General features: G+C 44.4%; 3 protein-coding genes across 4 annotated transcripts; 1 reads left to right on the top strand and 2 right to left on the bottom strand.

Annotated features, from left to right (window-relative positions):
• Positions 1 to 34,825: 34,825 nt before the first annotated feature.
• On the bottom strand, positions 34,826 to 44,719 carry LOC123425840 (tyrosyl-DNA phosphodiesterase 1). Its single transcript, XM_045109583.1, has 16 exons — positions 44,587 to 44,719; positions 44,163 to 44,363; positions 43,797 to 44,069; positions 42,462 to 42,665; positions 42,099 to 42,159; positions 41,715 to 41,791; positions 41,382 to 41,639; positions 40,525 to 40,614; positions 39,632 to 39,766; positions 38,255 to 38,404; positions 37,855 to 37,958; positions 36,777 to 36,830; positions 35,706 to 35,796; positions 35,459 to 35,536; positions 35,227 to 35,368; positions 34,826 to 35,159 (listed from the first exon to the last, which is right to left on the bottom strand). Exons 1-16 carry the CDS (start codon positions 44,602 to 44,604, stop codon positions 35,086 to 35,088), a joined length of 2,010 nt encoding a protein of 669 aa, XP_044965518.1. The 5' UTR covers positions 44,605 to 44,719; the 3' UTR covers positions 34,826 to 35,085.
• Positions 44,720 to 44,817: 98 nt separating this feature from the next.
• LOC123425841 (protein LTO1 homolog) lies at positions 44,818 to 46,686 on the top strand. 2 transcript variants are annotated; one of them, XM_045109584.1, is made up of 2 exons: positions 44,818 to 44,903; positions 45,878 to 46,686. In XM_045109584.1, exon 2 carries the CDS (start codon positions 45,943 to 45,945, stop codon positions 46,351 to 46,353), a length of 411 nt encoding a protein of 136 aa, XP_044965519.1. In that variant the 5' UTR covers positions 44,818 to 44,903; positions 45,878 to 45,942; the 3' UTR covers positions 46,354 to 46,686. The 2 variants fall into 2 exon arrangements, with proteins under 2 accessions (XP_044965519.1, XP_044965520.1); XM_045109585.1 differs by having other exon boundaries at positions 44,820 to 44,887.
• A 676-nt stretch (positions 46,687 to 47,362) lies between these two features.
• Positions 47,363 to 48,385, bottom strand: LOC123429914 (probable glutathione S-transferase GSTU6). Its single transcript, XM_045113886.1, has one exon. The coding sequence runs from the start codon at positions 48,248 to 48,250 to the stop codon at positions 47,525 to 47,527; it is 726 nt and encodes a 241-aa protein (XP_044969821.1). The 5' UTR covers positions 48,251 to 48,385; the 3' UTR covers positions 47,363 to 47,524.
• Positions 48,386 to 72,089: the final 23,704 nt, after the last annotated feature.

Below are 72,089 nucleotides of genomic sequence, written 5' to 3'. Positions count from 1 at the left end.
TACTTATGGAAATGGTGAGTAAGCACACCAATACCATCAAGGAACTCGAAACCCTCGTCACTGAGGAGAAGGAAAGAAATGAAATCCTTGAGCAGAAAGTCCTATATGAGGAAGCACAAAATGATGCACTATGCTCAAAAGTAGGTGAAAACCTTGATAAACATGCTAATGATCTTGCCTCCTTGAAAAAGGCTGAATCTGTGTGCAAAGAATTACTAAATGATAAAGACCGACTTGTGAACTCTCATGCTTCCCTTTCTAAGGACTGTGAGCGTCTATCCTTCTCTCTCAAAGACAAGGAAGAGAAACTCATTGTTCTTACAAAGAGCTTTGAGGCACTTAAGGTTACTTATCTTGACACTCTAGCTAAGGCCTACTCCTCACCTATCATTAATGTTGATACCTGCACTACTAACTCTAGTAGTGAACTGACATCTATCCTTGAGGAAAACTGTTCGCTAAAGGCACAGCTAGACAGAGGTCTCATGACATGTGCACAAGGACAAAAGACTCTGAATGAGATCTTAAGTCGACACAATGGAGGCTTCGCCAAGGAAGGGCTTGGGTTCAACCCAAGCACTTGTTGGAAATATGCCCTAGAGGCAATAATAAATTAGTTATTATTATATTTCTTTGTTCATGATAATCGTTTATTATCCATGCTATAATTGTATTGATTGGAAACACAGTGCATGTGTGGATACATAGACAAAACATTGTCCCTAGTAAGCCTCTAGTTGACTAGCTCGTTGATCAAAGATGGTCAAGGTTTCCTGACCATAGGCAAGTGTTGTCACTTGATAACGGGACCACATCATTAGGAGAATCATGTGATGGACTAGACCCAAACTAATAGACGTAGCACGTTGATCATGTCATTTTGTTGCTACTGTTTTCTGCGTGTCAAGTATTTGTTCCTATGACCATAAGAGCATATAACTCACTGACACCGGAGGAATGCTTTGTGTGTATCAAACGCCGCAACGTAACTGGGTGACTATAAAGATGCTCTACAGGTATCTCCGAAGGTGTTCGTTGAGTTAGTATGGATCGAGACTGGGATTTGTCACTCCGTGTGACGGAGAGGTATCTCGGGGCCCACTCGATAATACAACATCACAAACAAGCCTTGCAAGAAATGTGACTTAGTGTAAGTTGCGGGATCTTGTAATACGGAACGAGTAAAGAGACTTGCCGGTAAACGAGATTGAAATAGGTATGCGGATACTGACGATCGAATCTCGGGCAAGTAACATACCGAAGGACAAAGGGAATGACATACGGGATTATATGAATCCTTGGCACTGAGGTTCAAACGATAAGATCTTCGTAGAATATGTAGGATCCAATATGGGCATCCAGGTCCCGCTATTCGATATTGACCAAGGAGTCACTCGGGTCATGTCTACATAGTTCTCGAACCCGTAGGGTCTGCACACTTAAGGTTCGACGTTGTTTTATGCATATTTGAGTTATATGGTTGGTTACCGAATGTTGTTCGGAGTCCCGGATGAGATCACGGACGTCACGAGGGTTTGCGGAATGGTCTGGAAACGAAGATTGATATATAGGATGACCTCATTTGATTACCGGAAGGTTTTCGGAGTTACCGGGAATGTACCGGGAATGACGAATGGGTTCCAGATGTTCACCGGGGGGCAGCCCACCCTGGGGAAGCCCATAGGCCTTGGGGGTGGCGCACCAGCCCTTGGTGGGCTGGTGGGACAGCCCAAGAAGGCCCTATGCGCCATAGATAGAAAATCAAAGAGAAAAGAAAAAAAGGAGGTGGGAAGGAAGAGAAGGACTCCACCTTCCAATCCTAGTTGGACTAGGATTGGAGGAGGACTCCTCCTCCCCTTGGTGGCGCAGCCCTTGGGGATCCTTGAGCCTCAAGGCAAGCCTCCCCTCCCCTCCTCCTATATATATGGAGCTATTAGGGCTGATTTGAGACAACTTTTGCCACGGCAGCCCGACCACATACCTCCACGGTTTTACCTCTAGATCGCGTTTCAGCGGAGCTCGGGCGGAGCCCTGCTGAGATTAGATCACCACCAACCTCCAAAGCACCGTCGCGCTGCCGGAGAACTCATCTACCTCTCCGTCTCTCTTGCTGGATCAAGAAGGCCGAGATCATCGTCGAGTTGTACGTGTGCTGAACGCGGAGGTGCCGTCCGTTGGGCACTAGATCAGAGCGGATCGTGGGACGGATCGTGGGACGGTTCGCGGGGCGGATCGAGGGACGTGAGGACGTTCCACTACATCAACCGCGTTTCTTAACGCTTCTGTTGTGCGGTCTACAAGGGTACGTAGATCGGAAATCCCCTCTCGTAGATGGACATCACCATGATAGGTCTTCGTGAGCGTAGGAAAATTTTTGTTTCCCATGCGACGTTCCCCAATAGTGGTATCAGAGCTGGGTTCATGCGTAGATGTAATCTCGAGTAGAACACAAAAGTTTTTGTGGGCGGTGATGTGTGTTTTGCTGCCCTCCTTAGTCTTTTCTTGATTCCGCGGTATTGTTGGATCGAAGCGGCTCGGACTGACATTACTCGTATGCTTACGAGAGACTGGTTTCATCGCTACGAGTAACTCCGTTGCTCAAAGATGACCGGCGAGTGTCGGTTTCTCCAACTTTCGTTGAATCGGATTTGACCGAGGAGGTCCTTGGATGAGGTTAAATAGCAATTCATATATCTCCGTTGTGGTGTTTGCATAAGTAAAATGCGATCCTACTAGATACCCATGGTCACCATGTAAAACATGCAACAACAATTAGAGGACGTCTAACTTGTTTTTGCAGGGTATGCTTGTGATGTGATATGGCCAACGATGTGATCTGATATATTGGATGTATGAGATGATCATGTTGTAATAGTTAATATCGACTAGCACGTCGATGGTACGGCAACCGGCAGGAGCCATAGGGTTGTCTTTAAACTAACGTTTGTGCTTGCAGATGCGTTTACTATATTGCTAGTACGTACTTTAGTAGTAATAGCATGAGTAGCACGACAACCCCGATGGTGACACGTTGATGGAGATCATGGTGTGACGCCGGTGACAAGAAGATTGTGCTGGTGCTTTGGTGATGGAGATCAAGAAGCAAATGATGATGGCCATATCATGTCACTTATGAATTGCATGTGATGTTAATTCTTTATGCACCTTATCTTGGTTAGAACGAGGTAGCATTATGAGGTGATCTCTCACTAAAATTTCAAGACGAAATTGTGTTCTCCCCGACTGTGCACCGTTGTGACAGTTCTTCGTTTCGAGACACCACGTGATGATCGGATGTGATAGACTCAACGTTCACATACAACGGGTGCAAAACAGTTGCACACGCGGAACACTCGGGTTACGCTTGACGAGCCTAGCATGTGCAGACATGGCCTCGGAACACACGAGACCGAAAGGTCGAGCATGAATCGTATAGTTGATATGATTAGCATATAGATGCTTACCACTGAAACTATTCTCGACTCACGTGATGATCGGACTTGAGATAGTGAATTTGGATCTTGTACCACTCAAATGACTAGAGAGATGTACTTTTTGAGTGGGAGTTCTTAAGTAATATGATTAATTGAACTAATTGTCATGAACATAGTCTAATGGTCTTGGCGAATTATGATGTAGCTTGCGCTATAGCTCTACTTTTTTTATATGTTCCTAGAGAAAATTTAGTTGAAAGTTGATAGTAGCAAACTTTGCAGACTGAGTCTGTAAAACCGAGGATTGTCCTCGTTGCTGTGCAGAAGGCTTATGTCCTTAATGCACCACTCGATGTGCTGCACCTCGAGCGTCGTCTGTAGATGTTGTGAACATCCGACATACAAGTTTCTGATGACTACACGATAGTTCAGTACAAAATACTTAAATGGCTTAGAAGCAAGGCGCCGAAGACGTTTTGAAACGTCACGAAACATAAGAGATGTTCTAAAGAGATGAAATTGTGATTTCATGCTTGTGCCCTTGTTAAGAGGTATGAGACCTCCGACAAGATTCTTTGTCCACGAAGTAAAGGAGAAAAGCTCAATCGTTGAGCGTGTGCTCAGATTATCTGAGTACGACAATCGCTTGAATCCAGTGGGAGTTGATCTTCCAGATAAGATAGTGATGGTTCTCCAAAGTCACTGCCACCAAGCTGTGAGAGCTTCATGATGAACTATAACATATCAAGGATAGATACAATGATCCTTGAGCGATTCGCGATGTTTGACACTGCGAAAGTAGAAATCAAGAAGGAGAATCAATAGTTGATGGCTAGTAAAACCACTAAGTTTCGAGAAAGGCAAGGGCTAGAAGGGATACTTCGTGAAACGGCAAAGCAGTTGCTGCACTAATGAAGAGACCCCAGATTAAACCCAAGCCCGGGACTAAGTGCTTCTATTGTGAGGGGAACGGTCACTGAGGCGGAGCAACTCTAGATACTTGGTAGATAAAGAAGGCTGGCAAAAGTCGAAAGAAGTATATTTGATATACATGATGTTGATGTGTACTTTACTAGTACTCCTAGTAGCACGAGGGTATTGGATACCGGTTCGGTTGCTAAGTGATTAGTAACACGAAATGAAAGCTACGGCATAAACGGAGACTAGCTAAAGGCGAGGTGACGATACGTGTTGGAAGTGTTTCCAAGGTTGATATGATCAAACATCGCACGCTCCCTCTGCCATCGGGATTGGTGTTAAACCTAAATAATTGTTATTTGGTGCTTGCGTTAAGCATGAACATGATTGGATCGTGTTTATTGCAATACGATTATTCATTTAAAGAGAATAATGGTTACTCTATTTGCTTGAATAATCACCTTCAATGGTTCATTGAATCTCGATCGTAGTGTTACACATGTCCATGATATTGGTGCCAAAAGATACGAGGTAATGATGATAGTACCACTTACTTGTGGCACTGCCGCTTGAGTCATGTTGGTATAAATTGCATGAAGAGGCTCCATGCTGATGGATCTTTATACTCACTTGATTTTGAATCACTAGTGACATGCAAATCATACCACATGAGCAAGGCCTTGTTTTCATTGAGATGAAACAAGATAGTAACTTGTTGGAAGTGATACATTTTGATGTATGCAGTCCAATGGGTGCCGAGGCACGCAGTGGATATCATTATGTTCTTACTTCAATGACGATTTAAGTAGATACAAGAGTATTTACTTAATGAATCACAAGTCTGAAATATTGAAAAGTTCAATTCTGTTTCGGAGTGAAGTTCGTCGTAACAAGAGGATAAACTGTCTACGATATGATCATAGAAATGAATATCTGAGTTACGAGTCTTGGTACGCAGTTAAGACAATGTGGAAATTGTTTCGCAGCTGATGCCACCTGGAACATCATAGTGTGATGATGTGTCTGAACTCATAGCCACACATTATTCGGTATGGTGCATGATATGATGTCTCTTATCGAATTACCACTATCGTTTATGGGTTATGCATTAGAGACAACCGCATTCACTTTAAATAGGGCACCGCGTATTTCCGTTGAGATGACACAGTATAGAGTGATGTTTAGAGAAATCTAAACTGTCGTTTCTTGAAAGTTTGGGGCTTCGACACTTATGTGAAAAAGTTTCAGTCTGATAAGCTCGAACCCAAAGCGGATAAATGCATCTTCATAGGATATCCAAAACAATTGGGTACATCTCCTATCTCAGATCCGAAAGCAAAGTGTTTGTTTCTAGAAACGGATCCTTTCTCGAGGAAAGGTTTCTCTCGAAAGAATTGAGTGGGAGGGTGGTAGAACTTGATGAGGTTATTGAACCATCACTTCAACCAGTGTGTAGCAGGGCGCAGGAAATTGTTCCTGTAGCGCCTACACCAATTGAAGTGAAAGCTGATGATGGTGATCATCGAGCATCGGATCAAGTTACTACAAGCCTCGTAGGTTGACAAGGTCGCGTACTACTGCAGAGTGGTACGGTAACCCTGTCTTGGAGGTCATGTTGTTGAGCAACAGTGAACCTACGAGTTATGGAGAAAGCAATGGTGGGCCCGGATTCCGACAAATGGGTGGAAGCCATGAAATCCGAGAGAGGATCCATGTATGAAAACAAAGTGTAGACTTTGGAAGAACTACTTGATGGTCATAGGACTATTGAGTAAAGATGGATCTTTAAAAGGAAGACAGACGACGATGGTGGTAAGTCACTATTAAGAAAAGCTCGACTTGTCGCAAAGATGTTTTCGACATGATCAAACAGTTGACTATGGTGAGACTTTCTCACTCGTAGCGATGCTAAAAGTCTGTTAGAATTATGTTAGTAGTTGTTGCATTATTTTTGAAATATTGTACATAGGATGTAAAAACATTGTTTCCTCGACGGTTTCCTTGAGCAAACATTGTATGTGATACAACCAGAAGGTTTTGTCGATCCTAAAGATACTAACAAGTATGCAAGCTCCAGCAATCCTTCAATGGACTGGTGCAAGCATCTCGGAGTTGGAATATACACTTTGATGAGATGATCAAAGATTTTGGGTTTGTACAAGGTTTATGAGAAACTTGTATTTCCAAAGAAGTGAGTGGGAGCACTATAGAATTTCTGATAAGTATATGTGGTTGACATATTGTGGATCAGAAGTAATGTAGAATTTCTGTAAAGCATACAAGGTTGTTTGAAAGGAGTTTTTAAAAGGAATACCTGGATTGCGCTACTTGAACGTTGAGCATCAAAGATCTACGGAGATAGATCGAAAGCACTTAATAGAAGTTTCAACAAGATGCATGCCTTGACAAGTTTTTGAAGGAGTTCAAAATAGATCAGCAAAGAAGGAGTTCTTGGTTGCGTTGTGAGGTGTGAATTTGAGTAAGACTCAAAACCCGACCCCGGCAGAATAAAGAGAATAGACGAAGGTCGTCTTCTATGCCTTGGCCGTAGAATCTGAAGTATGCCATGTTGGGTACCGCACCTGATGTGTGCCTTGACTCAAAGTCTGTTGAGAGGTACACAGAGTGATCCATGATTGAATCACTAGCAGCGGTCAAAATTTATCCTTAGTAACTGATGGACTAAGGAATTTTTCTCGATTATGGAGGTGCTTAAAGAGTTTGTCGTAAAGGGTTATGTCGATGCAAGCTTTGACACTAATCTCAATAACTATGAGTAGTGAAACGGATTCGTATAGTAGAGTAGATATTTGGAGTATTTCCGAATAGCACATAGTAGCAGCATCTATAAGATGACATAAAGACTTGTAAAGAACACACGGATCTGAAAGTTTCAGAACCGTTGACTAAAACCTCTCTCACGAGCAAGACGTGATCAGACCCCATAACTATATGGGTGTTGGATTCGTTGGAATCACATGGTGATGTGAACTAGCTTATTGACTCTAGTGCAAGTGGGAGACTGTTGGAAATATGCCCTAGAGGCAATAATAAATTAGTTATTATTATATTTCTTTGTTCATGATAATCGTTTATTATCCATGCTATAATTGTATTGATTGGAAACACAGTGCATGTGTGGATACATAGACAAAACACTGTCCCTAGTAAGCCTCTAGTTGACTAGCTCGTTGATCAAAGATGGTCCAGGTTTCCTGACCATAGGCAAGTGTTGTCACTTGATAACGGGATCACATCATTAGGAGAATCATGTGATGGACTAGACCCAAACTAATAGACGTAGCATGTTGATCGTGTCATTTTGTTGCTACTGTTTTCTGCGTGTCAAGTATTTGTTCCTATGACCATGAGAGGATATAACTCACTGACACCGGAGGAATGCTTTGTGTGTATCAAACGTCGCAACATAACTGGGTGACTATAAAGATGCTCTACAGGTATCTCCAAAGGTGTTCGTTGAGTTAGTATGGATCGAGACTGGGATTTGTCACTCCGTGTGACGGAGAGGTATCTCGGGGCCCACTCGGTAATACATCATCACACACAAGCCTTGCAAGCAATGTGACTTAGTGTAAGTTGCGGGATCTTGTATTACGAAACGAGTAAAGAGACTTGTCGGTAAACGAGAATTAAATAGGTATGCGGATACTGACGATCGAATCTCGGGCAAGTAACATACCGAAGGACAAAGGGAGTGACATACGGGATTATATGAATCCTTGGCACTGAGGTTCAAACGATAAGAGCTTCATAGAATATGTAGGATCCAATATGGGCATCCAGGTCCCGCTATTGGATATTGACCAAGGAGTCACTCGGGTCATGTCTACATAGTTCTCGAACCCGCAGGGTCTGCACACTTAAGGTTCGACGTTGTTTTATGTATATTTGAGTTATATGGTTGGTTACCGAATGTTGTTCGGAGTCCCGGATGATATCACGGACGTCACGAGGGTTTAGGGAATGGTCCCGAAACGAAGATTGATATATAGGATGACTTCATTTGATTACCGGAAGGTTTTCTGAGTTACCGGGAATGTACCGGGAATGACGAATGGGTTCCGGATGTTCACCGGGGGGGCAGCCCACCCCGGGGAAGCCCATAGGCCTTGGGGGTGGCGCACCAGCCCTTGGTGGGTTGGTGGGACAGCCCAAGAAGGCCCTATGCGCCATAGATAGAAAATCAAAGAGAAAAGAAAAAAAAAAGAGGTGGGAAGGAAGAGAAGGACTCCACCTTCCAATCCTAGTTGGACTAGGATTGGAGGAGGACTCCTCCTCCGCTTGGTGGCGCAGCCCTTGGGGATCCTTGAGCCTCAAGGCAAGCCTCCCCTCCCCTCCTCCTATATATATGGAGCTATTAGGGCTGATTTGAGACAACTTTTGCCATGGCAGCCTGACCACATACCTCCACGGTTTTACCTCTAGATCGCGTTTCTACGGAGCTCGGGCGGAGCCCTGCTGAGATTAGATCACCACCAACCTCCAAAGCACCGTCGTGCTGCCGGAGAACTCATCTACCTCTCCGTCTCTCTTGTTGGATCAAGAAGGCTGAGATCATCGTCGAGCTGTACGTGTGCTAAACGCGGAGGTGCCGTCCGTTCGGCACTAGATCAGAGCGGATCGTGGGACGGATCGTGGGACGGTTCGCGGGGCGGATCGAGGGACGTGAGGACGTTCCACTACATCAACCGTGTTTCTTAACACTTCTGCTGTGCGATCTACAAGGGTACGTAGATCGGAAATCCCCTCTCGTAGATGGACATCACCATGATAGGTCTTCGTGCGCGTAGGAAATTTTTTGTTTCCCATGCGACGTTCCCCAATAGCACTGCCCAGAAAAGTGCATCTTCTTTGAAGTGTACCGCTCCGCTTAAATAAATATTTGTACGAGAGGGACACAAGGAGAAAGGTAAGGTTGTGAGTAGATCGGCCACTAGGGGTTCGCCTACTCACAACAAGACAACCGAATTCATGCCTCCATCCTATGCACTACGCAAATCAAAGGAAGGAGAGGTCTATGCTAAATTTGTTGGTCCCCGTAATGCATTCCGATTCTATGCTATTTGGGTCCCTAAGACTCTTGTGACTAATGTGAAAGGCCCCATGACAAAATGGGTACCTCAAACCAAGTCTTAATTTGTTACAGGTTGTTTTCTCCGGAGGAGCCAAATGGGTGATCGACAGTGGATGCACCAATCATATGACCAGATATAGTAACTTGATCTATGACTTCATGCAAGCCATTCGACCATACATGAGCATTGTATTTGGTGGAGGGTCGAAAGGGCAGGTAATTGGGTTGGGCAAGGTAGCAATCACTAATGACATGTCTATTGCAAATGTCATGCTTGTCCAATCTCTTCAATATCATTTACTTTCAGTTCGCCAATTGGCTTCCGTCGGTTATGAGACATTATTTGGACTAACGGATGTGAAAGTCTTGAAGAGATACACTCTCGAAGTGGCCTTTGTTGGAGAGTTGGATGGCAACCTTTATACGGTTGATTTCTCGAAAGAGAACACCTTCCATACAACTTTTCTAATGGCCAAGGCCGACATGGGATGGCTGTGGCATCGCCGGCTCCCCCATGTTGGCATGAAAAATCTTCAAAATCTCTTAAACGGCAATCACATCCTTGGACTAACAAATGTATCTTTTAAGAAAGATCGTGTGTGCAGTGCATGCATAGCTGGGAAACAACATCAATCAAAACATCCACCCAAGAACATTGTATCCACTTCGAGGCCATTAGAGCTCCTTCATGTGGATCTATTTGGGCCTCCTTCATGGGCAAGTCTTGGAGGGAAAAAGTATGGCCTAGTCATTGTTGATGATTACTCAAGATATACATGGGTGTTCTTTCTCAAGTCCAAGGACGAGACGAAGATCACCTTCATTGATTTTGCCAAACAAGCCCAGCGGAAGTTTGACAAGGACATCAAGGCAGTAAGAAGTGATAATGGCTCTGAGTTCAAGAACTACACCCTAGAAGAATTTCTTAGTGATGAAGGAATTGAACATCAGTACTCCGCACCTTACACCCCACAACAAAATGGTGTGGCAGAGAGGAAGAGTTGGACACTTGTGGAAATGGCAAGGTCCATGTTAGACGAATACAAGTCACCACATAGTTTTTGGGCTGAGGCCGTCAACACAGCATGTCATGCATCAAACCGGCTCTTCCTTCGATCAATATTGGAGAAGACTCCATATGAGCTCCTAACTAGGAACAAGCCCAATGTTAAGTACTTTCGTGTGTTTGGATGCAAGTGTTTCATCCTCAACAAACGGGAACGGTTAGGAAAATTTCAATCCAAAACAACTGAAGGGATTTTTGTTGGCTATGGGTCAAACTCTCATGCCTACAGAGTCCACAACAAATCCACTGGATGTGTTATAGAAACCTGTGACGTGACGTTTGATGAATTTAACCGCTCCCATGGGGAGCAAGTTGATCTAAATGATGCAGGTGAAGAAGACTCCCCACAAGATATCTTAAACATGGGTGTAGGTGCACTTCTTCCCATGGAACAAAGACCTCATGATGATGATGAAGGTGATGAGAGTATTTCTCATCCTCAAGACAGTTCACTGCCCGTACCTCCACAAGATACTAGCACACACATCATGCCAGTTGTTGAGGATCAAGTGGGAGAACATGTCTCCCACACTGATCACACTCAAGAACAAGTTGATTTTCAAGAGGTAGACCAAAGTATGGGTATGTTTGATGATGAACCTCAACAAGTGCAACGCGAAGAGGAATATCTTCCTCCGCACATAAATGATCCATATGTTGAGGACGTTGATGATGGAAACGAAGTCGAACCCCGTGAAACCTTGACCTCCATCATGCCACGTGTGGCCGGTCGTGTTGATATTGATCAAATCCTCACCGGCGTGTCGGAAGGTAGAGTGACTCATAAACAATTAACAAACTTTTGTGCTCACTTTTCGTTTGTCTCTAGTACTGTGCCACACAGGGTTCAGGATGCATTGTGCGACAATGACTGGCTCCTTGCTATGCAAGAGGAGCTAAACAGCTTTACACGCAACGAAGTATGGTCATTGGTAGAACGACCAACTGAGGAACATAATGTCATTGGAACTAAATGGATTTTCAAGAACAAGGAAGATGAGAATGGGACTGTCCTACGCAACAAGGCAAGGTTAGTAGCACAGGGGTACTCCCAAGTTGAAGGTTTGGACTTTGGTGAAACTTTCGCCCCTGTTGCTCGTCTTGAGTCCATTCGCATTTTATTGGCCTATGCTGCTTTCAATGGTTTTACACTGCATCAAATGGATGTGAAAAGTGCTTTTCTTAACGGTCCTCTACAAGAAGAGGTATATGTATCACAACCACCTGGGTTTGTTGACCCTCACCACAAAGACCATGTATATAAACTTCACAAGGCTCTGTATGGCCTCAAACAAGCACCCCATGCTTGGTACGATCATCTTAAGAAGTTCCTACTCGATGATGGCTTTGTGGTGGGGATGATCGATCCCACTCTTTTTACTAAGAGGGAAAATGGTGATTTGATCTTATGCCAAAAATATGTAGATCACATCATTTTTGGTTCGCCTAACATCCATTTATGCAAGAAGTTTGAGGCCTCCATGGCCAAGACCTTTGAGATGTCACTCAACACGGACTTGAAGTTCTTTCTTGGTTTTCAAATACAACAATTTCAAGAAGGGATTTTCTTGTCTCAAACTAAGTACCTCAAGGACATTCTTGAAAAATTTGATATGACAAATGCTAAACCAATGAAGACCCCCATGGCCACCGATGTAGTTCTAAATGAAGACACAAACGGTATTCCTTTTGACCCATCTACTTACCGCTCCATGATTGGTTCGCTACTTTATCTTTGCGCATCTAGACCGGACATCATGTTAAGTGTACACATATGTGCTAGATTTCAAGCTTCCCCTAGGGAAATCCATCACACGGCGGTTAAGCATATTCTTAGATACCTTGTTCACACCCCAAAATTAGGCTTATGGTATCCTAAGGATGCTAAGTTTGATCTTATTGGGTATTCTGATGCGGATTGGGCCGGTGATAAAGTGGGACGGAAACCCACTTACGGTGCATGTCAGTTTCTTGGACGCTCCTTGGTAAGTTGGTCCTGGAAAAAGCAGAATTGTGTTTCTCTCTCCACGGCCGAGGCCGAATATATTGCAGCCGCAAGCTGTGCAACCCAACTGCTATGGATGAGGCAAACACTAAAGGATTATGGTATCACATATCAACACGTTCCTCTTCTCTGTGATAATGGAAGTGCCATAAAGATCTCCGAGAACCCCATTGATCACCCTCGCACAAAACATATTGATATTAGGTATCATTTCTTGAGAGACCATGTGCACAAGGGTGACATTGATATTACCCATGTGGGTACCGACATGCAGTTAGCCGACATTTTCACCAAGCCACTTAGCGTAGCTAGGTTCTGTCAACTTAGGCGTGAACTTGGTATCTTGGAGCTTGACAACATATCTTGAAACCTTGCACACATACACACACTCACATTATGTTTGTGTCTTGATGTGGGCATGCATTTAGGGGGAGTGAGTCTTAATTTTCTGTTTTTTAAGCTTACAAAGTACGCATAAATCAATTTATGTCTCCAAGTAGTATATGTTATGCTTGTAGGCAACTACGTCCGTACTTTTTGTGAGAAACCATGCAAGTCATCATCTAATCATCAAACAAAATCCAGCATCAGCCTCTGCCTCCTCCTCTTTCTCGGACGTCCGACATGTCTCGGACGTCCGGCGGGCAATCTCCTTCCGGTCGTCCGACCAGTGTCGACCGTCCGACGCCACAATCACCTCCGGACGTCCGACGCCTGTCGGACGTCCGACGCCTCGGGCCTATAAATAGCTGGGCGCAGGGCTGGGCTCTTGCCCTAACCCTCAGCGCCCCTTTTCCTCCCTACCGTCGTCGCCAGCAGCTCGAGGAGCCCTCGCCTGCGCCGCCAGATCGGAGATCGGGCCGATCTCCTCCGCGGATCCTCCTCTCCTTTCTCCTTTTCCTTCGCGGGATCCATTCTACGGGTTGCTCCTCCGTTCCTTTCGCGGTTGTTTTTGGTTCTCTCTCTCTCCCATGAATCTCCATGTTCGTTCCTTATTTGGATTTTCATCCGCGTAGGATATTGTGCTCCATGAACAAGACCAAGCAAGCCGCTCGGAAGATCGTGGCTGGCTCATCATCTCGCGCCCCTCCTAGAACGGGGTCGGACTCGGATGGGCCACGTCGTCCCTTCAAACGGACTGCCCGGCGTTCTCCGTCCCGGCGTTCTCCGTCTCCACAACTCCCCTCGTCCTCTGATGGTGATGACCCCGACTTCGAGGAGGAGCTTGCTGCCGAGGACTTTGCTGACCAGCCCGCCGAACGGAGGTCCAGGCCAAAGCCCGGGACTCGCAGGGCGTCCTACATGCCTGTTGGAGAACGTCGCATGGGAAACAAAAATTTTCCTACGCGCACGAAGACCTATCATGGTGATGTCCATCTACGAGAGGGGATGAGTGATCTACGTACCCTTGTAGACCGTACAGCAGAAGCGTTAGTGAACGCGGTTGATGTAGTGGAACGTCCTCACGTCCCTCGATCCGCCCCGCGAACTATCCCGCGATCAGTCCCACGATCTAGTGCCGAACGGACGGCACCTCCGCGTTCAGCACACGTACAGCTCGACGATGATCTCGGCCTTCTTGATCCAGCAAGAGAGATGGAGAGGTAGAAGAGTTCTTCGGCAGCGTGACGGCGCTCCGGAGGTTCGTGATGATCTCGTCTCAGCAGGGTTCCGCCCGAGCTCTGAAGAAACGCGATCTAGAGGAAAAACCGTGGAGGTATGTGGTCGGGCTGCCGTGGAAAAGTCGTCTCAAATCAGCCCTAAAACCTCCATATATATAGGTGGGAGAGGGGGGACCTTGCCTTGGGGCTCAAGGAGCCCCAAGGGGGTCGGCCGAGCCAAAGGGGGGAAGGACTCCCCCCTAAACCGAGTCCTACTTGGTTTGGTGGGTGGAGTCCTTCTTTCCTTTCCCACCTCCTCCTTTTTTTTCTCTTTGATTTTTCTTCCCATGCGCATAGGGCCCTTTTGGGCTGTCCCACCAGCCCACTAAGGGCTGGTGCGCCACCCTCAAGGCCTATGGGCTTCCCCGGGGTGGGTTCCCCCCCCCCCCCCCCCCGGTGAACTCCCGGAACCCATTCGTCATTCCCGGTACATTCCCGGTAACTCCGAAAACCTTCCGGTAATCAAATGAGGTCATCCTATATATCAATCCTCGTTTCCGGACCATTCCGGAAACCCTCGTGACGTCCGTGATCTTATCTGGGACTCCGAACATCATTCGGTAACCAACCATATAACTCAAATACGCATAAAACAACGTCGAACCATAAGTGTGCAGACCCTGCGGGTTCGAGAACTATGTAGACATGACCCGAGAGACTCCTCGGTCAATATCCAATAGCGGGACCTGGATGCCCATATTGGATCCTACATATTCTACGAACATCTTATCGTTTGAACCTCAGTGCCAAGGATTCATATAATCCCGTATGTCATTCCCTTTGTCCTTCGGTATGTTACTTGCCCGAGATTCGATCGTCAGTATCCGCATACCTATTTCAATCTCGTTTACCGGCAAGTCTCTTTACTCGTTCCGTAATACAAGATCCCTCAACTTACACTAAGTCACATTGCTTGCAAGGCTTGTGTGTGATGTTGTACTACCGAGTGGGCCCCGAGATACCTCTCCGTCACACGGAGTGACAAATCCCAGTCTTGATCCATACTAACTCAACGAACACCTTCGGAGATACCTGTAGAGCATCTTTATAGTCACCCAGTTACGTTGCGACGTTTGATACACACAAAGTATTCCTCCGGTGTTAGTGAGTTATATGATCTCATGGTCATAGGAACAAATACTTGACACGCTGAAAACAGTAGCAACAAAATGACACGATCAACATGCTACGTCTATTAGTTTGGGTCTAGTCCATCACGTGATTCTCCTAATGACGTGATCCAGTTATCAAGGAACAACACCTTGTTCATAATCAGAAGACACTGACTATCTTTGATCAACTGGCTAGCCAACTAGAGGCTTGCTAGGGAAATTGTTTTGTCTATGTATCCACACATGTAAATGAGTCTTCATTCAATACAATTATAGCATGGATAATAAAGGATTATCTTGATACAGGAATTATAATAATAACTATATTTATTATTGCCTCTAGGGCATAATTCCAACAGTCTCCCACTTGCACTAGAGTCAATAATCTAGCCCTCACATCATCATGCGAATTACATTGTAATAAATCTAACACCCATACAGTTCTGGTGTTGATCATGCTTTGGTCGTGGAAGAGGTTTAGTCAGCGGGTCTGCTACATTCAGATCCGTGTGCACTTTGCATATATTTACGTCCTCTCCTTCGACGTAGTCGCGGATGAGGTTGAAGCGTCGTTTGATGTGTCTGGACTTCTTGTGAAACCGTGGTTCCTTTGCTAAGGCAATGGCACCTGTGTTGTCACAGAACAAGGTTATTGGATTCAATGCGCTTGGCACCACTCCAAGATCCGTCATGAACTGCTTCATCGAGACACCCTCCTTAGCCGCCTCCGAGGCAGCCATGTATTCTGCTTCACATGTAGAATCTGCTACGATGCTTTTCTTGGAACTGCACCAGCTTACCGCACCCCCATTAAGAATAAATACGTATCCGGTTTGCGACTTAGAGTCGTTCGGATCTGTGTCAAAGCTTGCATCGACGTAACCTTTTACGGCGAGCTCTTCGTCACCTCCATACACGAGAAACATCTCCTTAGTCCTTTTCAGGTACTTCAGGATATTCTTGACCGCTGTCCAGTGATCCACTCCTGGATTACTCTGGAACCTACCTGCCATACTTATGGCCAGGCTAACGTTCGGTCTAGTGCACAGCATTGCATACATGATAGAGCCTATGGCTGAAGCATAGGGGACGGAGCGCATATGCTCTCTATCATCATCAGTTGCTGGGCACTGAGTCTTACTCAATCTCGTACCTTGTAAAACTGGCAAGAACCCCTTCTTGGACTGTTCCATTTTGAACCTCTTCAAAACTTTATCAAGGTATGTGCTTTGTGAAAGTCCTATCAGGCGTTTTGATCTATCCCTATAGATCTTAATGCCTAGAATGTAAGCAGCTTCTCCTAGGTCCTTCATAGAGAAACTTTTATTCAAGTAATCCTTTATGCTCTCCAAAAACTCTATGTTGTTTCCAATCAGCAATATGTCATCCACATATAATATTAGAAACGCCACAGAGCTCCCACTCACTTTCTTGTAAATACAAGATTCTCCAACCACTTGTATAAACCCAAATGCTTTGATCACCTCATCAAAGCGTTTGTTCCAACTCCGAGATGCTTGCATCGGTCCATAAATGGATCGCTGGAGCTTGCACACCTTGTTAGCATTCCTAGGATCGACAAAACCTTCGGGTTGCATCATATACAATTCTTCCTTAAGGAAACCGTTAGGGAACGCCGTTTTGACATCCATCTGCCAGATTTCATAATCGAAAAATGCAGCTATTGCTAACATGATTCTGACGGACTTAAGCATCGCCACGGGTGAGAATGTCTCATCGTAGTCAACTCCTTGAACTTGTGAAAAACCCTTTGCCACAAGTCGAGCTTTATAAACGGTCACATTGCCATCAGCGTCCGTCTTCCTCTTAAAGATCCATTTGTTCTGAATAGCCTTGCGGCCCTCTGGCAGTACCTCCAAAGTCCACACTTTGTTCTCATACATGAATCCTATCTCGGACTTCATGGCTTCTAGCCATTTGTTGGAATCTGGGCCCACCATTGCTTCTTCATAATTTGCAGGTTCATTGTTGTCCAACAACATGATTGATAAGACGGGATTACCGTACCACTCTGGAGCAGCACGTGGTCTCGTCGACCTGCGTGGTTCGACAGAAACTTGAACCGGAGTTTCATGATCATCATCATTAACTTCCTCCTCAACCGGCGTCGCAACGACAGAGGTTTCCCCTTGCCCTGCGCCACCATCCAGAGGGATGAGAGGTTCGACAACCTCGTCAAGTTCTATCTTCCTCCCACTCAATTATCTCGAGAGAAACTCCTTCTCGAGAAAAGCTCCGTTTTTAGCAACAAACACTTTGCCCTCGGATTTGAGATAGAAGGTGTACCCAACTGTCTCTTTTGGGTAACCTGTGAAGACGCACTTTTCCGCTTTGGGTTCTAGCTTTTCAGGCTGAAGCTTTTTGACATAAGCATCACATCCCCAAACTTTAAGAAACGACAACTTTGGCCTTTTGCTATACCACAGTTCGTATGGTGTCGTCTCAACGGATTTTGATGGTGCCCTATTTAAAGTGAATGCAGCTCTTTCTAATGCATAACCCCAAAACGATAACGGCAAATCGGTAAGAGACATCATAGATCGCACCATCTCTAATAAAGTACGATTACGACGTTCGTACACACCATTATGCTGTGGTGTTCCAGGCGGTGTCAACTGTGAAACAATTCCACATTGTCTTAAGTGAGCACCAAACTCGAAACTCAGATATTCACCCCCACGATCAGACCGTAGGAACTTGATCTTCTTGTTACGATGATTTTCAACTTCACTCTGAAATTGCTTGAACTTTTCAAATGTTTCAGACTTGTGCTTCATTAAGTAGACATAACCATATCTACTCAAATCGTCAGTGAAGGTGAGAAAATAACGATATCCGCCGCGTGCCTCTATGCTCATCGGACCACACACATCCGTATGTATGATTTCCAACAAGTCACTTGCACGCTCCATTGTTCCGGAGAACGGAGTTTTAGTCATCTTGCCCATGAGGCATGGTTCGCACGTGTCAAGTGAATCAAAGTCAAGTGACTCCAAAAGTCCATCTGCATGGAGTTTCTTCATGCGCTTTACACCAATATGACCTAAGCGGCAGTGCCACAAAAATATGGCGCTATCATTGTTAACTCTAACTCTTTTGGTCTCAATGTTATGTATGTGTGTATCGCTATCAAGATTCAATATGAACAATCCTCTCACATTGGGTGCATGACCATAAAAGATGTTACTCATAGAAATAGAACAACCATTATTCTCTGACTTAAAAGAGTAACCGTCTCGCAATAAACAAGATCCAGATATAATGTTCATGCTCAACGCAGGCACTAAATAACAATGATTCAAGTTCATAACTAATCCTGATGGTAACTGAAGTGAAACTGTGCCGACGGCGATTGCATCAACCTTGGAACCATTTCCTACGCGCATCGTCACTTCATCTTTTGCCAGCCTTCGTCTATTCCGCGGTTCCTGTTTCGAGTTGCAAATATGAGCAACAGAACCGGTATCGAATACCCAGGCACTATTACGAGAGCCGGTTAAGTACACATCAATAACATGTATATCAAATATACCTGATTTTTCTTTGGCCGCCTTCTTATCTGCCAGATACTTGGGGCAATTGCGCTTCCAGTGACCCATACCCTTGCAATAGTAACACTCTGTTTCAGGCTTAGGTCCAGCTTTGGGTTTCTTCGTCGGATTGGCAACAGGCTTGCCGCTCTTCTTTGAATTACCCTTCTTGCCTTTGCCGTTTCTCTTGAAACTAGTGGTCTTATTCACCATCAACACTTGATGCTCTTTACGGAGTTCAGACTCTGCGACTTTCAGCATCGCAAACAACTCGCCGGGTGACTTGTTCATCCCTTGCATGTTGTAGTTCAACACAAAGCCTTTATAGCTTGGCGGCAGTGATTTGAAGGATTCTGTCAGTGATAGCCTCTTGCGGGAGTTCAATCCCCAGCTCAGCTAGACGGTTTGAGTACCCAGACATTTTGAGCACATGTTCACTGACAGACGAGTTCTCCTCCATCTTGCAGGCATAGAATTTATCGGAGGTCTCATACCTCTCGATCCGGGCGTTCTTCTGAAAGATAAACTTCAACTCCTGGAACATCTCAAATGCTCTATGACGCTCAAAGCGACGTTGAAGTCCCGGTTCTAAGCCATACAAGACTGCACATTGAACTACTGAGTAGTCCTCCTTACGTGCTAACCAAGCGTTCTTAACATCCTGATCAGCCGTAGCGGGTGGTTCATCTCCTAGCGCAGCATTAAGGACATAATCCTTCTTCCCAGCTTGTAAGATTAGCTTAAGATTATGAGCCCAGTCTACAAAGTTGCTTCCATCATCTTTCAACTTAGCTTTCTCTAGGAACATATTAAAATTCAGGGTGATTGTCGCGTGAGCCATGATCTACAACACAAATATATTCAAAGTGGACTTAGACTATGTTCAAGATAATTAGAGTTTAACTTAATCAAATTATTCGCTAAACTCCCACTCAAAAAGTACATCTCTCTAGTCATTTGAGTGGTTCATGATCCACTTACACTAGCTCAAGTCCGATCATCACGTGAGTTGAGTATAGTTTCAGTGGTAAGCATCCCTATGCTAATCATATCATCTATATGATTCATGATCGACCTTTCGGTCTCATGTGTTCCGAGGCCATGTCTGCACATATTAGGCTCGTCAAGCTTAACCCGAGTGTTCCGCGTGCGCAACTGTTTTGCACCCGTTGTATGTGAACGTTGAGTCTATCACACCCGATCATCACGTGGTGTCTCGAAACGACGAACTGTAGCAACGGTGCACAGTCGGGGAGAACACAATTTCGTCTTGAAATTTTAGTGAGAGATCACCTCATAATGCTACCGTCGTTCTAAGCAGAATAAGGTGCATAAAAGGATTAACATCACATGCAATTCATAAGTGACATGATATGGCCATCATCACGTGCTTCTTGATCTCCATCACCAAAGCACCGGCACGATCTTCTTGTCACCGACGCCACACCATGATCTCCATCAACGTGTCGCCATCGGGGTTGTCGTGCTACTCATGCTATTACTACTAAAGCTACATCCTAGCAAAATAGTAAACGCATCTGCAAGCACAAACATTAGTATAAAGACAACCCTATGGCTCCTGTCGGTTGCCGTACCATCGACGTGCAAGTCGATATTATTTATTACAACATGATCATCTCATACATCCAATATATCACATCACATCGTTGGCCATATCACTTCACATCGTTGGCCATATCACATCACAAGCATACCCTGCAAAAACAAGTTAGACGTCCTCTAATTTTGTTGTTGCATGTTTTACGTGGTGACCATGGGTATCTAGTAGGATCGCATCTTACTTACGCAAACACCACAACGGAGATATATGAGTTGCTATTTAACCTCATCCAAGGACCTCCTCGATCAAATCCGATTCAACTAAAGTTGGAGAAACCGACACTTGCCAGTCATCTTTGAGCAACGGGGTTACTCGTAGCGATGAAACCAGTCTCTCGTAAGCGTACGAGTAATGTCGGTCCAAGCCGCTTCAATCCAACAATACTGCGGAATCAAGAAAAGACTAAGGAGGGCAGAAAAACGCACATCACAGCCCACAAAAACTTTTGTGTTCTACTCGAGAAGACATCTACGCATGAACCTAGCTCATGATGCCACTATTGGGGAACGTCGCATGGGAAACAAAAAATTTCCTACGCGCACGAAGACCTATCATGGTGATGTCCATCTACGAGAGGGGATGAGTGATCTACGTACCCTTGTAGCCCATACAGCAGAAGCGTTAGTGAACGCGGTTGATGTAGTGGAACGTCCTCACGTCCCTCGATCCGCCCCGCAAACTATCCCGCAATCAGTCCCACGATCTAGTACCGGACGGACGGCACCTCCGCGTTCAGCACACGTACAGCTCGACGATGATCTCGGCCTTCTTGATCCAGCAAGAGAGACGGAGAGGTAGAAGAGTACTCCGGCAGCATGACGGCGCTCCGGAGGTTGGTGATGATCTCGTCTCAGCAGGGCTCCGCTCGAGCTTCGCAGAAACGCGATCTAGAGGAAAAACCGTGGAGGTATGTGGTCGGGCTGCCGTGGAAAAATCGTCTCAAATCAGCCCTAAAACCTCCGTATATATAGGTGGGAGAGGGGGGCCTTGCCTTGGGGCTCAAGGGGGGTCGGCCGAGCCAAGGGGGGAAGGTCTCCCCCCCCCCAAACCGAGTTGGACTTGGTTTGGTGGGTGGGAGTCCTTCCTTCCCTTCCCACCTCCTCCTTTTTTTTCTTTCTCTTTGATTTTTCTTCCAATGCGCATAGGGCCCTTTTGGGTTGTCCCACCAGCCCACTAAGGGCTGGTGCGCCACCCACAAGGCCTATGGGCTTCCCCGGGGTGGGTTGCCCCCCCGGTGAACTCCCGGAACCCATTCGTCATTCCCGGTACATTCCTGGTAACTCCGAAAACCTTCCGGTAATCAAATGAGGTCATCCTATATATCAATCTTCGTTTTCGTACCATTCCGGAAACCCTCGTGACGTCCGTGATCTTATCCGGGACTCCCAACAACATTTGGTAACAAATCATATAACTCAAATACGCATAAAACAACGTCGAACCTTAAGTGTGCAGACCCTGCGGGTTCGAGAACTATGTAGACATGACCCGAGAGACTCCTCGGTCAATATCCAATAGCGGGACCTAGATGCCCATATTGGATCCTACATATTCTACGAAGATCTTATCGTTTGAACCTCAGTGCCAAGGATTCATATAATCCCGTATGTCATTCCCTTTGTCCTTCGGTATGTTACTTGCCCGAGATTCGATCGTCAGTATCCGCATACCTGTTTCAATCTCGTTTACCGGCAAGTCTCTTTACTCGTTCTGTAATAAAAGATCCCGCAACTTACACTAAGTTACATTGCTTGCAAGGCTTGTATGTGATGTTGTATTACCGAGTGGGCCCCGAGATACCTCTCCGTCACACGGAGTGACAAATCCCAGTCTTGATCCATACTAACTCAACGAACACCTTCGGAGATACCTGTAGAGCATCTTTATAGTCACCCAGTTACGTTGCGACGTTTGATACACACAAAGTATTCCTCCGGTGTTAGTGAGTTATATGATCTCATGGTCATAGGAACAAATACTTGACACGCTGAAAACAGTAGCAACAAAATGACACGATCAACATGCTACGTATATTAGTTTGGGTCTAGTCCATCACGTGATTCTCCTAATGACGTGATCAAGTTATCAAGCAACAACACCTTGTTCATAATCAGAAGACACTGACTATCTTTGATCAACTGGCTAGCCAACTAGAGGCTTGCTAGGGACAGTGTTTTGTCTATGTATCCACACATGTAAATGAGTCTTCATTCAATACAATTATAGCATGGATAATAAACGATTATCTTGATACAGGAATTATAATAATAACTATATTTATTATTGCCTCTAGGGCATAAATCCAACAATGCCACCACCTCCTCCTGCCCAGCCCGCAGGTGAAGCTCGTCACATATCACTAGAACCTCCTGCTACTTTAGGTCGTGCAATCACGAACTTCACCACACTTGGCGCGGCTTCATACCTCACTTTCCGCCGCGACCTTGATCCATTCGCTGTCGTACGTGACTCTACGGACTCACGTTTCCGCACAAACGTCCAGGCGGACATTTTTACCACAGTCATAGTACCTAAGGGTTTATCTGTTCATCTCTATATTGATGTTGAGCACATTCGCACGCACCCGGCGAAATATCCGGGTGCCATTGAGCTTATTGAGGCATCGGGGCTTGCCGCCCCGTTTGCCTTTCATCGCGACTTTAATGCTGCTGCCATTCACCAGTTCTATGCCACATTCTACTTTGCTCCAAACCACACTGTCAGCTGGATCACCTCTGACGTTCGCTTCACAGCTACTTATGATACATTTGTTGCCGCACTTGGTTTCCCCAACTCCGGCTTCAAAATACATAGGGATGATCCTAACCATGCGCATAAGTCCATTGAGGCGTGTGGGTATCTTCTCAAACCACTAAGTGAGCTTGATGCGGATGAACACATGAAGGACCTTAACCAGGTATCCATCTGGCGCTCACCCTACTTCATCATTTTTCAGTGTCTCATCTGCACCATCTATCCCAAGATGGGTGATAAGGGTTCTTGCAGTGGCTATTGCATTGACATCATGTCCCACTTGTTCGAGCACCCTAAGGGAAAAATTAATGTGCCTCATTTCTATGGCATGAGATTCGGCTTGCTAGCTTTCAGTACAAGCGAGCCTTTCCTCATGCCCCCTTAATCCAGGCTCTTATTAATCATGTAGCTGATTTCTCTGTGGCTGTCACTCACACATATCGCAAGTGGGTCATTCCCGCTCACATGGCGGATAACTATGCTCACAAGAAAACCCCCTCATCCTCCACATCCACTCGCCGCACTTCTGCCCGGTCAGCCACCCCCTCATCTAGCTCCGCTCCTCTCGGTCGCATTGCCAAATTCCTTGGCAAGGCACATTCTGCTATGATGAAGGCCGTCTCTTTCCAGTGTGGTCGAACCCATGATGTGGTTTCTCGCTTAGTCTCCTCCAAGAATGCCCTCAGGGCTCGTCTGAGAGCCTCGGACGCTCTTGATGTGAGTGATGATGAGGCGACTCCTGCTGCTCCTCCTACTGATTTTGGCTTCCCATCTGGTCCTGAGTGGGCTGATTTCCTTGACGAGGCTGGTGGCAGTGGCTTGCCTGATGATGGTGATGATGATGATGATGAGCTCTGAGCGTGGTTGGTGCTGTTGGTGTCTCCCTTTTTGGTACTTGGTGCCAAAGGGGGAGTAATGTATCGTAGTTTTTAGTCTTTGGAGATTTAATGTAATGGATAAACTCATGTATGGCTACTTATGAATGATTGTGATTTGCTATGGATTGCTATGGATTGCTATGGTATCATCATAGACTATTATGTTTTGCTCCACTACTTCTATGATGATCTATTATCTTTACATGTTGATCCATTGGAGCTTCAATATTTTATCATGCATATACTAAGGGGGAGCTCCGTACTAAAAATCTCCTAGGCTATAATGTATGTTAAATCTTTTTGAGACCTATGTATATGTTGTCATCAACTACCAAAAAGGGGGAGATTGAAAGTGCATGCTATGCCCCTAATCGACTTTTGGTGTTAATGACAACACATACATAGGAAACTAATCCGACTTGTTGAGTGTATCTCAGGATGGCAAGTACTTTAGTAGATTGAGAATTATGTGCCAAAGGTTGTCTGAGAAGATTGGGATCCATATTTCGAGAAGGCTCGGGATTAAGAAAAGATGATGTAGACTATTCTTTTGACTTTACTGATATTGAGTATAGGGATCCCGCACTATTAAGAGGGGATCACAGGTTATGCGATGAACTTGCTCGTACCACATCTTCACTGTCATACCCAATACCACATATTCTCCACTCTGTTCTTATCTCAAAACAGGTTTATTGCCTCGGACATCCGGCTCCCTCCGGACGTCCGAGGGTCGGACGACCGGCAGGCTCCGGAAATCCGTAGCCCTTCACCAGAAGTTTGTGAGTCATATAACTCGGAAATCCGGCTCCCTCCGGACATCCAAGGGCCGGATGTCCGACCAGCCCCGGAAATCCGGAGCCCTGCACCAGTAGAACATGAGCTCTATAACTCGGATTTCCGTCTCCCTTCGGACGTCCGAGGCCCGGACGTCCGTTCCCTTCGGAAATCCGGAACCTCCCACCAGTAGAAGTTGAGTCGAATAACTCGGATTTCCGGTCCTCTCCGGACGTCCGGTCAGTGTTCAATTCACAGTATTTTCAGTCATATCTACATGTCTCGGACGACCGACCTCTGTCGGACGTCCGACCCCTCGCGGACCCCCGGACTTCCGACAACTGTCGGACGTCCGGACCCTGTGTGACTTAAAGTGCCCCTAACGGCTGGATTTCACTCCCCACTATATATACTCTTCTCCCACCTCGTGAAATAGTGTTCAACACAGCTAGAATACATCCAAGAACACCTTTCCTCTCACTCACTCTTGTCTACACCAAATCCTAGATCCCAAGAGCATTTGTGAGTCCTTTTGAGTGTTGTTCCAATCAAAAGATAGATCGTCTCCCTCTCCTCCTTCCCACCAAAGTGATTTGTGATTTGAGCAAGTTTTGAGCAATCCCCGTGATCTTGTTACTCTTGGAGGTTGGAGACTCCTAGGCGGTAGGAGTCTTCGGAGAGTAATCAAACCATTGTGATTTCCCCTGGAAAGTTTGTGAAGGTTTGGAAGCCACCTCAAGGCTTACCACTAGTGGTTGAGAAACGCCTTCGTGGAGTTATCTCAAAGGGAGAATAGGGTGAGCCTTCGTGGCATTGGTGTGCCTTCGTGGTAACATCCGCCCCTCTAACGGTGACGTAGCTTCCCTCCAAGGAAGTGAACATCGGGATACATCCTTGTCTCTCTTGGAGTTTCGGTTATTCCTAACCCTAACTCTCTACTTGTGTTAATCCTTATTACATACTTGTATTTGATTATTGTTTACCGCTTGTCTTACTTCACTCTAAATAGCTTACTCCTTGTCGTAGCAATTATTAGGCCTACACTCATATTCCGCACTGTTGCCTAAAATTGCTAAGTAATTATTAAAATTTGGATTTGTACCTATTCACCCCCCCCCCCTCTAGGTCCATCTCGATCCTTTTTTCTTATGTGTCCAATGGAAACGTTTTCTCCAAAAATATGCACTCAGTGTCACCAATCATACAAGAGTAAATGATGGTTGAGTGTGTAAACTTTCTAATAAAACCTCTTGCATAGACTCTTCTCTAAAACATGATGAATTGTGATTATCTCAATGACTAAGAACATGGTTTGTTGATTGTAAATAAAGTTTATGTTTCATACTCCAATAGTTGTGGATAGATTATTACTTGTTTATGAGAAGTTATATGTTTAAAACTTGTTGCTATGTTATTATTCATGATGGTCTCATGTCTATATTTTGTTTTTATTGATAGCTCTTTCTCTCTCTCTCTAATTATGTGGTCATCATTATCGAGGCGAGGTCTAAACTTGGGGGAGTTGATAAGTCCATTTTGCATCATGATTTCTTATTGATAATTATATTATTGTTGGTCATTATTCCACTTTATGATGAAATTCTTATGCCTTTTCTCTCTAAATTTACAAGGTACATCACAAAAAGGGAAATTGCCGAAAACTGGAATTCTCGACCTGAAAACCAAGAAAAAGGCTCAAAATTCTCTACACTCCAAATGACATGAAACTTCACAAGGAATATTTTGTGGAATATATCTGAAATTATGGAGCAAAGAAGTGTTGGATGGGGCCACCTCTTGGTGCCAAGCCAACAGGGCGCACCCACCCTCGTAGCACGCCCTCATGGCTTGGGGCCACCTCTCAGGTCCTCCGGTCCCTCTTCTACTAATTATGAGTTTTGACCTAAAAAAATTAACAAGAGACTTTTGGGTCGAAGCGTTGCCGTGTTGAGGCGAAAACATGGAGAAAGGCCCTTTTGCTGTCCGGCGGAAAGATTTTGCCGGGAGAACTTTCCCCGGGGAGGGGGACATCATGACCAACGCTTCCTCCTTCATGGGATGACCAATCTTCACCAGCACCATCTCTTCTCAACCCTAGTTCATCTCTTGTATTCAAGCTTTGTCTCAAAACCTCAGGTTGGTACCTCTGGGTTACTAGTAATGTTGATTACATCTTGTAGTTGATGCTAGTTAATTTACTTAGTGGAAGATATTATGTTGAGATCCTTTATCATATTTATTGTACCTCTGATCTTGAACATGGTGATGATCTGTGAGTACTTACTTTTGCTCTCGAGGACAGGACAAAACTCTTGTTATAAGTAATCATGTGAAGTTGGTATTCGTACGATATTTTGATGATACGTATGTTGTTGCTTCCTTTAGTGGTGTGATGTGAACGTTGACTACATGACACCTCACCATACCTGGGCCTAAGAGTAGACATTGTGGAGTAATAAGTAGATGATGGGTTGCTAGAGTGACACAAGCTTAAACCCTAATTTAGGTATTATTTCATAAGGGGCTTGCGAGAGTGGATAATCATAAGTAGGTTGCTTGTTCAAGTAAGAACATCACCTAAGCATCGCTCCACCCACATATCAAATTATCAAAGTAACGAACGTGAATCACCTCAACATGATGAACATGACTAGACGGAAATTCACGTGTGCCCTCGGGAGCGTTTCTCTTTATATAAGAGAACTTCCAGGCTTATCCATTGCTACGAAAAGGATTAGGCCACCTTGCTGCTCACTTGCTACTTTTATTACTCATTATTTTGCTATAAAACTATCTATCATTGTTACTCACAACACTTGTAGAGAATATCGTACTGAAATTGCTTATCATTTTCTTCTGCTCCTCGTTGGGTTCAATACACATACTTATCAAAAAACTACGATTGATCCCATATACTTGTGGGTTATCACACACATCATCAAGATTGAAGGTAGGACGACATTATCATCACGGAGGTGGATTTGGGGTTATTCCTTCAGTGAAATCTGTTAAAATGAGAATCAGTGCACATATTTGATCATGTAGCCTCTACTGAAAGTCATAGTCACAAAGTTTTGCAATTGGCGACTCACCATGAGAATCTTGTTGTAGATGAATACTTACTTCACATTCGAAACATTGTACAGGCTTTCATCGACGAAGGTGGTGTTTTGGTTCATAGGTGTAGAATGTAGATACCTATTATGAAATATATGCAAAAACACATTTTAAAATGTTAATAAATTATGAGCAATAATTATGCGTGTACATCTGAACATTCTATGTTCACACATAAAATTTGAAAAATAAAAAAAAATTGGGCATGTATAAAAAACAAATAAAAATGTCTCGTGAATAGTTGTAAACAAGCATAAAAAATTGTTCTTTTATACAAGCCACAAAAAATACCCTTCTTCACCGAAACTTTCGTGCACGAACATATGATGTCCGAATGTATGCATTTTTTTTAAGTTAGCAGGAGAACTGCTAAGATTCTATTGCAGAAGGGAAGTCGAAGCAACGGATGATACAAATACAGCAAAAACCCAAAATGGAAGAAAAAGGAACAACGCTGACGACAGCGAAGAAAGTTCACCGCGTCAAGATAGCCGCCTAAGGGTTTAGTTTTGCTAAAACCAGCTCAACTAACTAACTACCCTACTCAACCAGGATCAAAAGGGACCGGGCATCTTGCGAGCCGCCAGATTATAGCTTCGTCCCACATGATCACCATTGTAGCCTGGACATGCCTCTCTTTCTTGTCAAAAATACGTCTATTCCGCTCCTTCCATATTTCCCAGCAGACTAGCATTCCCAAGGATTTAACTGAATCGCCCTGCTGCTTGGTAAGTCTACCGGATAGCCCGTGCAGCCAAGACATGAGGTCGTCGTACGCTCTCCATGCTGCCGGCCTAAGCGACTGACATCTCGTTGAAGAAGCTACCATTTCCCAAAGCTGCTTGGACCAAGAGCATTCACTGAGAATGTGCCTGATTGTTTCTAGGTTCCACCGACAGAGTGGACAAAAATAGTCGTTCTCCCATCCCCTCCGCAGCAATACATCGGTCGTGAGGACACGATTCTGCAGCGCCGTCCACATGAACACCTTCGACTTCAGCATGGCATTCACTCGCCAGACCAAGCTCAACATCAGTGTGCCAACATGCCCCGAAAACATAAGCTTGTATGCTGACTTGGCTGAATAGATTCCATTGCCCGACAGCTTCCAAACTATGCTGTCCCTAATACCGTCGCGGAGCGCTACCCACTGAAGCCTAGAAGCCAGCGCTAGAAGTTCATCTAGCATTTCCTCTTCAAACCCTGCCGACAAGTCCAAGAGCCATGTCGAGCCCGCCATTGCCTCGGCCACTGTTCTTCTTTTCCTAGCAGATACTTTGAACAGGCCCGGCGCCAGGTCCCTCGGGGCCATACCGTCCAGCCATGCATCGAACCAGAAGAGGGTCGTGCGGTCGTCCCCAAGCGTTACCCTTGTGGCCGAAGCAAACATCGCAAAATCATCATTCGAGCATGGAATCGGGAAGCCAAACCAGGCTCTAGATGGATCATCCCATCGGTGCCACAACCACCGCATCCTCAAAGCCGCCCCAAACATGAGGGTATTGAGCAGTCCCAAACCTCCCAGATGACGCGGCTTACATACCATGTAGCCAGCTGACCCGTCAGTGACCGCCTGTGCAGGTTTCCATTCCCCTCCATATCCAAGCTCTCGTCCGTTTGTCAATCCAGGTTAGCAACCACTTTGGAAATGGGTCTATCGAGATCATGAATACAGGTAGCGCAGCAAGCACCGACCGTGCCAACGCAATCCGGCCGTCTCTGGGCAGCAGGCCGGCAATCCAACCTGCTAGCTTTCCATCAAAGGATACAATGAACCAATCAAAATCTAACCTTCGCAAGAAGCAAAGGGAGAGTGGCATCCCCAAGTATATGGACGGAAACTGGACCATAGGCATAGGAAGAAGCTGCAACACATCAGTAATGTCCACCGTTGAGCAGCTGATAGGCATAGCGGCACTTTTGGCAAGGTTAACCATCAAACTAGTTGCTGCTCCAAAACGCTCCAAGATCAGCCCAACCATTCTTAAATCATCCTTGTATAGGTTCACAAATAGCGCAACATCATCAGCATAGAGGGATGTCCGGAATGACGCCTTGCGACCACGAAGCTTGCTTAGGAGACCGGATTTAGTGTATTTAAAAATAAATTGAAATATGTATTTTGATAATTTGGTGCATCTACGCTATGAGTCAAAGTGAATTTCCGTTCATCGGCTCGATTTTCTCACCTTGTGATCACATATGCTTTGTGATGCCCTCTTACACGCCACGACAAGTGCAGGACACATGCGGACAAGAAAAAAGCAGTCACAGATAATCCCGACCACACGCGACCGACGTCCTGCCCCGGTGGCAGTTCACGCCGGGACGGACGCGGTCTACCGGTGATTAAAAGTTTAAAACCGATTAATCCAACAGCAGTGCATATTATCTTCCGGATCGGGAAACGGATCTCTGCGTGGGCCCGATAACGAGGAGGGAGAGCCGCCGTCCGTCCGGCCGTCCACCAGCCGGACGGACCGGATTCGAGATTCGTGACGCGTTCCGGTGGGCGGACGCGCGGGGACGCTGCTCAAGTCCACCACCGCCACGCGGGGCCGACCCGTGCGCGGACCCCGCTGCCAGCGACCCGTCCCCGCCGGACCGGAGTAAGAAAGGCTCGACGCGCCGTCGCTGCGCATCGTGTTCCCCCGCGGGGTTGGCGTGGGGCGGACGCGACAGGGACGCGGGGGCACGTACCGCACGTCGCCTCCCTCGTCTCGGCGTCGGCGTTTGGTTGGATAGCGCCTCGTAGTTGCGTGGCGTCCGGCCCCCCCGGAAGCGAAAGGGATCCCGTGTGTGGGCGGCCGGCGGGGCGAATCTGGAGTGGTGACGGCCGACGAGGCAGGATGCGCGTCGTGGTGGCGCCGCGCGGCGAAGCGACGGGGCTCCCGTGAATGCTGGCCGGACGGACCACGGGCGTCGTTGGATGGACCTGGATGGTGCTGTGCTGGTGCTGTACTTTGCTACAGGACCGTCTACAGCTGCGGTTGAGGCGGATGCTGCCGACTGAGCCATGGTCTGAACATGCGCGTCGGCGTTGAGGGGTGTTTGTTCTTGTCGGGTCGGTGCATGGTCGAATCGTACCGAAGATGTTCCAGATGCTCTCGCTCAATTATTGCGTGATCGTGGTAAATCAAGGCAGCTCCAACGCGCCCAAGCATTTTGTTCGTGTACGTCCTTCTGAATCGAAACACGCACAAATTATAACCCACGTGCCCGTCCTTTTGAATCGAAACAGACAACGTATCCATTTTTTTCACCCACAACCCATTTCAGTCTCAAATTTAAACTGAATTTGCATGGGCATGGATGCGCGTGACGCCCGCCTTTGTGCCCCCAGGCCATCATCAAATAGCACATCCATCCCATCCACCCTCCTTTTCGTTTGAAACCTCCCCCCCCCCCCCACCCAACTTATTAGCGATGTCCGACACACCAAATCCCTCCGCCCTCGCCGACCTTACCTCCACCGACGATAATCCCCGCGTCTCCCGCAAAAAGGCGGCCAAGCCGAAAAAGGAGCTTGCACCGGCGAAGCGGACCGCACAATCGGCCAAGAGGGCCGGCCAAAGGAAGGTACATGCCGACAAGCTCGAAGACACCAACGTTGCTGATCTCGCCGCTGTCGCACAAGAGGAGGTCGTCATCACAGACAATCAAGCCCTCAAGGAAGCCGAGGTGGAGGCTGGCATACAAGCAAAGAGCTAGAGATGGAGATGGACATACAAGCGAGGAAGCTAGAGATATAGGCGACCAATGCAAAGATCAAAGCAAAAGAGGTGGCGCTAACTTGCATGATGAAGGAGGTGGAGATCATGACGGTTGCCTTGAGCAAGGTGTCCTCGAGAAGGCCTTTTGGTTCGAGAGGATAAAAGGAGCTGTTCGGGCTAGATGGTTGATTTATGACCAAGAGTGCTATCTTTTTTCTATGTCGGCTTGTGTGTTGGCAAAACCACGGACGGGATGTATGACGTGGTTGAATTTCTACCCTTTTTATGTGTTGGCGAATGTGCTGGCCGCTGTTGCATGAATCTTTTTTTTAAAGCTGCCATGTTCACCAGCTACTCGCGTGTCCGTAGACATGAACTATGGAGCTGAAAATGTCGTTGCCATGAAATATGGCCACCAACCCTTTTTAGATTGAAATTGCTTTGGACCTCGACGAAAATATGTTGGCCAGTTGAACACGCCGGTTCTATGCAGACGGACAATGCGCCTACAACCGACTCAAATGAATGAAAGCGGACAAAAACCCCGCCTGTTTTTCATCGACGCATTGGATTTGCCCTCAAGGCAAAGTTGCACGCATCATGTCTATAATTATGCGATATGTTTTCAGGAAGCGGTTGAAGGTGCAACTGTGTTAGCTAAACATGTTTTTTTAATTAGATCCTATGGTGAACTAATCCGTGGTTGGGTGGTTAGGAGGACAGTGGTATTTTCAGCTCATCAGAGTTCAAATCATGATGCCCACATTATCGACTACGAGGCGACTATGATAACTTCGTCAATCTCAAAATGATATGTCGGATTAGTCTTAAAGGTGTTTATAGGAATAGGGTTTGAGCGTGTGTTCGTATGAATGAGTATATGCGTGTACATATGGGTGCATGTGTCTATACTGTGTTTTTAAAAAAGTAGATCCTGACTTTTGGAAAAAATTTCTTTCTAATTTCATTTCTCATGTTATTCTAAACCACTTGTCCATCATTTAAGGAATAAAATCTTATTGTTGTAAAAAAGGCTTTTGCCCTCGCATCGCTCCTCCCATGGTCAACACGGGTGGCAACCAAATCGCCAAGGCTTTCGGCCGCCCCACCCAATTCTCCCTTCATCATCGCCGACGCCTCCCACGGGCAAGCACACGTGGAGCAAGCGGCACCGGGGATCCTTTTCCTGAGACGGCGACGCCTCCCATGGGTAGGGTAACTCTTGGCAGCGCGGCAGCGGGCGGCATTGACGAGTGTTATTTTTACGGTCATCACATCTAAGATTAAACCTGTTTATTTCATAAAACTAAGATATTCATTTTGATATTGCTACTAATGACTAATGAATGCGAAGGATTTCAAAATCCTATCTTTACTTTGTTTTTCGTGGAAAATGAGGCCATATATAGACAAAATCAAGCACATACATGAAAAGGAGTAAAGAGGAGATAAGAAGAGTCAAAGTGGGAAAGGCAGACGACTCGTATGAGCTGCTAGTGCCCCCCCCCCTCCCGCGCTCCGTTGCAACATTTCATCAATCTTGTGACGGGTGCTTCCAACTAACGCGGTCTCCGGTTCTAGCAAAATGCGACACCGATTCAAACAAGTCAAAATGCGACACCGATTCCAACAAGTCGTGAGCCCGATTGCAACATTGTTGCGGCACCACACCACGCACCGCAAGCTCGATGGTTGCAGCTCCGCGAGATGGGGTTTGCATGCCGCATACAGTAGCAGCTCACCAACACGCACTCCAACAACGTGCCCAAAGTGCAATTCCGAAAGGCAACCAAAGACCGCGACCGCCAGCAGGGAAGCGATAGGATGAAAGACGAAGCCGAGGAAAAAAGAGTGAAGGGCTAAGAGCACCTATAACCAGACATTGTAAATATGACCCCTAAACGCCCACAGAAGCGTCCGGCCAGTGATCAGGCGTGTCCCCTTTTTATCCGTCCGCGCAACCGCACTCCTCATTTTTTCCTCATATGTTCGATAATTTACACGTGATTGATGAAGAGAAAAAGAAAGAGAAAAGAATAAAGAAAGAAAAAAAAAAGTCCTAAATCCCTTCATATCCTCATACATTGATTGATGGAAAAAAATGTCCTATGTGGCAAACTGACCGTGCATGCCCGAACACCCTCATATCCTTCTATATTTGAGATGGATATAAGGGTAAGGATTCATGGACAACCCAAAATATAAGGGGGTGTTTGTTTCCAGGGACCTTTTGGTGTAGGGACTAAAAAAAAGTCTCTTCAAGTCCCATGTGAAACAAACAGGAGGGACTTTTAGAGACTAAAAAGGGGTATTTGGGACTAAAGAAAAAAAGTCTTTATGGAAGGGTCTTTTTGGAACTTTTTTAGCACTTATTCCAACAGTGCCCTTACTTTTAGCATGTCATTTAATAACTTCTACTCCCTTCGTTCATAAATAAGTGTACATATAGATTTGTACTTAGTCAAACTTTTTAAAATTTGATCAACTTTATAAAAAATAGTAGCAACATATATGACATGGAAATGATATTTGGAAACTTCATGTAAAGACAAATATATTGATACTAATTTGATGTCATAAATGCTAGCACTTTTTTCAATAAAGTTAGTCAAAGTTTAACTAGTTTGACTGACAAAAAAGGAAAAGTACACTTATTACCGGACGGAAGGAGTAGTACATTACTAGGGATAACATAGTCTTTTTGCATGTCATTTAATAATTTCTAGGTCCTGTTTAGTTCATGAAAATAAACGGGTAAAGACTAAAGACTAAAGGTAGGGACTAGAGACTTTTTAGTTGGGACAAAAAAAATGCTGGGGCTTGTGAAACAAAAGCCTAAAAATTATACGAAGAGTCCGGTTAGGTGACGTATGAAGGAACGTTTGAGGCGCCCGACATGCTCTAAGGTGGGTTCGCACACGACCGCCCAAGACTCCAGCCGGATACAAACGTTTCTGTACTTTCACGATGAGATAACGTGTTCAATAAACAAAAGAGGAAAGCGAGAATTGAGCTGGACGCACCAGTGAAACCCGACCTCAGGTCCAACCTAGGCGTTGCCATTCCCTCATCTAATCATGGTCGAGTACGACCGTTTAGCACGGCGTAGAACAGATACAAACAAGACTGCATAAACATCACATTAGCAAAGCTGCAAATAACTTCAGTGCACGTTCCAATAAGCTGAAAATATCCAACGTTCCAAATAATCCTGTCAACCAAATGTTCGTTCCATTGCTTCTGGTTTCTTGCACAGTTAGCCGAGAGCGAGAGGCCTAGAAACAGGGAGCATGAGCAATCAGGTCCTATCAACCGATGATTCCATCAGCGATCAATCAACGGACTCCAGGTTCGTGTGGACCTGAACGCGCTCGCAGCTTAGCTTAGCCATGGCGTGGCCAGACTGAACCATACACATCCTTCTTCGTGTACCTCCGATCCCACGACCATGGCACATCTGAAAGTAAAACAACGTTTCAGGTTTTACAGACGAAAGTACGACAATCATTATGACATTGGCTAACCTTCCGGGCCGTAGAGTTGTGGAGGGAGTTGATATGGCACTGGCAATCTCACAACTTCTGCAGATGGATCCTTCTCTTCGTCGCCTTTCCAACAAAGTGTCACCAACTTGGTCTTGATGTTCTTACCAAGGGCAAGTTTATCCTGGATATACATGTGAGGAATAAAGGATGATCAAAGGAACATATTTCCATAGCGATAATACTCAAATGACAAGGAAAGATATGCTATTACCAGGTTTGAGCGGCTCTTGTCTGTGCATGAAAATTGTGGAACAGACTGGAGAGTTTTGGGCAAGAACAATACACCTAACTGAAAAGAGGCCAAATGACAAGGTATAAAGCCATGTTCCCATGATGACTATTACTCTATTAGTCAACTAACACTGAATGCTTCAGATGCATAGTGCTTCTTATTGAAGTTCTGTAATCTAGCGCGTCCAGAAAATCGTACAAATGCAGCAAGCATCACGATTGGGTACCTCATATGATCGTATCATCAGCTGTGTATTGTTCTTCTGCAGTGCTCCCCAAGCAGCTTTGCTTAAATTTGAAGAGGTAAGCAGAAACCATCTGTGGGGATAGAGAGATTTTAGGTAAGGAAAACGTTTTAGCCCCCTCTACTTTCAACAGAGTCCAGATTACCCTACAAATTCAGCTATTTAACCGGCTCAACTTTGAGAATCAGTACAAATCACCTATCCTATGGATCTTGCTGCTGTGCTAGCTACTTATGTGGCATCCCGGTCAATGTATTAAAGTAGAAGCCAATAGAGAGGAGAGAAGAGGAAGATAAGTGGTTTTCAAGTTACTGTGGGCAACTCTGGAGAAGCTGCAGCCCAAAAGAACTGGCCCTTTGTAAGGTTATACTTGCTGACATGACTCAAAATCTTTCTGACTAGGTGAATCTAGCTCAGTCAAATACCATGTAACAAAAACTGTCACCATTATCATCGGTGCTGTGAAAATCGCACTGATTTCGAAGTTGACGGTGTTGAATAACCAGTTTCATAGTAGATGGTCTAAGCTGAGAGTAGATTTCCGGAACACGGGAGCATTGGAGGACTTTATTTTAAATAGTTTAAAAATCACATTTAAATTTAAATAAAAAAATCCAAACAGAATTCTACATGATCATATGGTCGGATATTATACATGTGTAAAAGTTTGGTAATGAAAAAGTAAACATGTGAACTATACAAAAATGAAAAAAATGAAGATTTCTAAATAGTGAATAATACATGCACTGTTTATCTTTTCAAAATCATGATTTTGTCATTTCTGTGTAACTCACATGGTTACTTGTTTCCTCATCGGAATTTGCACATGTGTAACATACATACATATGAACATGTAAAATTGTTTTTGGAATTTTTTGAAATTTCAAAATACCATTTTGGCACTATTCAAAATATGCACCCGTCCACCAGAGTGACTTTTTGGTCTAATCTGGACTTTCAAGATTTTTTTTTTTTTGGGGGGGGATGGAGTCATGAAGTGACATATTACAGATACCGAGTCATCAATGGAAATAACTTGGTATAAGTACTTACGCAATATTTTGACCATTGTAGCGAGTAAAAGTTTTTATGTGCGGCATAGCACGGCTGATAAAAAAAAAATCAAGATCAGAATATCAGTTTGGGTCAGTAATAAAAGAACTTGTTCCAAAGAGGAAACACTATCCAAAGGGTATGAGGATGTCAATCTTTTGCAGGATATATCAATATACGGTATACAGTCATGATACATAAAAAGGGCAGTCCTGTGCACGTAGCTCCCGCTTGTGCAGGGTCCGGGCACTTTGGGTATTTTGTACGCAGCCTTTCCCTGCATTTCTGCAAGAGGCTCTTTCCAGAACTCGAACCCATAACCTTACCGCTATTTCCAGGACTCGAAACCGTGACCTCATGGTCACAAAGCAACAGCTGTACCGCTGCGCCAAGGCTCCCCTTTGATAATTACATTACACACTAATACAAATACTTTTTTGTTATTTAGGTCATAACGGGGTTATTCATTCCAACTAAGGCAAAATCCACATGGTATAGGATTTTAAAAACCTCAAGTTACCAACCACTCAAGATGACATTAAACTAGTAAACATCCACAGCAAAATGTCACAGCCATGCAGTCCAATCTGCTTGCTTCAGCACTGTCAGTATGGCAGGATTAAAAGAGACACGTCTCCATCCTTAGCTCTTTTAATTATACTACCCAATAACTAGGAAATATAGAATAGAAAGCTTTCTTTCAAATGCTATATTTTGGCAACAGATTCTATGAGTTGCTATGGTTTTAATGCTACATCACATAAATGAAGGCCAAAAAACACCAAGTACTGACGAGTTGCTAGTCTTCTAGTCATGGATACCATGAGGAAAAACCAAACAGCCCAAGCAAATCCTCTCGTGACACATGGCATAAATAAGCACACACAAAGGATTAGCTACATTGCTCATCGTGTTGTACTGCTGTCCTAAAAACTAGAGAAATGTACAGTAGATGACAGCAGATAGAATGGGTCAATCACTATACTTAATATCCTGTACTAAATTAGAAAGCATTGTGAAATTTCATTTGATCAACGTGATAGCTTCTCGGGTAGCTGCAGGAAAAGGGGGAGCATACCAACGGCCTACGTGGTCTGCTTTCCACCTGGACCAATATTTTCTCAAGAAATCTTTCTCAACATTCTTTTGAGGACTTGGAATGCAACTGCCAGCTGCATAACCCTAAAATGAAATATTAAACAGAAAAAAGGTAAGATGGTGAATTCAAGTAAAAATGACTAGTCCAATTCTTATTATGGAAATCTAAAAAGTCAACACACATATTTTATATGTTTGTATGCTTTTGGGGCCAGCACTGATCTTATGAACTATTAGTATATCACAACCTATTACCAAGCTCTGAAGTCTCAGACAGGTTAAGGAAACACAAACAACGAGGGGCCATTACAATGAATCATGAATTTTGCGATCACACAGCAAGTATAATTGTAAAGCTTTTACAGAGCTCAAATTTATACCTCTATTGAGCACCTAACATCCTCCACTGTTGGCCAGACAATCAGTGGTTTCCCGATACCCAACTGTGATCCATCATCTGCTTTACCAGCTGATAACGAACATGCAAACTCACTCATCCATTTTTCATCAAGTGACCCCAAGGACGAAAACTGCATGCAAGAAGAAATCAATGCTAAGCATCCTTCAAGAAGTTCAGACATAATAAGAAATAAACAATGACACATTGCATTATCAACTTGTCAGTCAAATGAAAAGAAATATGAATGCCATATTTGAGTGGAAGACATTAACTAGGGATGCATCCTGCACTCTTCTGTAATCTATACCTACTAATAAAAGAAATAGGTATTCTTAGTCCGTCATGCTATTTTATGGAAAAAACCCTGATGTTTTTGACATTAAACCCGTAATACATATTAATTTTGTTTAAATACTCATATCTTCTAAACCGTAACTCCAAATTTAACATGTTATATATGGATTTTGATTAGAAAAATATGTAGAATTTGAATATGCATATTAAATATATATTTTTAAATACTCATATCTTCTAAACCGTAACTCCAAATTTAACATGTTATATATGGATTTTTATTAGAAAAATATGTAGAATTTGAATATGATGTTATTTTACCTATTATCCATTTTAAAAATATTATCTAGGATGCAATCTTAATCAATAATGCATTGCCCGTCTTTCTTTCATACCGGTACTGATTTGATTGTGGATGAACATCTCAGCAAAATCGGGATTAGAGACGAAATTAAAGATCATTTGACCGTTTTTTTCTACTCCCTCCGTTCCTAAATATAAGACCTTTTAGAGTTTTCACTAAAAGACTACATACGGAGCAAAATGAGTGAATTTACATTGTAAAATATGTCTATATACATCCGTATGTAGTTTATAGTGTAATCTCTAAAAGGTCTTATATTTAGGAACGGAGGGAGTACGTATTAAATCTACATGCAAGCTTATTTAAATAGAAGACCTGTGAAATCTTGAACTGCGTTTTTGTAGGCTAAAATCGTCTTTGTTCGGGTCGTGGCTACAAATACTCAAATTTTAGACCACTTTCTATAAATTAAGAGTGTGTGGTATTCCTTTTTTCCGTTGCAACGCACGGGCCCTTTTCCTAGTACAATATAAAAAAACTAATATACCGCTGTGCTTCTTTGTCCACCAGTGCAACATAAATGACAGGTCAGGAACTGGCTTTTCTAAGGTAATTACATGAAACAGCTGCTTGCCAGGCATCAAGTTTATCAGCATATCAATTTAAGTTCTTAAGATAAGATGTTATTAAGTTTACTTACCACAGCTTGCAAAATTGCATGCCTTAACAAATGGATAGATGGATGGAAATGAAACGTGCCTGATAAATAAGTGGTGACTTGCAAAACTGCTTTTCAAATACGCACTCTTCAAGAACACTCCTAAGCTTCATATGGCCCCACTTTTTCATATTGGGGCCGACATGATAACCAGGAACAGATCCGATCAACCTGACCTGCAAACGATGCAAAGTTAGCCGAGACTAATTTACAGTAACACACTGGAGCCTTGTTGTAATTAAAGTGGCCAGTCACATTTGTACATTTAAGTACAAAGTACAAACCCTACACAGGTAGCCACATAATCATGGTTAAATAGCGGCAAGCCTTTTGTGTAGGAAATGGGTGCTTGAACATGCAAGGATTACTGTCAGGGCCTCCCATACAATTTCAGTTCAAAACAAAACATGCAAGAGAAGAAAAAAAAACGACATATCACACCTTTAACACGCAATCCAGTCACTCTAGCAAAATGCATGCTAAGACTCATTTCAACAACTGCCAGAATGGATAAGGTGCCCAATCGCAGGATCTCAAAATGGACAACAAATAGAACGATGCAGCCAATTTGCGTGAACATGAGAAAGCTGGTCAAAATGACAGAATCTGTGACTCATTTGGGACAACAAAAACTTTCAGATTAAGCAGTATATGGTTCACTCTGCACACAGATTAACATAATCTGGAGCTAATGGCTACATGTTTCAGAAATTGCCATGGTTTATCATGCGAAGCTAGAGTTAGTAGAATCATGCCACACCGAGTCAACAACTTACATCTAGCCAGACGGTAATTTCATTTGATAAGTCTGATGTCTGTTTTTCTTTCCCTTTTCATTTTATGTCAGACCACTAATTTGAAAAAAACACATATCTATAATTCAGCATGTCTCATAAAGCTTAAAGAAAATGTGAGATTACAGAAATATACCAACCGTTGAGCTACTATAATCAAATTTCCGAAAGAATGCTGCATTGATGTTGACATCACCCACAACTGGGAGATTTACCCTGAACTCAGGCCACTGCATTATAATCAAGAGGACATTTTAGTTCACAACCCATCACAGACAAGATAGAATTGGTCAAATTTTAACTTCAAAGGAACAAAGTAATAAAAAAGTAGCAGACAAAATGAATTATAAGGAGGAGTTTCCTGACAGGCTAACAGCTAGACAGTTTCAGGATGAACTATTGGATAAGGCTTGTGAAAGCCAGGTAGTTTCCAGAATTGATCAGATAACAGTATAGAACCTTTTACAGAAGAAAACTCCACGGAAAACCAGATCATGTTTCATGATCTGTAGATAATCCTATTAATCTATTTAGGATATTTTGCATTGAATCTTAGACACGACATATGTCATACATGGTTCACTGATCTGGTAAGAGATATGATAAGAACCATCTACTATCTTACCATAGATTCCTAGACCTTTATCTGGCTAAAAGTTGAAATGCATATTTCGCCATCCAACAGTATTATAGTTACACTATAATTGCTAAACTAATTATTTTACATTTGTTCTGTAGTAGTAGTGCGCCACTGGATAGAAACACAAGTTTCTAGTGTCCTTTGTGAATGTATAACTTTTTGGAAGCTGCACATAGTTATTTAGTCCATTCTTCTTCAGGTAAGCTCAAGCGACTGAGTTTTTTTCTTCAAAATGTTGATAATAAATTTAAAATTTGAATACACTGGAGAATAAAAGTTATTTTATTAAACGCAGCGAGTGAATTGTAGCAACAGTTGATTTTATATTCTAGAAGCAAAGAGAGAATACCCTGCTACCTTAAGTGCCCTGAGATAATCAACCAGGTCATTCTCAAAACCAATATTTGTACTCATATCATTTGCTTCCTTCCAGGGAAAATCTTGTGCCCATAGTCCCTGACTTTTGTTATTCCAGTCAACATGTATCAAATTTGCAGTGTGAACAACAACACGAATCCCTTGAGGATATACAAGCAGCATGGCCTTCGAATGATGTGTTCCGAATGATATTGGGAGCGGGGGCTTGTGAAGGATCCAATTTGTAGGCTTCGTTTTCTGTCACAAAAGAATGAATATGCAATGAGAAAACTAAATAAACAAGATAATGGGTTGTTTAAGCAATTTTGCCACCTTCAAGCGCTCCAATGAAGCACCATCTTCTCCATGTAGAACTAGGACATGCGGAACTTTCCTTAGACTTGGACATGCTGCAACATGTAATATCTGATTACATTATTACAAAATAATGAAGATAATGAAGAATAATACATTAAATTTAAGTGGTGAAATAGAAATATGATATCCAAAAAATCCAATGAGTTGCAATAATGTAATTATGCACATACAGTAGAGCCAAATAATATAAGATGCCACAGGATATAATTTGATTCACCGTTTAATGTTCCAAATGTACCAGGAGGCAGCAGTCTTCTAATTAAAAAACTTTAGGTTTGGCAAAAAATAGCTACCATAACATAAACATCAACAACTTTACTTTCATAATAAATTACTTACCAGTAAGCAACCAATCCATGTCCACCATATAATTTGAGAGTACAGCAAGAAGCACTTCACCCTGACAATTCACTGATCATGTAAGAACTACTAGCATACTTCTCGATCAAATCTGACAATGCAGAAATAGAGTGTGAAAATGATGAACAATATTTATTCGAGTTTTTCTTCTTTTTTTGTAAAATTACATGGAAGAAAGGTTCACTGAATAACAACCAGAACGTCCACACATACTTATAATAGGTCAATGAATTAACTCTTATGCAGCATTTCCATAATTTTCACTGAAAAGCTCATATGTTAAAAAAGTATTCGGTCACTCGTACAATTTCAACTAAAGTGGTCATATGGAATGAGCAATACCTGTATGACATCCTGAATGGTGACTGTTGAAGTGTTAGTCCATGATGGAAGACCTTGGACACGCATGAGTCGAAAAGACAACGGAAGTACATCTTTCAAAGGACCGACAGAATGCGTTCTCTCTTTGTTTCTCTCGGAAGAACCAGCACTATCAAGTGAACTTAACACTTCGGTAACAGATGCACTCTCTTCTGCAAAGCTTTCCTGATTAGAGTTCAACGATGTGGTCAACATGAATGTTTGAATGAAAATCAAACTCCACTTGGCACTCTTTTGCACAACATGTATTTGCAGATTTTCCAAACAAAAAGAGAGAGTGAACCTAATAAGTAGGAATTGTATTTAGTGTTCAACTAAGAAATATTCATCACTCACATATGGTACATAGCAAGAAAAACACCTTTAAGCTAAAAAAAAACCTGACTTATTTCATATGTTTTCGCTTTCCCTTCCATTTATAGGGTAAGTACTGGAACATGAAAATTATGTTCATGAAGTGCACAAAAGAGAGTTTTTATACCGCAGTGGAATAATCCATCATTACCCTGTATATATGCAATTTGCAATTCATCGACATTTTAAGGACATGCAAAATAATATGTGGTATTTTTATGTACATGGATAGCTAAACTATTGTCTATCCTCCTATCAAGAGATTTCTCATGACTTGCAAATCAAAAGAACAGTAACAATAGCAGCAGAGCACAGAAGCATATTCAGTGAAAAAGAAGGCAAAATATACATGGATACAACATCCACCTAAACATGTAGTGCCGGAGACCTCTGAATCTCCACAACATAACACTCGAGTCTTGAATGAATTATGGTTTCAATGTTGAGTAAATAAATATTAATGTTAATATCATATTATTTTTCCTTTACATGAGTAAAGCAGCTGAATGACATGAGTAATTTCTGCGGCTGGTACTCGTGTATCTTTATTAATATGAAGATTACCACACATTATGTAAATTATTTTTCTGAAACTCAACGTGATGATCCAAAATTCCAAATCACAACAAAAGAAAACGTAAAAAATAGAGGCTCATTGAGCAAACACAAACAACAGATTAGGAACACTACCTTCGTGTTGTCAGGTAATTTGCAGCTATATAAGGTAAGAAGTCGTCAGCATGTAAACCTAGTCCTAGCTTAATTTGCTTTAGTTTGTGCTGTAAGATTATGTAGGCATTGAAAAGTTCCCTCTTTCTAGTTTGCACTGTGAGACACGAATATTGTTTTAGAACTGTAAGAAATCACCCAAAACGAAATTTCATAAATATCATCCAGACCTAAGTTTTATGAGAACCATGACAACAAATAGAGTCAGCTAACCTGCAGTGTTCTTGCCAAAGCCTCATCTTCCATAACTTGTCGATTTCTCTTTGCAGCTACACTATCTTCCTCGCTATGCCTCTTCCCTTTCTTTAAGTCATGTGAGTCGACTGATGCGGAAATTTTACGCTCATCACTCATATTCACATACTTCATAAAATATTCACCGGGAATCAGCTCCAGGACATCATCGGGCATAATCTTGGCTCTCTGCTGAGCACAAACTTTTCTTCTCTGACCCTCTGATCGGACAACAATGGGATTTGTCCCCTCCTGCAAGCGCATCAACATAGGACTACAACAGCTTATTCTTTTTCCAATAAAAAGCAATCATGGAATCATCCACTATCCTTCTGACGTACTCACCACGACTACTTCGACGGAGCCATCAGGCACGGCGCGCAGGCTCAAATGCTTGCGACTGACCCTCTTGTCAACAGCCACCAAATTACTCCTCCCAACGACATTGGAGCCCTCAAAGATGGGAATGCTTGGCATTGGCAGCGACGACGCATTCGGTGACCCAGATTTGCCTTCAACAAAGGGAACCAGAGTCCCAACCCTTACCTACGCAGAAAAGCAGCATGCCACATGAACAGAGTGCACAGACCAGCCACGCGAAATGTTCAACTGGAACCCATCCGACCCCAATGTGCAAGAAAAATCTGATTAGAAGGCAGTTCGATCCGTTTCCGATAACGGCTCCACCACAATAACAGTCCGACATGAATTCGCGCGCGGGCGCTGACAGAGAGAGAGAGAGCCGGAGGGGGGAGATGGGGTGACTTACTCGGGAGGAAGACGACATGAGAGAGGTCTGGGAGGGGAGCTGGGCTGCTCCCGGATCCTAAACCCTGTGTCTACAACTACAAGACTAAACCCTAGCTTAACATACCCACGGGAGAAAGAGCGGTGGAAGTGGTCAAGAGGAAGACGAAGGAAGGCCCGAGCGGCGCGCAGGTTGTTTCCAGTTTACCCCTGAAAAAATAACTTTAATACAAACAGGTCCCTGCAGGATATTTAAGAACGAAGAAAGAAACCTGGAACCCAGCAGCCTTGCGGAGGCGGAGGCTGGCTACCGCAAGACGAAGGTGCGCGCACACTGCGGTGAACTCCCTCCTCTGATTTCTCTTCCAAATAATTGTACTAGTATGATGTTTCTCTGATCTTCGCCGTCAGTCTGCCGGCTGCGGCTCGTCGGCAGTCGCTCCCCCTACTTCCTCCCCCTTTCTGATTAGGTGTACGCACTGCCACTGCTGTACCGATGAAATTAACCATAGGAGTTCTGCTTAAGTTTGGATCGTAGGGATTCGGGTGTTCGTTGAACTGTAAGACGGTTTAGAATAGAGAGAAGAAGAAAATCAATTTGGAGGAAATCCTTGCTTCTCATGATATAAGATTGGGGACCTAGGTTTTGGCGTGTTACTATTTTGATGGATAGAGTAACCAGATTTTGGTTATGGGCATCCCCTCTTTTGTCAAACACATGATTATATGACTGACTGACTGACTGTGACTCTGAGATAGGAGTGTTGCGTCCTGATAATCATGATGCTGATAAAATAGGAACTTTTAGACAACATATTTTGTTTTGGGGCCATATAAATTTACTTTGTATCTAACAAGAGGGATCTCTGATAAACGAACTATGATATGGAGTGGCTGTAGAATGTAGCCCTTGCTGTTTTTATTTGTGGCCCGTAGTCATTAGTACCATATAACCTGCAGAATATAGAGTCTTACTTATTAGAACAAAATAAAATGTACGTATCTATTAGACAGTGGGAGGATAAATTCCCTACTTGTCCCTGTAGGAGCAAAGGAAGAATGGGGATTGAAGTTAGGACTACTACTTTCACTTTTCGTGTGTAATGTTTCGAAGTTTTTTTATTGTTGAGTTTTAATCAATCATTTGTATCGTCTTCATTCAATCTGCAGCAACATTTAGTTTATATTTTAGCAAGAGTATGATTTCCCTTGATCTATAACGTTACTTTCAATCATGAGTTTTTTCTCTTTACCTTTAACATGTACTCATATAGTTACTGACAACTGCAACCTTTATTTTGTTGATGGAGCAGATTTCTTGGAATTACATCTTTGCAAGCTGAATATTGTTGGAAAATATTAGACTTTGTTTCATAACATGGATTTTCTTGAACCAGCATTAGCCTTAGATGAGACACATTATCACGAGGGTTATAGAAATGGGTATGATGATGGCCTGGTATCTGGAAAGGAAGAGGGGAGGCAGGTTGGCTTAAAGAATGGTTTCCAGGTAGGCGAAGAACTGGGATTCTATCAGGGCTGCTTGGATGTGTGGATGTCAGTAATTCGCCTCGATCAAGATGCATTCTCAGCTCGTGTGAGGAAATACATGGAGCAACTAGCTGCACTTGTGAGCAACTATCCTTTGTCTGATCCAGAGGATGAGCAGCTTCAAGGCATGATGAGGGAGATACGGCTGAAATTCAGCGTTATCACAGGAAGCTTAGGAGCAAAATTGGGGTATGAAGGTCGCCCCACATCATCTGAGCAAGACATTGAGGATATGTAGCTTGTTTAGAATTACCGAAAGGTCCCTTGTGGTATCAAGTCTCAGTCACCACCTTGAAACTGATATTTGGTGCCAATATCGTTTCTCTTTTGATTTTGTACTTATGATGATGTTCTGTTTCACGTATTGTGCTGCCACTGGGATAACGGAGGATATCTGGAGCACTCTAGATGTATCTAACGTCCGCTGCAAAATCTTCAAACTTGAGAGGATTTTTGGGGTCACGTTGTTCATTATATATGTGGTCTTCTCTTTTCAAGATGAGATGATTTTCTTCACTGTATCTAGAAGATTTTGGGAATACATGTTTTATGCCAGTCGCATATATTTCCACTCGCAGTTTTCCTTCGATTTGTATATTTTGCACTCTTAAGCAGTGAGTACTTTATGTGCTATATGCTGACTTGATAAATGACTAATTAGTGCTTATTATTCACACATTATGTCAGCATATTATCAAACCCTCTTTTTAGGGACCCTATTCTCCAAGCTGCTTCATGTATAAGTCTTTTTAAAGGTTTCATCAAAATACTACATACGGATGTCTATAGACATACTTTACAGCGTAAATTCACTGACTTTTTTTGTACGTAGTCTTCTAATAAAATCTCTAAAACGACTTGTATTTATGAACGGAGGGAGTATAAGGCATCTTCTAATAGTACAGATATGGGGCTATTTAACATGACTAACCGGCACTTCATTTTCTTTTGCTGTCATTCAAACTTAGCACTAACAGATCCGTTTGAGCGATAATTATTTCCAGACGGAGGGAATATTATTCATGAAAACCAGCGGCTGCTTAACACCAGCCATGGCTGTGGGTATGGATAGGAAGAAAAAATAACTGCCTTTTCTTTGATAGAGCACCACGATAGTGCATAATTGTTGGATTGAGATCAAACTCAGCACGTGATGTTGCCAATATCAGTGCCAAGGATGCCGTACACCATTAGGGACAAACGGTATTCACTAAATTACGCCCGTACACCATTAGGGACAAACGGTATTCACTAAATTAAGCATGTTAAGGTAGAGAAAGTGCATTACACAAGGTAGAATACACGTCGTACTAGAGTAGGGATATATGCTCGGTTATTGATACAGGCTATTTGCACGCCGTGTAGGAGTAGCCCTGATCCTAGCCTTATTTATATAGAGAGATTTATATCTATTGCTGCGGCGGCGGCGGCGGCGTCGTCAGCGGCAGCCCGAGGCGAGCTCGCCTCATGAGGTTGTACTCCAGCAGCCTCTGCGGATCCGGCATCACCTCCTTGACGCCGTGGAGCGCGCGAAACCGCTCGGCCCAGGCCGCCAGCAGCGGCGTCGCAGCGGCGTCAAGCAGCCTCACGCCGCACATGGCCTCGGACGTCTTGAGCCACCCGACGAAGCCGCCGAGCACGACGTCCACGAGCCCCACCGTGTCCCCGCCGAAGAAGCCCTTCCCCTTGGAGCACTCCCCGAACGCCCGCTCCAGCGTCTCGAGGGCGGCGCCGACCCGCCCCGCCGCCTGAGCCCTCTCCTCGCCGGTGCGCCCGCCGTAGACGGGCAGCCACGCGCTGAGCAGCTCGCCGTCGACGTAGGAGGCCCAGAAGCGAGCGACGGCGCGCTCGTGCGGGTCGGAAGGGAGGAAGCGCGGGGAGCTGGCCGGGAAAGCCTCGTCGACGTACTGCACGATGAGCTGTGACTCGGGGACGGGCTTGCCGTTGTGGATGAGCACCGGCACCCTCTTGTGCACGGGGTTGGACGCGAGGAGGAGCGGGCTCTTGCTGTCGAAGAGCCCCACCTCCTCCACGTACGCGTAGGGGAGGCCCTTGAGGTTGAGGGCGTAGCGCGCGCGCAGCGCGAACGGGCTCGACCAGTAACCCACCAGCGTCAGCTCCTCCTCCTCCTCCATGCCGACCGCCGACTAGCGTACTACTCCTATGCAGCTAGACTTTTCACAGTACTAGTACTACTATGTACTAATCCTACTACTAGTAGTTAGGTTTTCAATCACGTGCTCTATGATCATGTGATTCTATCAATACTCTATGTCATGCATGACGTTGAGACAGACTTTGCTATCGGTATCTCTTGATGCGGCATCGGTTACGGCCCCTCCATGCCGCCCGCAAAAGTCTGGACCGATGAGTCCCAACGTTTTTATTTCATTTAACACGATGTCGTAAAAGTCTGCGACACGTGGATATTTTCACAAACCGGCATCGAATCTGGAAGAGATTTTGAAAAAACATCCTTTTCAGAGCATCACCAACAGTCCGTATGTTTAATCGTTGGTATAAATGTCCACGTCAGCAACCAACAACACATCATACAAGCTCTTTAATGGATTGCATGTTAACCGTATTTAAAATAACTAAATGGATCTACAAAATGTTGAAGAAATTGACATGCTTGTCTCGGAGCTCGTGCCTGAACCGTTGCTTTAAGTTCATACGGTTCCATTCTCTCTCTTCTTTTATTATGTGTCATGTCATCCAAATCGTCTATGTAGCAATTTTACCAACGATAATCATACGACTATAGGAGATGCCCTCAACCAACTGATTTAACGCACGTGTAAATCCCCTCGAACGATTGACACGCGTTCACACAGCCAGATCATCCATCCTGTAACCTTATCCCTTTCTTCTCGAGTCGATTTCTTTCTTTGAATCGGGGTAGTAAAATCCTGCTGCTTCTTTCTTCCCCAATTTTTTGCAATTTTTCTGTGATCTCTCCCGATGAGCTTCCCTTCTTTTCCTCCTGTATCCCACTCCGATCCGTGTAAGAGCAACTCCAATGGACCGACCCAAACGAACGATGATTTTGTCCGTTTTTTGTCTGTTTGGGTCGGCCGTCCGTCCCACGTTCGTCTTATTTTAGATTTGGGTCGATACCGTACCCAACGCGCCGATCCATATGTGCCGGCGTGGCCGGCTGGCCACCCTATTTCAACAAATAGCTTATTTTTGCATTGCTTTTGCATTCAAACATATTGTCAAATAAAATAGCATAGTTTGAACCGAACAAAATAGCATAGTTTTACAAGCCGAATAAAGAAGATACATCTATTGGTTGTCAACATGAGCCCGCATATGCTCAACCAAATCATTTTGCAGTTGCACGTGAGTTTCCCAATCACAAATGTCATTGATGACATTGGGCGAACTATTCAAACGTTGCCGCTCCGCCATGCTCACGCACAACATTCTCATCCTGAAACTGAAACCCTTGATCGTACAGACGTTTCAGACCCTCATCTTCTACGATCATATTATGCATGATCACACAAGCAGTCATCACCTCCCATAGCTTCTACGTGCTCCAGGTATTAGCAGGATACCAAACGATGCCCCATCGAGATTGCAAAACACCAAAGGCACGCTCGACATCCTTCCTAGCACTCTTTTGCTCTTGGGCAAATCTTTTCCTCTTCTCTCCGACGGAGTCGGGGATTGTCTTGACAATAGTGGTCCACTCAGGATAGATACCGTCATCCAGGTAGTATCCTTTGTCGTAGTTGTGGCCGTTGATAGTAAAGTTCACCGGTGGGTTGTTGCCTTCGACAAGCCTAGCAAACACCGACGAGCGCTCAAGCACGGTGATATCATTGTGTGATCCGGCCATGTCAAAGAAAGAGTGCCAGATCCAGAGATCTTGAGATGCCACGACCTCTAGTATGACAATGCAAGCTGTGACATGGCCCTTATACTGCCCTTGCCAAGCAGAAGGGCAGTTCTTCCACTCCTAGTGCATACAGTCTATGTTGCCAAGCATCCCTGGGAATCCCCTGCTAGCATTCATCGCCAACAAACGAGTTGTATCTTCAGGAGTCGGCTCTCTCAAGTACTCAGGGCCAAACACAGCAATAACAGCCTTGTAGAACTTATACAGGGACTCTAGGCATGTAGACTCGCTCATACGGACGTACTCGTCAATGAGATCACCGGGCACTCCGTATGCAAGCATTCGGATGGCAGCAGTGCATTTCTGATAAGAGGAGAAACCAATCTTTCCAACGGCGTCCTCTTTGCACTCGAAATAGTCATCGTAGCCGACCACCCCCTCTCTAATACGGTTGAAAAGATGCCTACTCATATGGAAACAGTGGCGGAATTTCTGATGTTTGAACAACGAATTTGTTGTATCAAAAGTAGTCCTTCCAAAGAAGGAGATGTCCGCTCTTTCAGTTGCAATTCAACGCCGGAAGGTGGCCCGGAATGGAGCCACAGAATAATGGCCGTTGGCTATTGAGGTGGTGATGGACCAACACGGCAGCCAATATCTCCTCCTCGTCATCGGACGACGAATCATCGGAGTCGCAAAAGAAATTGTGAAAAAAAACTCGTCGGCGGAGTCCATTTTGTACCTTGGCAAACTGTCAAACATCTTGCGGGCGTCGACGAAGGAGACGACCGGTGAAGGGAGTGACCGGGGTCCGACGAGCGTGCCGGTGAGGCTCTGGCCGGGGCGGCGAGGCGGCTTCTTGGTCGCGGTCGCAACCGGCAGCTGGCAGAGTCACCGGAAAAAAATGAGCGGCGGCGTCGACGACGAAGGGGGCGATGGTTGTTGTTGGATGGGGGAGGCCAATGTGCCACCGACCAGCGGGCCCTGGGGGGAGAAGAAGGCGAGCGCGCGCGTCCGTCTCATGTCCGCGCTGACGCAAATCTGGCTAAAAAATGGGCCGGGAATGGGTCGCCCGTGGACGAAAAGTGGACGCGCGTCCGTTTGGGTCGGCGCATTGGGCCGACTTTTGTGTACGCGCCGACCCAAACGGACGCCAGCGGACGAAATGAGTCGCCCCGTTGGAGTTGCCCTAATTGTTGTTGCTGCAAGGGGCGGCGCCGCGCTGCGACGACCTACTATTTGACCATAGGGACGGCTAGCTGTTTACCGCGGAGTGGCGATGATGTTCATGGTCGAGGTGTTGCGGGGGGCACAAGAATAAAGGCCACTGGTGGTGTAAATGACGGTGCAGAGGGCACTATGGCCGACGGCGCGACAAGTCGAGGACGGCGACCCTACCATGAAGCAAGCGTTGCTGTCGGGGCTGCAATGGAGCTCAACTAGAGTTGCATTGGAGTCGTTCCGGAGCATGTGTGCTACGTTGGAGTTCGTCGGGGCTACAGTGAAGCTCGGCCGGAGTTTCAATGGAGTTTCGTCGGAGCCGTCGGGGGCTGCAATAAAGCTCGTCCGGAGTTTCAATAGAGCTTCGTTGGAGCGTTGGTGCTGCATTGAAGCTCTGTGGGGGCTGCTATAGAGCTTGGCTAGAGTTGCAATGGAGGTTCCCCGAAGTGTCAGTGCTGCGTTGGAACTCTGTCCGATTTCAATGGAGCTCACCGGAAGCCGTTCCAACTGCGTTGGAACTTCGTGGGGGGTTGCAATGGTGTTGCGTCTAAGTTGTCATGCTAGCTGTTGCGTGCTGTGATATGACGATCCTCAACGTGTTGATCGGATGGCTAAACACGCGTATGATTTTCCTAAGAAATCATTTGGTTGATTTGTAGCAGCCGTCGAAGATTTTTCAGGGCGTTCAAACCTTCACCATGTATGCGTCCCATTCGAAAACCTCTTTTGTGCGACCGCTTCCCTCTTCCGCGCCCACTCCGATAAGAGGCCACGACCGTGACGTCGGGGGGTTGGTCCGATCGTCCGCGACGACCAGTGTATCACATGCCACGGCAGCCGCACGACGACATCGACCATACGAGACGTTGAATGGTTGGTCGCACTATGACTACTCCGTTCAGGGTAAGCGTGAGATGCATGTTTGCATAGAATATGCATGTCTTCGTCCCGTCGAGCCCGTTCCGATGGCATCATTTTCATAATATGTTTACACAGTGAAAATTGACCATTTTGCCCTTGCCCTCCGATTGAGCCCTCCGAGAAGGAAACTTCTCCGGCACATCTTTCCAGCGTTTTTATCGCGCTTCTTCCCGGCGTATTTATCGACCCTTAGGCAAGCCAATCTCTTATCATGAGCTCCGGACTTGCGTGATGATTTTGCTTGCACCCTGTGTGGTTATCGTAGTACATTTATGTAACACCCCAGATGTAATCATTTCCATATTTGGATCCTTTCCTATTTTGTGGAACCTTGTTGTGGTTGTTATATAAGTTATCATTTCATGTGACTCATTTCATGTCATCATTTTTGCATCATGGCATCCTCATCAAATGCATTTCTTTCATTCTTGAATGCTAGTTGATCCATGATGTTTGTGTTCGCTTGTCTTGTGTGGTGTGGAGTGAGGTGATGTTTTCAAACAAAGTTTGCCTACTATGATTTTCACCACAATGCAAAGCCCTTCCCCCTTTTGTTATTCTAAACTTGCTTGTTAAACCTTGTTATAACATGTTTTAAAATTGTTATACTTTGAGAGATTTAACTTGTGGTTGAGGGGGTAATTGTCTTGTTCTTTTTGAGCTTCAAGACATTTGGGGTTCTAATAATAAAACAGCATTGTAATTCTTGTTTTTAGGTACAATTTGTTTGCTCTAAAAATCAGGTTTGCATTTTATTTAAATAGGGCATAAATCCCTCATGCCCTAGGTGTTTTTATTTTATTTTCAAAACCCCTGTGTGGCTCTCGGTATTTTTTTATTTGTTGTTTGGTTACTTAAAAAGAAAAGCCTTTTTTTCTTATATCAGAGAAGCCCAGGTGGCCGACCTACTCCTCCTCACCTGGGCCTCGCCTGTTCTCGCGCCTGGAGGCCTTCTCCCCGTCCCTCTCTTCTTCCACCTGACGCCGTCCCCCTCCTCCCCGCTTTCCGTCAGGTTCACTGAGAGAGAGAGAGCTCGCGTCTGTCTTCTCACGGACGTCGATGTCGTCCCACCTCCCTCTATTTAGAGCTAGCCTCGGCGTGCGTGCCCTAGGGTTCCTCTCCGCCGCCACCACCTCCTTCTCCTTCCTTCCTCTCCTCTGCAGGTAAGTCCCTAGAGAGAAAAGTTTAGAGAGAGAGAGGATTCAAAGAACGTCGTCATCGATCCCACCGTCCTCCTCGTCGCCGGCAGCCTCCCCCGCGGCATCTGAGGCGTCCGTGAGGATGCCGGGGCCTTCTCCAACCCGTTCCCGGCGCTAGGAGGGTCGATCTCCTCCTCTGTCGGCCCCTCCACGCCGTCGTCGTCTCGAGCGGAAGGAGCAGTGGGTCGCCGCCGCATCTCCTCTTCTTCCTCTTCGTCGGCCCTCCTTCTCCTCCTCGTCAAGTAGGGTGAGCGACACCTCTTCCTCCTTCTTCCTCTTCCCCTTGCCGTAGAGCCTCTGCTCGCCATAGCGTAGTTGCCGTCGCCGCCGTGCTCTGCCATGGCCAGGAGCAGCAGCTCTGTTGCGCCGCCGTTGCAGTCGCCCTCTCGCCTAGGTAGGCTCGGGAATGGATTCCCTTGTGTCACCGTGTCCCTACGCCAGTAGTCGCTGTGTCGATTGTTGTCTGTAGCGACGCTGCCGTCCTCCCCTGTTTCGGCCGCCGTTGTGGTAGTGAGTGGATGCAGAGGGGCTACTCAAGAGGAGACGTGCCCCCTCTCTGGTAAGAACACTTACCTCAGCGCAGTGGCAACCGAGCGTGCGCCAGAGCCGTGCATCGTGGGTTTGATCCCCCAGAGGCGTCTTTTCTTTTTCTGTTGTTTTCGCGAGTAGCAGGATAGCGCCAGAGAAGCTTACCCTGCTTCTTTCCCCCCTCTCTGTCAAGTGCGAGGCAGTAGCCCAGTGGTGTGTCGCCGTGGTACACCAGGGGGGTTGTGGGTTCGATCCACACCGACCCCCTTTTATTTTTTTGCTTTCATTTCTTTCTTTCACTGTTTTGTGTTATTTCTTTTTAAAACTAGATGGTGTGTTGATGTTCTGTTGTTATTTTGAGGCCTAGTGTGTATGTGCACATGAGTGTGTGTGTGTGTGCACATGAGTGTATGTGTGTAGTCATGTGAGTGTGTGTGTGTGCATGAGGGTGCATATACACATGTGCAAGAGGGCCTAACCCCTCATGTTGCACCTAGTCATGTGGTGTGCTGTGAGTAGTGCTTATGTGTGTGCATGTGTAAGTGTAGATGTTGTGGTGTGAGTCCATATACACATGTGCATGCGTATGTGAGTGCACATGTATGTGTGTGTGTGAACAACCACATTTCTATATGATGGGTGACATGTTAGTGATTCCATGCTATGCCTAGTTGGGTTGTTCTAGCCCTAGTGATGTGCATGTGTAGGTAATGCAATGTGTGCTAGTTTTCACATGTGATGATAGTCATTTGTAGTTTATAGGATTCTATGTGATATTTTCGAGTTAGCTTTGTGCTTTGTTGTTACATGCAAGTACCCATGTATGATACATGATTTTGGGCTAGAATCATCCCAGACATCCATTGGTGCAGTCAGAATTCACTTTAGAGCAACTTCCCCCGTGGCATCCGAGGCGTCTGTGAGGATGTCGGGGCCTTCTCCAACCCGTTCCCGGCGCTAGGAGGGTCGATCTCCTCCTTTGTCGGCCCCTCCACGCCGTCGTCGTCTCGGGCAGAAGGAGCAGTGGGTCGCCGCCGCATCTCCTCTTCTTCCTCTTCGTCGGGCCTCCTTCTCCCCCTCGCCGTGTAGGGTGAGCGACACCTCTTCCTCCTTCTTCCTCTTCCCCTTGAAGTAGAGCCTCTGCTCGCCGTAGCGTAGTTGCCGCCGCCGCCGTGCTCTGCCATGGCCAGGAGCAGCAGCTCTGTTGCGCCGCCGTTGCAGCCGCCCTCTCGCCTCGGTAGGCTCGGGAATGGATTCCCCCGTGTCACCGCGTCCCTACGCCAGTAGCCGCCGCATCGATTGTAGTCTTTAGCAACGCTGTCGTCCTCCCCTGTTCCGGCCACCGCCGTTGTAGTGAGTGGGTGCAGAGGGGCTACTCAAGAGGAGACGTGCCCCCTCTCTGGTAAGAACACTTACCTCAGCGCAGTGGCAACCGAGCGTGCGCCAGAGCCGCGCGTCATGGGTTCGATCCCCCGCACGGGCCTTTTCTTTTTCTGTTGTTTTCGCGAGTAGCAGGACAACGCTAAAGAAGCTTAACCTGCTTCTTTCCCCCCTCTCTGTCAAGTGCGAGGCAGTAGCCCAGTGGTGTGTCGTCGTGGTACACCAGGGGGGTTGTGGGTTCGATCCACACCCACCCCCTTTTATTTTTTTGCTTTCATTTCTTTCTTTCACTGTTTTGTGTTGTTTCTTTTCAAAACTAGATGGTGTGTCGATGTTGTGTTGTTATTTTGAGGCCTAGTGTGTGTGTGCACATGAGTGTGTGTGTGCACATGAGTGTGTGTGTGCACATGAGTGTATGTGTGTAGTCATGTGTGTGTGTGTGTGTGCATGAGGGTGCATATACACATATGCAAGAGGGCCTAACCCCTCATGTTGCACCTAGTCATGTGGTGTGGTGTGAGTAGTGCTTATGTGTGTGCATGTGTAGGTGTAGATGTTGTGGTGTAAGTCCATATACACATGTGCATGTGTATGTGAGTGCACATGTATGTGTGTGTGTGAACAACCACATTTATATATGATGGGTGACATGTTAGTGATTCCATGCTATGCCTAGTTGGGTTGTTCTAGCCCTGGTGATGTGCATGTGTAGGTAATGCAATGTGTGATAGTTTTCACATGTGATGATAGTCATTTGTAGTTTGTAGGATTATATGTGATATTTTCGAGCTAGCTTTGTGCTTTGTTGTTACATGCAAGTACCCGTGTATGATACATGATTTTGGGGTAGAATCATCCCAGGAATCCATTGGTGCAGTCAGATTTCACTTTAGAGCAACTTCCTAAAACTGTTATTTTGTGATATGATGCCATGTTTAGAGCTTTACAATAGGTGGTGCTATGGCCCTTTGTGGATGATTCCTTGATGGAATGGTAGTGGGTGAACCCCTCTATAACATGGGGTCTTTGTCTTGTTCGTAGAAATTTGTATGCACCTATTGTGCCCTGTCAAAGTGGACACTTGGTTGAAACTGACAGATTTGTGAAACCTTGTGATTTTCACTAAGTCTCGGACTCTGATGTTATTTTCTTCCCCTGTTGTCTTGTGTGAATTAGCTCTTGTGTTGGGAATCATCCCATGCAACAAAGTAAGGTTTGTGAGCTTTTATGTTTGCTTAGCTCCCTGTTAAATTTCATGCTTATGCACTTCCTGTAGATACCATTTTGCAGACTGCCAAAATGCTTCAGAGCATAAGCAGCTGGTGAAAATCTGTGATTTTCACTAAGTCCGAGAATCTCTGATATTTTGTCCAAGTTAGAGTCTATAGATCTGCTCATGGGTGATTCCTTTGCATTAGCTTCTTGTACAGGGTTGTAGAGATTTTGGATGGCTTTTTCCTCATATCTTGTTTGTTTCATTTAGATGGTTGTAGCTACTTTAAATATTGTAGGAAAACTGCTATGTTGCTGTTGAAAAACAGATTGCATGTTTGTGTTGATTTGAAGCTTGTGTGGGCATTGTTGATGGTGTGGTGTGTTCCCATGCACCACCCCACTTATATTTTATTGCTTGCTCATGTGGCAACCTGGTAACACCAGGGAGTGCCCATTAGAGTGTGTTTGTGGCTGTTTTGAACCGTAGGCCTTTGAAACTTGTTTTGTAAGTTTTTGGTTGATCCGTGCCTCCGTTCTCTACGTTCTTTATATGTTTTTGCATCGTTTTCTCATGATGCACATGTTCATGCCATATTCATGCATGTCAAGATAACTTAATAACCTCAACTAATGCATATGAAAGTGACTAGATTAGTGATGCATGCTTCCTTTTTCACACATGCATCATATTGATTGTTGCATTATGTTTTGCCGGTGTTCATTGGCTGTTATCCTATATTGGGTAGCATCGGGAACGGAGAGCGAGTACGTGGATTCTGGAGAGTACGTGCAGGAAGATCAAGAGCAGTTCCAAGCTGAAGACATCACATGCAAGATGTCCGTGACCTTAACACCATATCTAGCTTTGTTATGCTTAGAATCACGTTTCTTCGTTACATGCTCACTGCCTACCACTTGATATAAATGCCACCTGTCTTTGCCATGAACCCCAAACACCTCCCTCTCCTAGCAAATGTTGTTTGGCTAAGTAGGCTTGCTCACCCTCTAATTAGTAGCTTTGCTAGTTGCAGGTGCCAGCTGTCTCATGTGATAACATGGGTATTTTGATATCATTATGTTTAAACTGCTATTTAATTAATGCACCTATAAACTTGGTAAATGACTGAAGGCCTAGCCTTTTGCCAGGTGATTTGTTCCATTGTTGTCGCCTTAGTTTCGTTTACCGGTGTTTGATTCCATAACTGATCGCTCCTAACACGTTCGGGGTTGTTATGGGGACCCCCTTGATAAATCATGTAGTGTTAAGGCTTGTCCGGCAGAACCCAACCTTGGTTTTAATCTGCTAATCGCCTAATAATAATTTGCATAGGAAATAGCTACCCCGAGGAATTAATCAACAACCCGGGCCAGTGCTCCTCATGAGTGTTGGTCCAAACTGAGCAGACTAGGGGGCCACCGCGGGGCAACTCGAGGTTTTGTTTAACCCGTAGTGTGACTCATCCGTCGTGTCCTGAGACTGAGATACGCGACTCTTATCGGGGTCGTCGACACGACGGGAGGTCCTGCTAGATTTGTGTTACCTTACCGATATACCTTGCGTATAGGGATTCCGGTGAAACTTTGAGTCCCCTCAAAGTTGAGGTTTTCCTCTAAGGAATCCGACGAGATCACGGGTTTCGTGATAGAGGATTACTTTGCGGCCCGTGGCAGTTTGTGGTGGACTAGTTGGAGCACCCCTGCAGGGTTTAATCTTTCGGAAAGTCGTGCCCGCGGTTATGTGGCAACTGTGGATATTTTGTTAACATTCGGTTCTAGACAACTTGTAGTAACTCTAATAAAACTGCCAACTGTGTGCGTAACCGTGACTGTCTCCTTCGAAGATCGTTCTCCGATCGAGAACACGGTGGGGTTATGTTTGACGTAAGTAGGTGTTCAGGATCACTTAGTGGTCATCTAGTCTTCGATCGCTCACGTAGACCACCACATGATTACTCTGTTCATCGTAAGGTAGCTACCAGATATGCTTAGGTTGCTGCAGCCCATACACTAAACCTTCCTCACCTAATAACTTGGCTAGATTCGATACCAAGGTCATTAGATTGCTGAGTGATACGTCCATTTTGCGTCATGCTTTTATGTTGATATTTATCGCTTTTTGGGCTGTTATTACACTTTAGGGTACAATACTTATGCCTTTTCTCTCTTATTTTATAAGGTTTACATGAAGAGGGAGAATGCCGGCAGCTGGAATTCTGGTCTAAAAAAGGAGCAAGTTTGAGATACCTATTCTGCGCAACTCCAAAAGCCGTGAAAATCAACGAGGAATTATTTTGGAATTTATAAAAAATACTGGGCGGAAGAAGTACCGGAGGGGAGCCACCAGGAGGACACAAGCCTGCCAGGCGCGGCCTACCCCCCTAGCCATGGCTAGGTGGCTTGTGGGCCCCCTGTTGCCCCTCCGGCTCCCTCTTTTGCTATAAGGAGGGTTTCGTCCCAGAAAAAATCAAGAGGAGGTTTTCAGGAGGAATCGCCACCACCACGAGGCGAAACTTGAGCAGAACCAATCTAGAGCTCCGGCACGGCCGTCCTGCCGGGGAAACTTTCCTCTCGAAGGGGGAAACCGTCGCCATCTTCATCACCAACACTCCTCTCGTCGGAGGGGACTCATCACCATCAACATCTTCATCAGCACCATCTCATCTCCAAACCCTAGTTCATCTCTTGTAACCAATCTCCGTCTCACGACTCCGATTGGTACTTGTAAGGTTGCTAGTAGTGTTAATTACCCTTTGTAGTTGATCCTAGTTGGATTACTCGGTGGAAGATTATATGTTCAGATCCTTAATGCTATTCATTACCTCTCTGGTCATGAACATAATTATGCTTTGTGAGTAGTCACTTTTGTTCCTGAGGACATGGGATAAGTCTTGCTATAAGTAGTCATGTGAATTTGGTATTCGTTCGATATTTTGATGCGATGTATGTTGTCTTTTCCTCTAGTGGTGTTATGTGAACGTAGACTACATGAAACTTCACCATTGTTTGGGCCTATAGGAAGGCATTGGGAAGTAATAAGTAGATGATGGGTTGCTAGAGTGACAGAAGCTTAAACCCTAGTTTATGCATTGCTTCGTAAGGGGTTGATTTGGAACCACTAGTTTAATGCTATGGTTAGACTTTGTCTTAGTTCTTCTTTCGTAGTTGCGGATGCTTGCGAGAGGGGTTAATCATAAGTGGGATGTTTGTCCAAGTAAGGGCATGACCCAAGCACCGGTCCACCCACATATCAAAATATCAAAGTAGCGAACGTGAATCATATGAACATGATGAAAACTAGCTTGATAGAAATTCCCACGTGTCCTCGGGAGCGCTTTACCTCTTATAAGAGTTTGTCCAGGCTTGTCCATTGCTACAAAAGGGATTGGGCCATCTTGATGCACCTTTGTTACTATTGTTACTTGCTACTCGCTACGAATTATCTTATCACACAACTATCTGTTACCGATAATTTCAGTGCGTGCAGAGAATACCTTGCTGGAAACCACTTGTCAGTTCCTTCTGCTCCTCGTTGGGTTCGACACTCTTACTTATAGAAAGGACTAGATATATCCCCTACATTTTTGGGTCATCAAGAATCTTTTCTGGCGCCGTTGCCGGGGAGTGAAGCGCCTTTGGTGAGTGGAATTTGGTAAGGAAACATTTATATAGTGTGCTGAAATTTACTGTCACTTGTCACTATGGAAACTAATCCTTTGAGGAGCTTGTTCGGGGTATCTTCACCTCGAACGGAAGCACAAGGAGTTGCTCCTCAACCTACTACACCTACTGAAAATATTTATTATGAAGTTCCTTCGGGTATGCTAGAGAAACTGTTGGCTAATCCTTTTACAGGTGATGGAACATCACATCCCGACTTGCATCTAATCTATGTAGATGAAGTTTGTGGTTTATTTAAGCTTGCAGGTTTTCCTGAGGATGAGGTCAAGAAGAAGGTCTTTCCCTTATCTTTGAGGGATAAATCATTGACATGGTATAGGCTATGTGATGATACTGGACCATGGAACTACAACCGATTGAAATTGGAATTTCATCAAAAGTTTTATCCTATGTATTTGGTACATCGTGATCGGAATTATATCTATAATTTTTGGCCTCGTGATAGAGAAAGTATAACTAAAGCTTGGGGGAGGCTTAAGTCAATGTTATATTCATGCCCCAACCATGAGCTCTCGAGAGAAATTATTATTCAGAACTTCTATGCTCGGCTTTCTCATGATGATCGCACCATGCTTGACACTTCTTGTATCGGTTCTTTTATGAAGAGAGATATTGACTTCAAATGGAATTTATTGGAAATAATTAAATGCAACTATGAAGATTGGGATTTTGATGAAGGTAAGGAGTCAGGTACGAATCTTAAGTTTGATTGCGTTAAATCCTTTGTTGAAACAGATACTTTTTGTGATTTTAGCTCTAAACATGGACTTGACTCTGAGATAGTAGCTTCATTATGTGAATCATTTGCTGCTCATATTAATCTCCCTAAAGAGAAGTGGTTTAAATATCATCCTCCCATAGAAGTCAATGTAGTTAAACCCAATCCAGTTGGAGATAAAGTCATTGCTTATAATGATCCTATTGTTCCTAGTGCCTACATTGAGAAACCACCTTTCCCTGTTAGAATAAAGGATCATGCTAAAGCTTCAACTGTGATACGTAGGGGATACATTAGAACACCTACACCCCCTGAGCAAATTAAATTTTAACCTAGCATTGCTATTATCAAAGATCTCCTCTCCAACAATGTTGATGGGCATGATATTCACTATTGTGAAGATGCTGCTAGAATTGCTAAACCTCATGCTAGAGACAAACATAGGCCTGTTGTTGGCACGCCTATTGTTTCTGTTAAGATAGGAGATGATTGTTGTCATGGTTTATGTGACGTGGGTGCTAGTGTTAGTGCAATACCTCAATCTTTATATGATGAAATTAAAGACGAGATTGCACCTGTCAAGATGGAACCTATTAATGTTACTATTCAGCTTGCCAATAGAGATACTATCTACCCTTCGGGAATTGTTAGAGATGTTGAAGTCTTGTGTGGTAAAACTAAGTATCCTGCTGATTTTCTTGTTCTTGCTACCACACAAGATAGCTTTTGTCCCATCATATTTGGCAGACCTTTCCTCAATACTGTCAATGGTCATATTGACTGTGAGAAGCAAACTATCACTGTTGGCTTTGAAGGTGTGTCACACGAATTCAATTTCTCCAAGTTTGGTAGACAACCTCATGAAAAAGAATTGCCTAGTAAGGATGAAATTATTGCCCTAGCTTCTATTGTTGTGCCTCCTAATGATCCTTTAGAGCAATACTTGGTTGAGCATGAAAATGATATGCATATGGATGAAAGGAATGAGATAGATAGAGTTATCTTTGAACAACATCCTATCCTTAAGAATAATTTGCCTATTGAACTACTTGGAGATCCACCCCCACCAAAGGGTGATCCTGTGTTTGAGCTTAAACAATTACCTCATACTCTTAAGTATGCTTATCTTGATGAAAAAGAGATATATCCTGTTATTATTAGTGCTAGCCTTTCAGAGCATGAAGAAAAGAAGTCGTTGAAAACTCTGAGGAAGCACCGTGCTGCTATTGGATATACTCTTGATGATCTTAAGGGCATTAGTCCCACTCTATGCCAGCATAAAATTAAAACCGACTCTGATTCCAAACCAGTTGTTGATCATCAACGGAGATTAAATCCTAAGATGAAAGAGGTAGTAAGAAAAGAAATACTAAAGCTCCTGGAAGCAGGTATTATCTATCTTGTTGCTCATAGCGATTGGGTAAGTCCGATGCATTGCGTACCTAAGAAGGGAGGTATTACCGTCGTCCCTAATGATAAAGATGAATTGATCCCAGAGAGGATTGTTACTGGCTATAGGATGGTAATTGATTTTAGGAAATTGAATAAAGCCACTAGGAAAGATCATTACCCTTTGACTTTTATCGACCAAATGCTAGAAAGATTGTCAAAACACACACACTTCTGCTTTCTAGATGGTTATTCTGGTTTCTCTCAAATACCTGTTGCACAATATGATCAGGAGAAAACCCTTTTACCTGCCCTTTCGGTACCTTTACTTATAGACGTATGCCTTTTGGCTTATGTAATGCACCTGCTACCTTTCAAAGATGTATGATGGCTATATTCTCTGACTTTTGTGAAAAGATTGTTGAGGTTTTCATGGATGACTTCTCCGTTTATGGGTCTTCTTTTGATGATTGCCTCAGCAACCTTGATCGAGTTTTGCAGAGATGTAAAGATACCAACCTTGTCTTGAATTGGGAGAAGTGTCACTTTATGGTTAATGAAGGCATCGTCTTAGGACATAAAATTTCTGAAAGAAGTATTGAAGTCGATAAGGCTAAGGTTGATGCGATCGAGAAAATGCCATGCCCTACACACATTCAAGGTATAAGAAGTTTCCTTGGTCATGCTGGTTTCTATAGAAGGTTCATTAAAGACTTCTCTAAGATTTCTAGGCCCCTTACCAATCTCTTGCAAAAGGATATTCCTTTTGTTTTTGATGATGATGTGAGGAAGCATTTGAAATACTTAAGAAGGCCTTGATAAATGCACCTATTGTTCAACCACCTGATTGGAACCTCCCTTTTGAAATTATGTGTGATGCTAGTGATTATGTTGTTGGTGCTGTTCTAGGACAAAGAGTTGATAAGAAATTGAATGTTATTCATTATGCTAGTAAAACTCTAGACAGTGCCCAAAGAAACTATGCTACTACTGAAAAGGATTTTTTAGCATTCGTGTTTGCATGTGAAAAGTTCAGAACTTATATTGTTGATTCCAAGGTTACTATTCACACTGATCATGTTGCTATTAAGTATCTCATGGAAAAGAAAGATGCTAAACCTAGACTTATCAGATGGGTTCTCTTGCTACAAGAATTTGATTTGCATGTTGTTGATAGGAAGGGTGCTGAGAACCCCGTAGCAGATAACTTGTCTAGGTTGGAGAATATTCTTGATGACCCACAACCTATTGATGATAGCTTTCCTGATGAGCAATTGAATGTCATCAATGCTTCACATAGTACACCTTGGTATGCTGATTACGCGAATTATATTGTTGCCAAATATATACCACCTAGTTTTACATACCAACAAAAGAAGAAATTCTTCTTTGATTTGAGACATTACTTTTGGGATGATCCTCACCTTTATAAAGAAGGAGTAGATGGTATTATTAGACGTTCTGTACCTGAGCATGAACAGGGACATATCCTACAGAAGTGTCACTCTGAGGCTTACGGAGGACACCATGCGGGAGATAGAACTGCACACAAGGTATTGCAATCCGGATTTTATTGGCCTACTCTCTTCAAGGATGCCCGTAAGTTTGTCTTGTCTTGTGATGAATGTCAAAGAATAGGTATCAGTAAACGTCAGGAAATGCCTATGAATTATTCACTTATCATTGAACCATTTGATGTTTGGGGTTTTGATTATATGGGACCTTTTCCAAAGTCTAACGGGTATACTCATATTCTAGTTGTTGTTGATTATGTTACTAAGTGGGTAGAAGCTATCCCAACTAGTAGTGCTGATCACAACATCTCTATTAGGATGCTCAAAGAAGTTATTTTCCCTAGATTTGGAGTCCCTCGATATTTAATGACTGATGGTGGTTCACATTTTATTCATGGTGCTTTCCGTAAAATTCTTGCTAAGTATGATGTCAACCATAGAATTGCATCTCCTTATCATCCTCAGTCCAGTGGTCAAGTAGAGCTAAGTAATACAGAAATTAAACTAATTCTGCAAAAGACTGTTAATAGGTCCAGAAAGAATTGGTCTAAGAAGCTTGATGATGCACTGTGGGCTTATAGAACTGCTTATAAGAATCCCATGGGCATGTCTCCGTACAAAATGGTTTACAGTAAAGCATGTCATTTACCTCTTGAGCTAGAGCATAAGGCTTATTGGGCAATCAAAGAGCTCAACTTTGATTTCAAACTTCCCGGTGAGAAGAGGTTATTTGATATTAGCTCACTTGATGAATGGAGAACTCGGGCATATGAAAATGCCAAGTTGTTTAAAGAAAAGGTTAAGAGGTGGCATGATAAAGGGATACAAAAACATGAGTTCAATGTAGGTGATTATGTCTTGCTATACAATTCTCCTTTAAGATTTTTTGCACGCAAGCTTCTCTCTAAATGGGAAGTACCTTACATTGTTGAGGAAGTATATCGTTCCGGTGCCATAAAGATCAACAACACGGAAGGGAATTTTCCGAGAGTTGTAAATGGCCAAAGAATCAAGCATTATATCTCAGGTACTCCCATAAATGTTGAAAGCAATAGTATTAATACCATAACTCCTAAGGAGTACATAAGGGATATCTATCAGCCTGTTTCAGACTCCAAAAACGAAGAGGTATGTGATTCGGTAAGTAAACCGACTCCAAAACTTTTCCAGTAGGAATTTTTCTCCGTTTTGGAATTTTTAGAAAAATAGAAAAATTTAAAGTACTCGTGTGCCTCCCGGACTCCAAAAACGAAGAGGTATGTGAATGTCGACTACATGACACTTCACCATTGTTTGGGCCTAGAGGAAGGCATTGGGAAGTAATAAGTAGATGATGGGTTGCTAGAGTGACAGAAGCTGAAACCCTAGTTTATGCGTTGCTTTCTAAGGGGCTGATTTGGATCCACTAGTTTAATGCTATGGTTAGACTTTGTCTTAATTCTTCTTTCGTAGTTGCGGATGCTTGCGAGAGGGGTTAATCATAAGTGGGATGTTTGTCCAAGTAAGGGCAGCACCCAAGCACCGGTCCACCCACATATCAAGATATCAAAGTAGTGAACGCGGATCATATGAACACGATGAAAACTAGCTTGATAGAAATTCCCACGTGTCCTTGGGAGCGCTTTACCTCTTATAATAGTTTGTCCAGGCTTGTCCCTTGCTACAAAAGGGATTGGGCCATCTTGCTGCACCTTTGTTACTATTGTTACTTGCTACTCGCTACGAATTATCTTATCACACAACTATCTGTTACCGATAATTTCAGTGCGTGCAGAGAATACCTTGTTGGAAACCACTTGTCAGTTCCTTCCGCTCCTCGTTGGGTTCGACACTCTTACTTATCGAAAGGACTACGATAGACCCCCTACACTTGTGGGTCATCACCGAGTCCTTGTGGCTCACAGATTACTACAAACCCCAACAGGTACGGGTACGCCCGACGCAGGAGATCCTGATGACAACCAGCTGAAGTGGGAGTTCGATGAGGACTCTGGCCATCTGTTTGTGAACTATCCGGAAGACTGAGGTCGTGGTCGTGATCGTGGGCCAGCATACGGGATGTTTTAGTTCATCTGTTTTCTGTTTTAGTCCGTAGCTGGACCTTCTGCTACTCTGAATAATGTGTGTCTATAAGCTATATGTTATATTCTTAACAGATGGCAAGTGTATGCCCTACTTGTTACTCTTTTAATTATGTATTGTGATGATTATCCCGTTTGCGAGACGCGTAGATGCGCCCCTTTCTCCTTTTGAGGCCTCGCCCCCAAATAAGGAAAGGGTCGCATCTTAGTCGTTACAAGTTGGTATCAGAATCAATTCCTGGCGAACCGGCCGAAGTCTTTCACGTCTTGCAACCAGCCGTTCGACGCTGAGGACTGGATTCGGGTCATGATCAAACACTTTGAGAGCAGCAATGTCCGTCCAGAGGACTTCGTCAAATTTGCAACGTTTCAGCTCAAGGGGCAAGCAACAGTTTGGTGGCAATAGTTGAAGGACTCTAGGGGTGGCAGAATGATCAGTTGGGACGAGTTGTGCAGAGATTTCACGTCTCACTATATCCCGTCTAGCTTTGTGGAAGAGATGTGTGAGAAGTTCAGACGCTTGAAGCAAGGTGGTTCCTCTGTGTACAAGTACAACGTCGAGTTCCATGAGCTGGCTCGATATGCCTTGCAGGACATTCCAGATCAGAAGAGCAAGATCTATCATTTCAGATGTGGTCTGAGAGAGGACTTGCAGCTAGCCCTCGCCTTGCACGATCCCGATGAGTTTGATAAGTTCTATAACTTGGCTCTCAGGGCTGAGGTGGCTTTGCTCAGGGTGGAGAATTCGAGGAAGCGTTTCAGAGAGTCCAGTTCATCGCCCTCAACTCAGGTGGTCCAGAAGCAGCAGAAATACTGGGTGTCTCCTCCTCCTCCTCGGTAGACTCATCAGTTCAAGCAGTCAGATGGTCGTGGTTCTTCCCACCCACCCAACCCAGCTTTCCAGCAGAGGTTTCAGCAGCAGAAGCAAGGGAATCCTCAGGGGCAGTTCCGTCAGCCGACAGATGTTACTTGTCACAAGTGTGGGCAGAAGGGTCACTATGCCAACAAGTGCACCTCTCAGCTGCGTCTTCCGCCCCCTCCTCGAGGGAAGCCTCCAAGCAATGCTATAGTGAAGTTCAACCCCAGGTCTGCGAGAGTCAATATGGTGAATGCAGCTGAAGCAGACAACTCCTCAGACGTGATTATGGGTAATCTCTCAGTTAATGATATTCCTGCAAAAGTGTTGTTTGATTCTGGTGCATCGCATTCTTTCTTATCTTATCCGTTTGCGGCAAAGCATGATTTGCATCTTGAAGAGTTGCCTAAGTCTTTAGATATTGTTTCTCCGGGGATGCTTATGAGTTCTCGTTGGGTTGTTCCAGATGTCACTGTTAAGATGGGTGATTATGCTTTTCTGGCTTCTCCTATTGTCCTTGGCAACCCCGATATCGATTTGATCCTTGGGATGGATTGGTTGGCTATGAACAAGGCGTCTATTGATTGTGAAGCTAAAGAAGTAAAGCTAACTCATTCTTCGGAGGACGTGATTATCTTCGCAGGGCGTGATGACACGATCCATCTGTTTTCCTTGAATGAAAAGGGTGAGATCTCTCCAATTTCGCAAGTCCCAGTGGTCTGCGAGTATGAAGATGTTTTCCGGAAGAACTGCCAAGAATGCCTCCGCACCGAGCAATTGAGTTCGTAATTGAGCTTGAACCGGGTACTGACCCTGTGTGTAAAGGCCCGTACAAACTGGGTCCAGAAGAGCTGAAGGAGCTGAAGACACAACTTGATGAGCAAGAGCGTCTGGGTCTGATCAGACCAAGCTCATCTCCTTGGGGCTGTGGAGTTATTTTCGTCAAGAAGAAGGATGGTACAGAACGACTGTGTGTCGATTACTGTCCATGAAATAAGAAGACGATAAAAAACAAGTATCCACTTCCTAACATCAATGAGTTGTTTGAGCAATTGAAAGGGGCTAAGATCTTCTGGAAGCTTGATCTCATGATGGGTTATCATCAGATTCGCATTCGCGAAGAGGACATTCCAAAGACTGCTTTTAGAACAAGCTTTGGCTCGTATGAGTACACGGTGATGTCTTTCGGTCTGGCCAATGCTCCACCAACATTCTGTCGGATGATGAATTATATCTTCTCCCCATTCAAGAATGAATTCGTCTTGTTGTATCGTGATGATATTCTGGTCTTTTCGGAAACTGAGGAATAGCATGAAGAACATCTTAGGCTTGTGCTTGATAAGCTAAGAAAGCATAAGTTCTATGCTAAGTTTTCCAAATGTGAGTTCTGGTTGAAGGAAGTTGTCTACCTTGGGCACATCATCTCTGTCGAGGGCATCAAAGTTGATCAGTCGAAGGTGCAGGCCATTGTTGAGTGGGAACCTCCGCAAAATGTGAAGCAGATTCGAAGCTTTCTCGAGCTTGCAAGCTATTGCAGAAGATTTGTTGAGAATTTCTCCAAGATTGCTAAGCCTCTCTCGAGTCTTCTTCAGAAGGGTGTGAAGTATGTCTCGTCTCCAGAGTGTGAGTTGGCCTTCGACACACTCAAAGAAAAGCTCGGTTCTACTCTAGTCTTGGTTCCTCCTGATGACTCCAAAGCTTATCAAGTGTTCTGCGATGCTTCTCTTCAAGGTCTTGGTGTAGTTCTGATGCAAGACAAGAAAGTGGTAGCTTATACCTCGAGGCAGTTGAAGCCAAGTGACAAGAATTACCCCACTCATGATCTTGAGTTGGCGGCAGTGGTACATGCTCTGATGACTTGGAGACACCTCTTATTGGAAAGAAAGCTTGAAGTGTTCACCGATCACAAGAGTCTCAAGTGCATCTTCACCCAGCCTAACCTCAATCTTCGGCAAACTCGTTGGGTGGAAATGCTCCAAGATTTGAATCCGAGTGTTGAGTACACTACAGGCAAAGCTAATGTCGTGCCAGATGCTTTGAGCAGGGTGGCTTACTGCAACTGTCTCATTCTGAAGCCTATCCAGTCTGATCTTTTTGATTCTTTCAGAAAGCTCAACCTTTAGTTAGTACCTCAGGGATTTCTTGCTAATCTTAAGATTTCTCCTACCTTGGAAGACCAGGTCCGACAAGCTCAACTTCTTGATGCAATGGTGAAGAAAGTTAAGATTGGCTTGGCAAAGGGAGGTCCCAAATATAAGTGCTTCAGTGTTGATGCCAGAGATACGTTGTTCTTTGAGGATCGCCTTGTCGTTCCAAAAGGGGATGTGAGAAAGTTTGTCATGGAAGAAGCTCATAACTCTCTTCTCTCGATACATGCAGGAAGTTCCAAGATGTATCAGGATCTGAAACAGACCTTCTGGTGGACTCGCATGAAGCGTGAGATTGCTCAGTTCATAAATGAATGTGATGTATGTCGAAGGGTGAAAGCAGAACATCAACGTGCAGCAGGTCTTTTGCATCCATTGACCATTCCCGAGTGGAAGTTCGACCATATTGAGATGGATTTCATCACCGGGTTTCCGAAGTCCAAGAAAGGTAACGATGCTATCTTTGTCATCATCGACAAGTTGAGCAAAGTCGCTCATTTCCTTCCAGTCAAGGAGTCTATCTTGGTAGCTGAGCTTGCAGAGCTGTATACGTCAAGGGTAGTCTCATTGCATGGTGTTCCAATGTTGATTTCTTTGGATCGAGGAAGCATCTTTACTTCCAAGTTCTGGGATTCATTTCAGTCAGCGATGGGTACTAAGATTCGATTCGGCACAACCTTTCATCCTCAGACTAGTGGGCAAGTTGAGAGTCAATCAAGTCCTCGAGGATATGCTAAGAGCCCGTGTCATTTCCTTTGGCATGAAGTGGGAAGACTGCCTACCTTTTGCTTAGTTTTCTTACAACAACAACTATCAGGCAAGTTCAGGAAAAGCTCCGTTCGAGATTCTCTATGGCAGGAAGTGCCGTACCTCGCTCAATTGGTCAGATAATGGTGAGATTCTTGGGAATGACATGATTGCTGAAGCAGAAGAAATGTGTCGTGTCATTCGGGATAATCTCAAAGCAGTGCAGTCCCGTCAGAAGAGCTACTACGATAGCAAGCATCGTGACATGGCTTATCAGCTCGATGACTTCGTCTATCTTAAAGTGTCTCCTATGAAGGGCACTCAGCTCTTTGGCATCAAAGGAAAGCTTGCTCCTCGTTTTGTTGGGCCTTTCAGAATTGTTGGCAAGAGAGGCGACCTTGCATATCAACTAGAGCTACCTTCAAACTTCGCAAATGTGCATGACGTGTTTCATGTCTCTCAGCTCCGGAGATGCTTCAAGACTACCGAGCGCACAATTGATCTTCAGGATATCGACCTTCAACCCAACCTATCCTACCATGAGCATCCAGTTGGAGTTCTTGAGACGACTGAGCGCATGACCCGCAATAAGTCAATCAAGTTTCTCAAGGTGCAATGGTCACATCATTCTAATAAAGAGGCCACTTGGGAACGCGAGGATCATCTCCGTTCCGAATATTCAGAGTTCTTTCAGTCCTAGATCTCGGCTCGAGATCTTCTTGTAGTGTGGGAGAGTTTGTAACACCCCAGATGTAATCCTTTCCATATTTGGATCCTTTCCTATTTTGTGGAACCTTGTTGTGGTTGTTATATAAGTTATCATTTCATGTGACTCATTTCATGTCATCATTTTTGCATCATGGCATCCTCATCAAATGCATTGCTTTCATTCTTGAATGCTAGTTAATCCATGATGTTTGTGATAGCTTGTCTTGTGTGGTGTGGAGTGAGGTGATGTTTTCAAACAAAGTTTGCCTACTATGCTTTTACACAATGCAAAGCCCTTCCCCTTTTTGTTATTCTAAACTTGCTTGTTAAACCTTGTTATAACATGTTTTAAAAATGTTATACTTTCAGAGATTTAACTTGTGGTTGAGGGGGTAATTGTCTTGTTCTTTTTAAGCTTCAAGACATTTGGGGTTTTAATAATAAAACAACATTGTAATTCCTGTTTTTAGGTATAATTTGTTTGCTTTAAAAATCAGGTTTGCATTTTATTTAAATAGGGCATAAATCCCTCATGCCCTAGGTGTTTTTATTTTATTTTCAAAACCCCTCTGTGGCTTTGGGTATTTTTTATTTGTTGTTTGGTTATTTAAAAAGAAAACCCTTTTTTCATATATCACAAAAGCCCAGGTGGTCGGTGAAACGTCTCCATCGTATCTACTTTTCCAAACTCTTTTGCCCTTGTTTTGGACTCTAATTTGCACGATTTGAACGGAACTAACCTCGACTGCCGCTGTTTTCAGCAGAATTGCCATGGTGTTATTTTTGTGCAGAAATCAATGTTCTCCAAACGTCGTGAAAATTTACGGGGAGGAGTTTTGGAAAATAAGAAAAATATCTGCGCCAAGTTCCACCTCAGGGGGTGGGCTAATGGGCCACAAGCCCTAGCTCCGCCACCACCCCCTGGTGGCGGTGGGCAGGCTTGTAGGGCCCACACGGCTCTGCCGCACCCAATTCCAGCTCTATAAGATCCCTTTCGTCCCAGAAAAAATAAAAAAGAGAAGTTTTCGCTGCGTTTACGATATGGAGGCGCCGCCACCACCTATTTTTCATCTGGAGGGCTGATCTGGAGTCCGTCTTGGGCTCCGGAGAGGGGAAATCGTCGCCATCGCCATCATCAACCTTCTTCCCTCTCCAATTCCATGAAGCTCTTCGTCGTTCGTGAGTTATCTATTCCTAGCCTCGCTGGGCAGTGATGAGTAGGATGAGATCTATCATGTAATCGAGTTAGTTTTGATGGGGATTGATCCCTAGTATCCACTATGTTCTGAGATTGATGTTGCTACTACTTTGCCATGCTTAATGCTTGTCACTAGGGCCCGAGTGCCATGATTTCAGATCTGAAATTATTATGTTGTCACCAATATATGTGTGTTTTAGATCCGATCTTGCAAGTTGTAGTTACCTACTATGTGTTATGATCCGGCAACCCCGGAGTGACAATAACCGGAACCACTCCCGGTGATGACCATAGTTTGAGGAGTTCATGTGTTCACCAAGTGCTAATGCGTTGGTCGAGTTCTTTATTAAAAGGAGAACCTTAATATCCCGTAGTTTCCTTTTGGACCCCGCTGCCATGGGAGGGATGGACAATAGATGTCATGCAAGTTCTTTTCCCTAAGCACGTATGACGACACACGAAATGCATGCCTACATCACATTGACGAACGGGAGCTAGCCACATATCTCTCCGTGTTATAGCTGTTGCATGATGAATATCATCCAAACAAATCACCGACCCATTGCCTACGAGTTTGTCCTAGTGTTGCTACTGTTGTTACTTGTCTTGCTCTGTTGCTCCTAC

The sequence above is a fragment of the Hordeum vulgare genome, chromosome 2H (genome assembly GCF_904849725.1).
Source record: "Hordeum vulgare subsp. vulgare chromosome 2H, MorexV3_pseudomolecules_assembly, whole genome shotgun sequence".
NCBI classification, from domain to species: Eukaryota; Viridiplantae; Streptophyta; class Magnoliopsida; order Poales; family Poaceae; genus Hordeum; species Hordeum vulgare.
The sequence above is the reverse complement of the archived record's forward strand: the minus strand, read 5'-3'. Positions and strand labels throughout refer to the sequence as shown.

Excerpts from the sequence above, each read along its gene's own strand:
- LOC123425841 (XM_045109584.1), top strand. The coding sequence starts at position 45,943 with ATGGATTTTCTTGAACCAGCATTAGCCTTAGATGAGACACATTATCAC.
- LOC123429914 (XM_045113886.1), bottom strand. The coding sequence starts at position 48,250 with ATGGAGGAGGAGGAGGAGCTGACGCTGGTGGGTTACTGGTCGAGCCCG.
- LOC123425840 (XM_045109583.1), bottom strand. Across the intron at positions 40,615-41,381 it reads ATTATCTCAGGGCACTTAAG|TGGCCTGAGTTCAGGGTAAA; the intron begins GTAGCAGGGTAT and ends ATTATAATGCAG. Across the intron at positions 39,767-40,524 it reads TTGATTATAGTAGCTCAACG|GTCAGGTTGATCGGATCTGT; the intron begins GTTGGTATATTT and ends CATCGTTTGCAG.